Source organism: Saccostrea cucullata, unplaced genomic scaffold (genome assembly GCF_032062105.1).
Source record: "Saccostrea cucullata isolate Sc308-1 unplaced genomic scaffold, CSIRO_AGI_Scuc_v1 ctg816, whole genome shotgun sequence".
Lineage (NCBI taxonomy): Eukaryota > Metazoa > Mollusca > Bivalvia > Ostreida > Ostreidae > Saccostrea > Saccostrea cuccullata.
In genome coordinates, this window is record NW_026927602.1 from 175,218 (window position 1) to 247,306 (window position 72,089).

At 31.2% G+C, this 72,089-nt stretch overlaps 3 protein-coding genes across 5 annotated transcripts; all 3 read left to right on the forward strand.

Moving 5' to 3' along the window:
- The first annotated feature begins 735 nt into the window (after positions 1-735).
- Positions 736-7,067, forward strand: LOC134274943 (zinc metalloproteinase dpy-31-like). Its single transcript, XM_062757186.1, has 11 exons — positions 736-1,144; positions 1,293-1,433; positions 2,153-2,246; positions 2,613-2,724; positions 3,346-3,415; positions 3,628-3,822; positions 3,941-4,067; positions 4,380-4,508; positions 5,641-5,762; positions 6,334-6,452; positions 6,792-7,067. Exons 1-11 carry the CDS (start codon positions 770-772, stop codon positions 6,913-6,915), a joined length of 1,608 nt encoding a protein of 535 aa, XP_062613170.1. The 5' UTR covers positions 736-769; the 3' UTR covers positions 6,916-7,067.
- Positions 7,068-27,281: 20,214 nt separating this feature from the next.
- LOC134274942 (zinc metalloproteinase dpy-31-like) lies at positions 27,282-35,981 on the forward strand. Its single transcript, XM_062757185.1, has 11 exons — positions 27,282-27,680; positions 27,819-27,959; positions 29,763-29,856; positions 30,167-30,278; positions 30,460-30,529; positions 30,678-30,872; positions 30,985-31,111; positions 32,031-32,159; positions 32,531-32,652; positions 34,015-34,133; positions 35,858-35,981. The coding sequence occupies exons 1-11, from the start codon at positions 27,294-27,296 to the stop codon at positions 35,979-35,981; spliced, it is 1,620 nt and encodes a 539-aa protein (XP_062613169.1). The 5' UTR covers positions 27,282-27,293.
- Positions 35,982-54,646: 18,665 nt separating this feature from the next.
- On the forward strand, positions 54,647-63,110 carry LOC134274929 (perlucin-like protein). 3 transcript variants are annotated; one of them, XM_062757170.1, is made up of 5 exons: positions 54,647-55,118; positions 58,716-58,804; positions 60,013-60,136; positions 61,114-61,314; positions 62,577-63,110. In XM_062757170.1, exons 1-5 carry the CDS (start codon positions 54,821-54,823, stop codon positions 62,591-62,593), a joined length of 729 nt encoding a protein of 242 aa, XP_062613154.1. In that variant the 5' UTR covers positions 54,647-54,820; the 3' UTR covers positions 62,594-63,110. The 3 variants fall into 3 exon arrangements, with proteins under 3 accessions (XP_062613154.1, XP_062613155.1, XP_062613156.1); XM_062757171.1 differs by having other exon boundaries at positions 60,013-60,109; positions 61,111-61,314; XM_062757172.1 differs by having other exon boundaries at positions 60,013-60,109.
- Positions 63,111-72,089: the final 8,979 nt, after the last annotated feature.

The following is a 72,089-nucleotide window of genomic DNA, read 5'->3' on the forward strand; positions in this document are numbered from 1 at the left end:
TTATGAATGTTTTTTCACACCGTACTTGTTTTTCCAGTCAGATGCGTAGAAATGCGTATATGCCATTTAAGGGGTTAAAGACATCATTTCGTAAGTCTTATAATTGATACAATGACCTTGTCAGCAAATACTGTTTATCATGGAGTCAAATGTTGACTGACGTTTTTCATTCAAATTGTTAGTTCATTAATTATACACTGAATTGATGACGTATTTTTCTGTTATTTCCCAATTAGGACAAGGAGCTGATATTTAAAGTCTTAAACTTTTTTTGCCAAGTATATTTTTAGTTTCTACATACATAGCTTAATTAAATTTAGAAAAAAATACACATCGGGTGATGCTCGATCGTCCATGGCACAATATCCCACATCTGATGTTTTGTAGGTCCGTGTTTGCTCTGCTCCTGTTTTGTATTGTTTTATGGACACTTGATTTTGAATACTGTTCGTATATGTTTCATATAATATTGCGGTGATTACATGTTAATATGATTTTCGTAGTTTATTTAGTTTGATAAAGGTCCTCTCTTAAATCAACATTTTAGAGAAAAAAAAAATAAAGATCAAATTCCAAATCTATTTGCACAAAAATAGAATTGAAAATTTTCCAACTTCTATTAAATTAAATGCTGAATATGATTGGGTAGCAAGTGTTATTTACATTAGAGTTTCTATGGAGCAATATTGCGAAATTCAAAAATACATCCTGATTTGAAGGTATATATATTAAGAGATAATATTTCTAAAAAATTCAAAATATCGCCATCATGCTGAAACTAATTATTATTACAGCACTTTTTGCAGTTTTAGTTGCTAATCCCGTAGACAAAGACGAAAACGGGAAAATTGCCTCAGAAAGCCTTCGTGAACTATTGGACGAAGCTGACACTGACGAAACAAATTTCGGTGAAAGAAATTTTGAGGACTTCGAGGCAGACGATGATGATGATGAAAGAGAAAGTAAGCAAGACAGTTCTGTAGAAAATGGAGAAAATTCTGAAGAAGAACCAGATGAAACCAAACCTTCAGCAAGAGACTTCTCCGAGGGCGAGGAAAAAGAAGAGCGAGCTTTTGATAGCTCCCTGGCATCATCAATGTCCCAACTGGATGAAATGATAAGCTCAGCAAATCAAGGATTAAAAGTAAATTTATTTATGATATTTAACTTGTAATTAGGGTATCGTAAAGAAATGTTTTGATAGTTTTTAAATAAATACGAAGCACGTTTTAGTAGAAAATGTTGTTTTAATATATTATATATAAACACGTTTTTCCTTTTGTATTCTTTAGACCTCAAAACGAAGCATGGAAGACATTGATATGATAGATGGTGATGTGAAATTAGACAAAGAATCTGCAGCCGAACTTGTAGACTTTTACAAAAGAAATCCCCAATTCCTAAGACTGAACAACAACGGATCAGAAGTATCTGTAAGTTGTACAAAAAATACGTTTTAAACCTGCACATTTTTTTCCCCAAAAATACGAGGAGAACATACATGGTATAATAAAATAAATGGTTTTCACGACAAAAAAAACCTGTAAGGATGTTAAACAATTGGGAATTAAAACAATAAGAATTGTATAGTTATTATAGTTACAGAAAATGAATTATTTTTTTGAAATCGGCATAAGTCATAAAAACGAAAAAGCTTTTTCAAAAAATTATTTGAACGGTTTTTTTTCTATATTCTATTTTTTTACTGACTTTATGTGGTCTTTTTGCAAAGGATAAATGGTGTGTTGTAGAAAGATATAAAAAATCGAAACATAAAATTAACTCTGATTTTTTATTGAATTATTCAATAAAATCACCAAGGATAAGCGTTTTAAATTCACTTTATCTTTAAAAATACTTAAACGTTTTTATTGAAACTTGAATGATGGAAGGAAGAGGATCTAATTCCTTTTTATTTTTCCTTCCTATGATCCTAATGCAGTTAATTGATTTGTTTATTCAAAAACTTGCGGAGATGAAGATCAATTGTTGTAATCAAGAGGACATCATTCGAGGAAAATGTTCTTCTTTCCTTCACACTTTTAGATCCTCTTTTCAGGATGTAAATGGGTGACTTGAACACAAGAAATATTTCACAATATAATAAAACATATGAAATATTGTCTGAAACACTTCATTTTTTTCCTAATAGGCACCTGAACCAATTGATAAACGAAAAGTGTATAATGTTCCAAAATGGACTTTTCCAATCAATTACCGATTGCAAATTGCTTCTCCAGCACACAGTAAGAAATGAAATTATTTTCTAGTTTTCGAAAATGGCTTGCGATTGTTTTAAAACTGGTTTAGCTAGTTCACAACAAAATATATCAATACACTTAAATAGTTAGGATGGATAAAAATAATTTAGCATTGTGAAATGCAACCTTCAATTCATCCTGTTATTTATAGAAACATTTTTTTTCAAATTTAATATTTTCTTGACGGTCGTTCATTTTGTGCCTCCTTTAATAATTGTAAAATGATATATATATATATATATATATATATATATATATATATATATATATATATATATATATATATATATATATATATATATATATATATATATATATATATATATATATATATATATTATTCTATTGCAGAAACTCTGATAAAGCAAGCAGTAAACATCTGGCAACAGCAAACCTGCATTTCATTCGTTGAAAGATCGTCAATTTCTGCACCAGCAATCAATTTTAAGGAGAATGCTGCTGGGTATGAATGATACCATATCATTTCTTTTCTAAGTTAAGCGTCCTCAGACGTATTGGTTTTGATGTTATGAAATTAGAATCAAAGACACGCGAAAAATGAAAAAAAAAAAAGCCTACAAATACATTTACCCTTTTGAAATTGTCATTTCGAATTGCATACCAATAATTTCATAAGCGAATAGTTTATTTTTTATAATGCAAAAATAAATAGATGGTGATTTGAAATTTTACAATTCTTATAATGATGTGTTTTCCCTTAAGGTTTAAGTGTTCTTTTTTCGGAATGAAAAATATGATTTTAGGTTAGACGCTTAGTAAATTAAATTTTGAAATATTTAAATGGTGTCTAAATCCGTCTGTTAAGCAAGCTTTTTTTATTGTTGTTGTTTTTTCTTTTCTTTTTTTTTTTTGTACCATGAAATAAGGTAACAATAACCGAGGTTACGAAAGTCAACATACAATAGCTTAAATTACATTTAATAATTGTCAATTTAAAACAGATATATCAAACATTATTGATATGTGTTTCCTTCAATCTTTGCTTAATCTTGTTTAAATTTTCATTTTGAAAGTGGAAAGATTAATTGAGAAAGAATGTTAAGATGAGTTTTTGATTTTATAGGTGCTGGTCTTATGTTGGCAAAAGAAGTTCTGGTATTAACGATATAAATCTTCAAAATGGTTGTAAACACGTAAGTCAAGCATTGAGCTTTTTATCTTATTTTTCATACGCATGCCAAAATTCCAGAATATCTCTACCCGTTACTGTTTTTAAAATCTATACCGATATGCTTTAAAAAGACATTTTTCAGAAAAGGCCAATATGAGTTTATACGATCTTTCGAATTCGATTACTGAAAGTATTCTCTTTCACTTTAAACACTTTAAGAAATTTCCATTTTAGTCAGGAATAATCCTCCATGAGATCGGACATGCCCTGGGTTTGTGGCACGAGCAAAGCAGACAGGACAGAGATACCTTTGTCTCGATAATAACAAATAACATTGCAAGTGGGCGAGAAAACAACTTCTTGAAAAGACCCGGAGTAACCTATGGAACACCATACGACTACGCATCAGTCATGCACTATTCTGACACGGTGAGGGAATCTTTATTTATTTATGGGAAATGAGAAAATATAATTACAATTTTGATGGTTTTAGAAATAGTTTGATCAATTAAAAGATTTTAGATAATGCTTACTTGAAATTTGACAGGCTTTTGCAAAGTCAGCCGGGCTTAAGACAATTGTTGCCAAGCAGAGCGATTACACAAGGACAATGGGACAAAGAGTCGGTTTATCATTCAATGATATCAGAGCTATTAACTACCACTATTGTCAGAGTATGTGAGACCTAAAAGAAAATCTCTATTTTATAATGTTTTTTTGTTATTTTTACACTAGAATGCCAGTTACTTTTTTTTTTACTAAAGCTCAAAATATAATCTGAAATTAACGAATTAATGTCAGAACATTCATGTTGAAACAATTAAGCCGATAAAGTATTTTTGAGTTTCTTTCTTAGTGTTCCTTTGTCATGGCTGTGGTTACATTTTCTTGTGAGCATAATATATACATAAAAATATAAGTACATCTTTATGCAAAATATTTTTCTCCCAGGAATTGTGTATAAAACCTTTTATTCTACATTAAAGGCAGATGCTCTGGGGGATTAACATGGTCATCATGCAAAAATGGTGGATACAGAGATCCCAGAAGTTGTGGACGTTGCAAGTGCCCGGATGGTTGGATTGGACGGTATTGTCAGGCTGTAAAGAACCCTAGTAAGAAGTTCACTCTTCATATTGTAAAACATAATATCAGCCTTAACTTTGTTAAGCAATCTTTCTTATTGAAAAGTAATATTTCTTTAGATATTTGGAATTTTCTGAAACATAGATGGGAGTAAGATATGAAAAAACTTAATTTGTGTCAAATCAATTAAACTGATAAATTATTGATTCATACTTTGCATGGTCTCGAATTAAAATTATTTAACTGTTTTCATTTTTCGGCAAAGAAAGGTAATTCAGCAAAGAAATACGCATGCTAACTCTCGATTCCCGCCTACATTTTGCAACCATTTAATTCAATATACATAGCAATTTGGCCATAAATTCTTTGTTTAATACAAAGAACAGTTCAGTAGAAATAGATGAATTGTCTTAATAGCAGCACTAAATAGTAAATTATCCGTAACTCCAGCTCTGGAAGAAAGGGGAATAGACGATATTTTCCATTGAAATCGGACTTTCAAGCATCACCATATTTTGAAATAATTTTGGATGTGATTAAATGTTCCTTATATCTTTTCTTATGTTTTAGGCAAATAAATAAAACAGAAATATATCAATAAATATAATGTTTCAGTTGTAAATCGCTTTGAAATTGGTGGAAAATAAGCATTCTTGTCGTCAATAAACATACGCCCCCCCCCCCCCCAACCAGTGACACACAAAAATCTTTGGTATGAATTTGTGAAATAACTGTCTATATTACCTGTATAAAGAAATTTTTGTGTCACGGGGGGAAAAGATGTTTTAAAAATATTTTCCGTTTTCCGTTGATTTCTATATTGAAAAACACAAGTTTTACCAAAATTTTAGAGTTATCTCTCTTTGTGTTCCCAAATAAGTAATGTTTTATGAAAATTCATATAATTATCTATACAAAAATATGTTAAATTCATCGAATTTGTTAACTTTTGAAAATTGACTTGGAGGTAGACGGGAGAACAATGCTATCGTTCGCGGTTCTTTGTTAGATAGTTCTTGTTTTAGAACCTAGGAACACAAATACTCAATGTTAATCAATATACTTTGACAACGAATTCAAAACTGTCTTAAAATAAACTTAAAACTCACTTAACATTTTTCATAAAGCACATGATGTAATATTTCATTCATCTGAATTTAGCGACTGCTGGATGTGGATACAAGTATAGATATGCCACATCATGCTACAGATTCTTAAATACACCTGGATACTTCTTTCCTAGGAGGTACACGACCAATGCGGAATGTACTTGGAGAATTACGGTAAATGACTTTGTCGTACATAAACTTCTCTTTTTTTTCTTAATTGAAAGCTTCAGTTTTTAGATGATATCTTATTTGAAATTATTTAGAAAGAAAATGAAAATGTTGATGTAGATTTAGATGAGTTGAAACCTTGAAATGATGACGTTTTTGTTATAATTTTGATAAACACATTAGTACAAATTAAGATTTAACTCTTCCGTTTTCTTGATCAATACATGGGGCTCACGTCGGGAATTACTGGTCAATAGGGGATGCTTTCTCCTCCTTAACACCTGAATCCTCAATTGAAATTTCTAGGGGTCGGTGACTTTTTTCACATATTTGTAAAATTTATGGTTTTTATGAGTTCGATCACTTTTAGTTTTAGTAATATCATATTTCATGATGAAATATTGTAGCTTAAAGTAATTAGATCTTCTTACCCCTTTGTATTTTACTCATGTTTTCTCATTCAATATCAAAGGAAAGGCGAAATAAGTTGAATAAATACACACTCATACAAAACAAAAAAAACTGATTATTAAGGAATGAAGAATTCTAATATTTATTCAAAATGAATATACTTTAGGCACCTGCAGGAAAACGTGTTCGATTCCAGTTCATTGGGACCTTTGGTATTACTTGCAACACACGGTGTTTAGACTTTGTAGAGGTTCGTTACAAAAGTCTATCTAACACGGGACCAAGGTAATCGAAATTAAATTTTGCCTTTAAGATGTATAGACAACTACACTTACTGGACACTTCTTTTTCTTTACATTTAGAATTTAGAAATTATTTAACATCTTAAGTTTACTGCTTTTCACGTGTTTTCTTTCTAAAAATTCTACTTTGGAATAATAAACAAACATAATTTAGGAAGAAATATGAAATACATTGCTTAAATGAATTAAATATAAGATGTATTTTATGTTCCAATTTGTAAATATTAATGAGAAAAAGCTTAAAAGGAATACAGTTTTTAAATGATATATTGTTCTTGTTCGATATGATGCAATATAAAGAAAATGAAATATTTATTTTCAGGTTCTGCTGTGGAACAAGACCCACAAGAATCTTCACCTCCACCGGCCGAGTGATGTTGATTCTATTTAGGACACACTCCACTTATGTATCAAGGGGCTTCTGGGCAAGATTCAGATATGTCTAAGTCAACTTCTGGGACGTGCTTCTTCATTAAATATGATCATAAATAGGTAGAGACCGTCGCCATTTTCAAATAGTATTTCATATGTATCTTTTATTATTCAAGATCTTTTCTAATAAAATAAAATTTATATTTACGGATACCTGAGTAAAGTGTCACTATCGATTTTGTCTCTTACAGAGATTTATTTTTCTTTTTATATATGTATCATATATGTATATATAGATGTTATACATGTAACAACTTATGTAGAGCAAAATTGTACTAAAAACAGTCTCTTTTTCTCGTTCTCTCTCTCTCTCTCTCTCTCTCTCAAATTATTCTTTTATTTCTGCATGTCAATTTGTGTGTGCTTATTAATAAATAAATAAAGCTTTATTTCATATGTTGCTTTAATATGTAATAATATGGATAATCTTTTATCTGTTTCTTTTAATTTCCATTTGAAACAGACAAAGTATGTAATAATGAAACATACAGTGATCGATTTCTAAAACTCGTAACAATACAAATATATCAAAAGCGCATAAAACAAGGAACATTGAAAATATCAGCAAAGGGATCAGGTACCCAGGAGGAGTGAACATCCCCTGTTTTGCGTACGTTGTATATGTAAGTGTAAGTTGATGTTTATGAAATTTGATACATTAAGCTCAATTTACACCAACAAACTTTAAATGATTTCATATAAGAACGTATTTGCTGAATGACATTTTTCATTCATAATGAGTAAATTCGAATTATAAAACGGTATAAAAGCCAGAAGAAATATTTATCTGTATTAATAAAAAAATTGTTAATCATTGTGTTCCTCTGCATATTTATCCCCAAGAATAATTCTTTTTTTAATCTTTTTTTTTCAAATAATGACGGCTTTGCTGAAATATTACTCAGTATTTAATATTTCAATATTTCTTAAAATTAAATACCTTTTAATCCGACTTATCTCAATACGAGTTAAGTCCCGTTATGGAGACAAATAGAGATAAAAAGTTCAGGGAAGATAACTCTCACTCAAATGCACTGACTTCATTTAGCAACATCCATTACGCATGTGCATTTGCTCTTCCTTTCCATCTTCCGTCATCCATTTAAGTTCAGCATCGCGTTAAGTCTCAACAATATTCATCTTCATCTTGTGTTCCTTTGACCGTCCAAGGTCGGAAATATGAAAATAATCAGGGCAAATAGATCTTGGACAAAGCGCCCATCCATATTACCCGATGTGAAAATATTAATTTATTATCATAGCATATCTAAAGTATCAACATCCCCAACGACGAAATTAACCACGTGTGCAGCAACCATCGCAGTAGATGAACTCTTGTTTGCGAATATTAATACATTGGTGAAATCGAAACCAACTTTTCGTTGTTATTTAAACCAACGTTTACAAATGGTGCCCACATACATTGGACATTACCAATAGCCACCATGCAGTGATCACGTGCCTGTTGGATCCGCCACGACATAGATCGGTGTCACATATCATCGGGTTCGGACTGCAAAATATTCCATCCATCATGGCTTCCGTGTAAACATGTGTCGGTAAAATTGTTTTAATTTTTACGTGCAGCGAGGAACTGGTCTGTGAATGAACCTTAAGAGAGACATTTTCTGCGCATTCAACCATAGTGGCATTTATCACTTTGTTAATTTAACTGTTAATATTTACTTGCCATTTAATTGAATTATTTTGTGCATCAATCAGCTGATCTCTTGACAGTCTTGTTGTTACACTTGTGCTTGTCTTGATATATGCTATTTATTCAATGCTTATTTTTTTTATTTTTGCATTGACATCACCTCGATCACCACCACCATTGTTTTTGCCTCCATGTTTTACACTGGTTGAGAAATATTTTTGAAGAAAGAGTCACAGATCAGGGAGTGTGAGAGTTGAGGGTAAGCTATGACTGATTGAGAAGGGAACCATCTACAGATCAGGTTCATATACCATAGATTTGGTAAGATTTGTGTTTAGTGAAGTTTGTGTATATTGTGATGTCTATTTGTGTTGTAAATCAAATTTCATTTGCATATTATGAATGCAAATGTTTATACTGTAGTGAAAGTAAAGTATTTTATGATGACGAATTTGTATAATATAATGCATGAAATGTTATTTTACGATCCCTAAAAGTTACGAGGAAAATGGAATGATTTCCTTGAGCAAAATATTCAGTGTCCAACGATTATAAGTGCATGCTCCTTGGGTGTTCAATGACGATGTCTTACGTTTGGAAAAATTTCATCTAAACTCCATTGGATTGTCAGTCAGTAGCTAACAATAATAATAAATAATAATAATGATAATGATAATAAATAATAAATAAATAGTGTTGGAAACTACTTAAACATTTAAATAAACTTGTCAGGAAATAGGAATTCCAATTAATGCATATTAAGATTCAAAGCCCAACCACTAATTTAAAATAAAATAGATAAATAAATCCAAAGGATTCCTTAGTGTCTTAGAAACTACCTAAACATTTCAACAAAATTGTTAGGAAATAGAAATTCCAATTAAATCAGTTTAAAATTGTAGGCCACACAACGTATTTAACATAAAATAGATAAACGAATAAATTTCAAGGATTTCTTAGTGTGTTAGAAACTACCTTAACACTAACAAACTTGTCAGGAAATAGAAATTTCAATTAATTCAGGTTAAAATTGAAGGCCCAACCACTAATTTAACATTTCTTGTTCTAGTTAAAAATTCCACAAGCCAAGTTCAAGTTCAAGTTCAATTTATTCACTCAAACCTTATAAATGGTACATGAAGTTCAACAATATGATATGTACAATATATACAAAAAATAATATACAAGATACACGGGAAATGGCGGAAATACATTTGTATGAAGTAACAAAAATAATTATGCCAAAACATATTCATCCCAGAGCACATTTGTAAAGAGTTAAAATTTGTTTGGCTGATTATTGTCAATTTCAAGAAGCCCACCTTTCAAATGCAGTATTGTTCAATGCTGTGGCCTTTCTCATTCAATTTTCGTTAAACAGTAAAGTTTTATCAGGAAATATGGCATGTAGCTGAAGATTTCACAATGCAGCTTTAGCCCATAATTTAAAAATTATGTTAATAATATAATAAATAAATAGACAAATAAATATAGATAGATAAGTTAATTAATTAATAGATTAAATAGATAAATAAATAAATAAATAAATAAAAATAAATAAATAAATAGATAAACAAATAGATATAATTAAATTAATTAATTAATCAATTAAATGGATAGATACAAAAAAGCATAATTATACATGTATATATATCCTCCACATTTTGTCAAACCAAGAAACATCTTCATTACTTGAAATACTTCACAGCTACTTGTCAATTAAGCCCAACATTCCACGTTCAGTTTTTTGCTTAATTTGGCGTGAAGCCTTCTCGTCATTCCAATTTACTTTAATGCTACAGAAATTTATTTCATTTGTTGGCTTTGACACTAAAACATTTAAGGGTAATACTCTTAGAATTGGGGGTGCTACACACGTGAATTTATCAGGCTTGTCTGAAGATTATATAAAGATTAAAGGGAGAATGGAAGTCCATGTATTTCAGACTTACATTCAATTTTAGTAAGTCAGACACTTGACAACACCTTTTTACCGTTTTTTAATTTATCCTAGGTTTGCAGGCACTTCTGTCATGGTATGGATTATTGGAAGTCCATGCATTTCAGACTTACATTCAATTCTAGTCAGTCAGACACTTGACAACACCTTTTTACCGTTTTTTGATTTATCCTAAGTTTGCAGGCACTTCTGTCATGGTATGGATTATTGGATCATCTTTAATAGTATTATGCAAAAAACCACACATTCATCATTTTAGATAAATTGGATTTAGAACAATACAACATCCATATCAGATGGTTTGGTCGACAAGGAATGACCTGGAAAAAGGTCCAACCATTCAAATATTCAAACTCTGGTGTCATAATACAACAACCCACATGTCATAATGATTCATTGTGGGTAATAGTATTGGTTCCATGTCCCTTTGCCATCTACAAAAGTTTATGAAATTGACTGTCTTGTTTTCAATTATGTTTAATACCAAGGTTAAAATTTATTGGGTCACAAATACTGCCAAGAAATTATTTCAGGCCCATGGTGTCACACAAGGCTTGCATTAGGATAAATAGCTCATTATATTGGTTCATTACCACAAGGGGTGGGGGTATAGTCACTACCCCAATATTCAACAGGGCTCATCAAAATTGTATCCAGAGGGTGTCTAATCTTTCTCATATAGCACATTCTACCATTATCCTCTATACCATTCAGTGTCACATAATCAAAATAATTTGTCAAAATTTGCAGTGCCACCTACCATTTCCATTTAGTTATTGATCATTACATATATTATTGATCTTTGCAACTATTAATCTATTGAATTATTGAACAGTTATTGATCATTATATATATTATAGATCTTTGCAACTATTGATCTATTGAAAAGTTATCGATCATTACATATATTATTGATCTTCATATAAAATTTCCCTAGTTCTACGGTATACTGCATATATATCAAGCAGTAATTAATTTTGCATAATTGTAATGAATAGCACTTTTGTCATGGCATGGGCAAAATTTGCCGCATGTGGCGGATGTCTTCACATGCCGCGCTTTGTTAGCTCCCATGTGAAGACATATGGCCGAATTTTGCTAGAAGCTTGCTGCTGATCCTGTTATCTTCCAGGGCCAGTGGCCAATAATTGAGCTTCCGTCATTGTGCCATTGCTATTGATTCTACGTCATATACTATTGATAAAGTCGACGTAGACCATTGTCTTTGTAATACATTGCTACCTGCTCATTGCAATTCATTTATCATTGAATATCATTGTATATCATTGAATGTCATTGTATATTATTGCATAACATTGCATATCAATGCATATCATTGAATATCATTGTACCCATTGTGTAAATACATGTATACACTTTGCGTACATCATTGATTGAATATCATTGTTTATCATTGAATATCATTGTACCCATTGTGTATTAATTATTCAATATACACTTTGTGTACATCATTGAATTGATACTTTATGTACATCATTGTAGAGATACCTTGTGTATATCATTGTATTCATTGTATTGATGATTGATTTGACTATTGATTGTATTGATGATTGATTTTGACTATTGATTGTATTGATGATTGACTTGACTATTAATCAATAAAGCCATGACAAAAACTGCCAATCATTCTTAACCTATTGTGTCGACATAATATTATTTCATGTAGATAATTTGATAATTTTATTTAATTTAGGTCTATATATAAAAAACATTCAGTTGGTCAGCTTATGTAGATTTAAATATTATTTAAACTGCAAACGTGTCTAATATATTCGAATTATTAACTTCTTATCTTTTGTCTGAGCTTCAATATTTTTAGTCGGCAGAAATAAGGACATTTGCTCTAGTGTTTGTGGAGTAAGGATTTCATCCTTACGTCGCAAGTTCGAATCCCACTGCCAGATGTTCATGATGTTTTTCCAAGATATAACGTTTTGTATTAATGAATGACATCTTAAAGATCAGACAAAATGTTCATCGAAGGTATCTTGCGTATTTCTTCATTATGCATTTAGTCATCGTGGTCTAGTGGTTAGACAGTCTCGTCTAGAATCGCAGAGTAAGGAGTTGATTCTAACCTCGCGGGTTCGAATCCCACCGTGGGATGTGGAGACCTGTCCTCAGATGAGACCGTATAAAATGAGGTTCCATGTCCCAGTAGAAGCTGGCACGAAAAAGATCCCCCACTACTCAATGGCCGTAAGTGCCGAGAATGGATCAGAATTTGCAGATCTGCACCGGCAAGTGGTAACGTCTGCAGTGAAAACTTCTCGAGAGGGACGTTAAACAACAAACAAACAATTAATCATTCAATCATTATTCATAAAAGTGTTAATAATTATCGTGATATCGTGATTTCTGATCTTTTCGTAAAGAAATACACAGTATGTATAAATTTAAACCAAGTCAAGAGTTTGTTCAATAGAATTTTATAGGAAACATTACATGTACAATGAAGTTTTTGTGTCTGCACTAGTGATTGTCAAAGCACTCAGTTTATGTGCAATATGTTATCAAAGTAGCATCAATCAATAAAATTTCGTAACATGTCTCCTTGAAAACATTTAGCAAGCTCTATGACTAAAATTTTAGCTATCATGATGCCTGTCGAAACATAAATACATAACTCGTTGGGACCTTGTTTTGAGAAGAATTATCAATAAAAAAAAGTCCAGAAAAAAGTGAAAATTTTTGTCATTAACAAAATTAAGAACAATAAGAAAACATTGCTTTGTTAATACTGAAAGGACAGAAAAATAAATTTAAATATTATCATTGAAATGCCCAATAAAAAAATAATTCAAATATTTCATGTTATTTTGAACTTGTTGTGGTTATCTCTCTTCGCACTTTTTCGCCTTAAGTTACAAATCGAATATTTAAGTTATTTTCATTTGTATCGATATTAAGAAAATTGAATACATAGTTGATATTTAAACAAATAAAATAAAGATTTTTAAAGAACTTATTTATCTCTTGACTGATTGGTTTCTAGGATATAAATATAATCTGTGTAAAAACATATTATTCTTCTGAATATTACATTTATTAAATATAAGCTTTGTCAAACAAATTTAATTTAATTTAATTCCTACAGAACAAACCATTTAAGCTATGAGATTGTTCATGTTTTGTAGATTTGTTTAGAAGCCAAACGCTTCTTATCATTTTTGTGTACACATGTGTGTATGGACACATATGTTCAGCAGAAAATATTAAAACCCAATAGTCCTATAAGAAAATTAGGTTTCTGTCTCCAACATATGCATGTAACAAATCAGAACCCCTGTTATGTTTTACAGATCTTACAGTATATTTAAATAAAAGGAAGTACTTGGTTATATCTGCAAAATATTGTTAAATTCCCACTATTTCACTGGTGAAAATGTATTAATTGTGAATGGAAATGACCAAAAATTAAAAAAATCAACACTTTTTTTTATTTTATGAAATCTAGATTACAAGTGAAACGACGACCTTTTATAAGGAAACCAGCTTTTTCTATATTGTACAAACAAAATCAAACGCAATTACCATAATGGTAATTGAATATCTTTTAATTCAATCATCAATCCAAAAAGAAGAAAACAAAAATGTATGGCATTCAATCCGAAATTAATTGTTTATAATTTAATTTTGTTTGTATTCTCGCCTCTCATTAATTGATTTCCAAAAAGGAACGCAAAACATTTTGTATAATCTGGTTTGGTATGGGGACACACCCCCTTGACGACCAGCTTTATCATCATATCCATGCAATCCCCTCATTTCCAGTCCTCGGAATCCATGGAAAATTCCAGATTTAATAAATGTACCTTCAACTTTAAACAATTACTCGATCTTACCTCATGTAAACACACAACATGGCTGCTAGATCTATGCATCAGTTATTATCTCCCCTCGCTTCAAGTCACTTCCGTTACTACGGTTGTATTATTGCGCGGTAAATTTGAACTTATAAAAAGCAACACAATTTTGCATCAAAAGTTGTTTAATTATTTTAAAATTAAATTATAAGGAATGACTCTAATTCTTGGCCATATTATCGAGTATAATCTGGTTTGGGTCAGTTTACGCTTTTTTATAATCCGCTTCGCTTCGCGGATTATAAAGCGTAAACTGACCCAAACCAGATTATACTCGATAATATGGCCAAGAATTAGAGTCATTCCTTAAATCAATTGAATAAAAAAAAAATAACAAAATTGTTATAAAATTCTCATCTAAATTTTATTAATTTTAGTTAGAATTTGAATAATCTAAATGAAAATTACTACATACATGAACAAGGATATGGGTTTATTGTGCTCTAAATATTCATTCATATGAAAAAAAGGATAAAGCTCTGCAAATGTTTTCAGAAATGACTTCAGAACTGGCTGACCATGAAATAAGGAAGGAATGTATAAAACTGAGAAATTGGAAATAAATCGATAGATTTAATTTACTTTAAAAAACCACAGACGCTAAAAGTTTAAACCTTTCTCTTCATTGATGATAATATCCAAATACAGTTTTACTATTGTAGGAGGATATTATTAGTTACACAGTCAGTTAGTGACCTAATACGGATTCATACAGGGTGTGAAATGGAAATCTGTATTGGGCGAAGCGAAGCCGAGTCCCAATACGGATTTCCATTTCACACCCTGTATGAATCCATATTAGGTCACTAATTGACTGTGTAACGAATTTATCCCGCTGAAGACCTTTTTCAAAAAAAAAAAAATATTTGTGCGTATTATGAAAATATTAAGTTTTAATCTAATAACAATCAACATAAAATATCGTTACGGTAACAAGAAATTTAACTAAACTACCTACGTAAACCGTTTCTTAGCCGCCATTTTTATTTACAATAACAACGCTCCGAACGGAATCGCGTGCCCGATTTTCATATTACACCTCGACGGAGACGTAATACGGAAAATTTCAGGGCGTCATGTGATTAGCTTTTATCCAATCAGCAATCGACAAATTTGTCTGAAGTGGGATAATTGTAAAAATGGAAAGAAAGGCTTTTAAAAGTGTCAAGCGCCTGTGATCACATAATATTTCGTGTATGATATATACGAGTACGTGGAAGTAATTTTTAGAGTCAAAAACTACAATATGACCTCCATAATGTTAACTGTATTTTAATTAACTTCTTCCGTCATTTACTTTGATAAATGACTATTTCACTTCCACATGATTTTATTTGTTTTTGTCTGCTTTTAACAAAAAAAACAAACAAACTCAGTCGTTTGGCAGGAGAACTAAGGAACATAAACTACAATATAGATTAATGATAAAGGTGATGACTCCAACTTTTCTATCGTCTATTGTCAACTCCCCTCATTTATCTATTGAGTAAAACTTCTAGTTGATACTCAAGAATATGCTCTTAATACAGCTCTGTGTAGAACGAGACGACCTTTTGTGAAACATTTTGACAAAATTTTCGTTTGAAGTTATGATCGATATCATGACCATGTCAGCAAATACATTTTATGTGATTAAGACTGAACATGACTCGAAAAAAGGCAAAAACCATTTTCGATATTACTATCAAAGATATCAGCACCAGGGTACACTCTTCGCATTCGTTAACTGCTTTTTTGTCGACCCGTGTTCGTACTGCTTCTCCTCAACTACCTTTGTTTAAATTTTATTGCAGTGTTGAGTATTTGTATTTGTTTGGGGAAATGCACTGTCTTATGTAACCGTTGTAAGTTTCTTTAGTTCCTTACTCTTCTGCATTAGAAGAAAAACACAGTTATTTAAAGTCGCTACCGAGTCGTGTTTAGCATACATATGTCTACAAAATTAACGATTGATTACACTGGACAGTGACTAAGTGATTAATAACATTTGTTACTTAACATGTTTAACTCGTTGAAATAAATATTAAATCTGGAAATTTTTATTTAGAATTTTAAACATAATTTTTACGCTTCAAATTTTTGCGAATTGTCACTGGTGCTAAAAATAAAAATCACTGACGATTTTCATATCAGGTTATGTTTCAAATAATATGCCCAGTTAGAATACCACCAATATACTCGAAACGTGGCAAGTGATTGCAAAATCGCTCCGAAATTTTTTTTTATAAAAATACAAAAGGATTTGCACTAAAAAAAAATCTAAATCAATTATAACAAAGATTTTAGAGGTTGCCGTTTAACCTAATGAATAATCCAAATGAAGAAAAAATATAACTAATTTTCTCAATGTTTGGTTTTTTTCTCACCTAAAATTTACACGCCGTGTTTAAACTCTCTAGTAAATGCACAAAAGATAAAAAAGTTCTCTCTTTATTGGCAAATTAATTGATGAAAATAATTAAAAAGGGGCATACCGCCTCAGTGCTTGTCAAATCATCGGACGATATTGCATATAATGAGGGCACGGGTAATTAATTTGTAGTTATAGTAGACTAGTGTAAACAGGTTTCTTCTAAAAATAACCAGTGCTTACCGACGCCTATTCACTGAGTTAAAAAAGACACGAGTTCTCAGAAAAAAAAATTCTTCACATGTTGATTTATTTTTAGGAAAAATATTTTTGCGAATGCAATGCATGCGCAAATTTGCTAAAAATTTATCTACAGTAAAAATTTCCAGATTTACGGTATTTCATAGCAATTTCACAAGTTATCAAACAAGACAAACGTAGAAAAAATCTTTTCTTTATAAACATTTTTTCTTGAATGTTTGCTTATCTACCGTTCGTTTTCCTTGTTTTTTATGAAAATTAAAAATAATAAATAACAAAAAAATTTACATAATGCCTGGTACCATTTTATGCCGCTCCTATTCCTCAAACTTACCTGGGGTATATCAAATCGGGAAATTTTGATGTTCATAAGTGGAAAGTCCGGGTAGAGAAAAAATTTCGAAATGTGAAATTGCACTTTATGGAAAACTGGCCAAAACATACATTGAGAAATATGAACTTTTGATTGGTTTTTTATATCAACAGAAATTTTGAAATATATCAAAATAATAAAGGCACTGCCACTTGTTCCGGTTATTAAAAACATAAGTACAAGTACTTTAATATAATACTTGTTTTTACGGAAACTTCGAAATAGATTAAAATAATACAGTAAAATGTCCTATTATTGAAAACATAAGCCTTGAGTAAATGTATATTTTCATCAAGATATTAAAAGAAAACTGCTCTACATGTATATTCGCAATTAATTCTTATTGTTTAATTTACCTGCATAACCTTTTATTAGTGATTGCTTTCCATTTCGCTGTCGACAGTGTCATTCGTCGTAAAGGAAAGCACATCGCAAGTTGTTCTAACTGACCTGAAATGTATCTAACAATAATTTTGGGAGGTTCTTTGGCTTAGTTTAAACAATCGATAACTGAAAAAATTTAACTTTTTTGGCACAACGTTGTACAAGTAACACAAATAGTTTTTTTTTCCATATCATTATGCTTTACATACTTTCTGCTTTTAAGAGTTTGAAAATATTTGCTTTTGAAATTTTATGAAATTGAAATATTTCAAATGTAATACTGCTTTCAATTTCCAAACTCCGTACTAAGATCCCTTTTGTAGAAATATATTCCTTTTAAACGTAGAAAGCTTTCTCTCGTTAGGACTAAAATGAATCAAATTATTCAGATAAGAAGGTTTCTCAATATTGAATATTTGTCTTGTAATTCATCTAAGAATATAAATTCTCCTGTAAAATTTATCAAATACATGTATGTGCAAATTATGATTATTACTTAGATTTTTAGTTGTTTTTACAATTATTTCCGTGAATATAATTGGTGTGTAAACTACACTGATGTGTCTCGTATGCTATTCCAAGCGTGTTTCATCATTTCATGATTGTGACGGCACATTTTGCAGTCTTATTCTTATAGTCGCTGGCAACAATGTGTACTACCTTCACTGAGCATATTATCCCCCATCAGTCATATATCGCATGACAATGCAGGACATTACTTCCATATTACTTCCATATGAATATGACTAAAATATACTTTGCTTTTTCTGAGATTAAAAAAAATCATATATGTATTTGTATGTAAAACGTAAATCGCCCATTTTGTCCCTACCCTTGAAGCAGGGGATATAAATCAAGCGATGTTCACAAATCCAACACACAATTTTCTGACAAAAGCCTTTTTATATCAAAATAATAAAGGTACACTTTCTCTCTCTCTCTCTCTCTCTCTCTCTCTCTCTCTCTCTCTCTCTCTCTTACGATCTTATTTAATATTTTTTTAAAAATATATTGGAATTGCAAATATGATTACAAAATTTTGTTGTCGACGACAATCCGTTCCGATTGATGATAATATGTGCAGTAAAAGTAGGTATATATTGTAGTCGACCATAATGTGTTCAATGTGTTCCCTGACATGATGAAATAACTCTATATAGCCGGACATTTTATAATTTCTTGTTTATCAACATCACAATTTGTAAGAATTACTTTAAAAAGCTAATTTTTATGTGTTAAATCACGTTTTCATTTTGAAACATAATAAAATTGGAGAGATGTACGTCAGACTATAAAAACAACAAATAAACGCGTTTTATTCGGAACCGAACTGCAGAACAGTATATATGTGATTTTAATGAACATTTATTGCGGAAAAAATTAACTGTCGGATTTAAAAAAAATATCTTGTAAATTTTTTGGGACAGTCCCTTCAGTGTCAAAAAATCAAAACAAAGAATAGAAATGTTCAGCATAAACATATTTTGAATATACAGACTTCAATAAAAGGAACTGTAAAAAAAAAATACGGCTGACCTTTCAAGGTATTTGGCAAAAAGTCAGTGTCATGAAGTTGCTTTTATTTATCAGTATAGGAATATATTTTGACAATTTTGATTTACCCTTTTTTAAAAATCAACGCAATTTTTATATGAAATTGAACACTTTAATTTGAAAGCGGCCTTATTTGTTAAAATGTTAAGAAGATAACTGTTGAACACAGAATAGTGTATGGATTTCTAAATACAGTAATCATGTACAGGGAAAATGGTCAATTATTTTAAATAGTATTTCTTATTATGATTAACGTTAATCATTGTTAAAGCATACAAAAATGCTGATTTCAACATAATGAGTATGGCAATGTAAAAAAAAAAAAAAAAAAAAAAAAAAAAAAAAAAAAAACACACATGGTAAATAACGGCGACATTTTTCTTCTTTATTTAAGCATTTCACATATAATATTATTATTTTTATGCAGAACACTTTGGATATCCTTCACATGACATTCAACCAATTCATCAATCTATATTATTTTATGTTCATCTTTGATACTGAAGTCTAACAAAGTCTAGACACAATTAACGTTTCGCAATGTAACTATCAACATTCTGAACGCACTTTACAACATGCAAAAGAACGCCTCGTATAAAATGAAAGGAATGGGAAGAATGAAAATAAAGTTAAGAACCAGGACCTTTTATCGTTTATTTTAATATGGCAAAATTTATACAACATCAATCTTTCACTTGCAGTTTTTGGATATCAACCCTCCCGTCTTTTGGAATTTCCCGTCGGCACTAATTGTGCTCCGTTTCTAGAACAGATTTTACTTTTGTGTGTATATGAAGCGGAGCTCAGTGGGAAAAATCTTTTAAATACTTATGTGGTCTCCAATTCAGCATTTAGATATTTCTACCATGTCCTTTCTATGAACAATATTTATACTCTTTACAACGTTGATTCCATATATCAAGTCGATACTATAGTCTAACACAACTGATTCTTATTTTGACTTTTATTAGAAAAAAGACATTTGTGGTAATTTCCAGTTGATTCGATAATCGAGAGCAGTCTTCACGTGCAAATTTCTATAACGAAGCAAATTACTTCTTAAACAAACACGGACAAACAACTTGTTAAATCAACATATTGCATGCTATTGTATATTATGATCTTCTTCAAAAGAAGCAGACGATATGTTTTTAATCCTCTTCCCCGCAGTCACGCATTTTAACGCATATACCATTTCCTATTTCTAACGCAAAATCACGCATATATATCGTTTCCCCGCAATCACGCATTTTCACGCACTTAAAAAAGTTCATTTAATCTTTAATTTAATGCCAATTTCCTTCTTTTTCATACTTGCAAATATCTTATAAAATAAAAAAAGGTATTTCTGTATTAAAATATAACGTCATAAAATTATTTACGCTAAACTTTAGAGAAACGTGTACCACGCTAAAAGGTGCTTGCGGGGAAATGGTAAAGTTCTTTCTATTTCTATGACGTTAACATTAAATGTTTGTTGCATAACAGTTCATTAAGTTGTAAAGAGTTAAGATGAATAAAGTGTTTAATAAATACAAATTGTAAGGCCGTCATTTTTGCAGTTAAATTTCTTCCGTTTATCTAAACATGACACAGTTCGACAGGGTTAGCTTACTACATTATGACACCTGATCCCACTTATAAAGCTTTTAAAATGACTCCTCTCTCAGATCTAGATTTGTATTGTTTTGATGGACGTCTAAGCCCGATTACTGTCCATCGTCCTCACATTTCTTTGCCTAATGTATAGTATACAGAAGAAACACATGACGTCTTTCTGTCTCACTTTTCTTTTATTGGTATTACGACAGGACCACAAGTGATGTGAGTAAACAATATAAATATTTTTATTTGAAACAGTGAAATATATAGTGATAACAAACAATATTCAGATTCAAAAGCTCATTAAAAAATGACAGTTTCACTTGTTTTAAATCTCAATACAAGGGGGTACAAAATAAAATAATATTTCTTTTTAAGCTTTATAGCTTCAACTTGAAGAAATTTTTAGAGAACGATTGTGTTCATGTTATCCAATTTTTTAAACAGCTATTGAAGTAATTATTGTTGCTTTCCTGAATGTCGTGACTGATAATATGTTTTTATTACTTGTCATTGTACATTATCTAAAGTGCATCCTTTTGGCAAAAAGGAAATTTGTCTTGAACGTACTAGCCGATCAAATCTATATTGAATACAATTTAAAGGTAAAATGGAAATTTTTATTCATTGTGTTTTATTTAAAAGAAGGGGCTTTGAAAAGATTTTTTTCATTTGATTTGGTTTTTATCATTTGAATTTAGGTTTCTTGAATTATAATGATCTTTTAAACCATTTTGATATTATCAATCTTTGCTATTTGTTTTTTCAATTATGCGTTTTCTAGGGTTTTCTCGAATGCAGAGTTTCCTATTCTGATGTGAAAACTAAATGTACATACATTTTATTTTATTTACCATATAAAGATAAGAAAACAAAGCAGGAAATAATACATAAATAATTTACCCGAGCAAATATTACACAAGTGTATTCATATTTTCGCCATCATCAACTAATATAGCTTCAGCTGATTAAAATTCATATGCATGGCCAAGGTTAAAGATTTTAAGAGTAAGTAAAACTCCAAGGTCAAACAGTCAAGGCTTTGTACAATGTAACATGGAATGACTCTGTGAACAGGTTGAGGGAGTAAAATATTCAAATGATACACCAAAGACTGAAATCAGACACCAAGGTAAAAGTCAAAAGGTAAAAAAATATATCCATTGAAAAGACATCAAAAGGAATACACACACGTGAATTATGGAAGTCATAGCATCTGTTTTTTTTTTTAAAAGAATATAGCCAAGTTGGGTAAATTTTGCAATATTGAGTCAAAATCCTAGATTATCAGGTACATGTACAATATGTTGTTACCAAAAGAAATCCTTGTCACTAAGAATGCGAATGTGCAATAGCAGAGTCATAGCGCCATCCAAAAATTTGGGTTTTATTTTGTTTTGTTTTGTTTCTTTTTTGCGGGAAAACAGACAAACAAAAAAATACACACATATATAGACAGACATATGGAATGGACAAAACAATAAAATCTGAGTGTGTGATTTTTTTACAATATAAAATTAATGTAATAAGTGCTGCTTATAAATTTTCGAATACAAGGAGAAACGGTGGTCTTAGGCTATGATTCATGTTAAATAACGATGACTTGTGACTCTGTACTTTAATTTTTTTTTTCATTTGTATCTTTACATAAGTCATATACTTTGTAAATAGAAGATGCACATTTTCAATTTATGTCTAATTTTTGTTTCTTTGATAAAGGGGTTGAAGCGAAATAGATATGAATGCAATATCCGTAAAACCGAAAGAACGAGTGCACTTATGGGCCCCGGTAAAATGTGAAAAAATAAACAATTAAATTAAGCAAAAATTTTCATCTCAAATAATTAATTGATATCTAAACCATATGATTCAACAAATTTTACCGCTGAAATCCATGAATATACAAAGAACAAAACTATACAATGTAGTAGGGGCCGGCCGCCATTTGTGGTTTTCTATAGTAAATCGAGAACGGTCATACATTTCAAAGCGTTTGTTAACTATGAGCCTAACCTTGTGCAAACTTGTGCGAATGACAAAAGATGCATAATACATTTAAAAAACTTGTGTGAACGTATGAAATTTGCACACGATTAGGCTGGTACTTAAAATATTAAAAATGTTTAAAAATAACAGTGTTTTTCCTATAGCAAGTGAGAGCTATTTACCTGTATGACCCATGGTGAACCATGTGTGGAATAAATTATTTAAAATACTGATAGTCACGTGAGTTCTACCCAGGTAAACATTCCTCAAATGTGCTCACTGTAAAACATAGGCATGCAGGTTTTGTATCAGTAAGTCAAAGTTGTGCCGCTTAGAGATATTTGTATGTATTTGTTTTTATGAACACCGAAGGGTAAAGAGAGTTTAGTGTCGTTTATAAAAGTGTCAAACATTTTTAACCTTCGTGCAAGACAATGAAACAGTTATTGAAAGCCAACTAAACACTCCTTTTTAATTTCAAATTCAATGAAACTGTTATTGTAATTTTTCAAATGCAAGAGTGCCAATTTCTTAGTTTTATCATTATAGCTACAGACAACTACATAACTTATTCAATATTTTTAAAAACAGGTTTGGCGCAAGAAGTAACATTCCGTATACGCGCCCGACTATGATCCACCATCAGATTGCACAAGTATCGATTTAAATATCTATTCCCTTGATTTACATAAACGAAACTAAAAGAAGGTTCGGTACGAATTTTCCGGATTTAGGGTATCCATGGACATTCAAAAATATTTAATTGTTTCAAATCCATGCTGATTTAAGTGATATTTAACATGCTTTTTAATCAGAAATATCCACTAGTATCAAACTATGACCAATAGAGAACGATTTAGTAATATATTCTAAAGAAAAATGGCACATAAAAAGGGCCCATTAAGTATTGCTTAAGTGCACTTGTCCTTTAATATCTTATTCATCCGGGTAAATCATTTAAGTTTAGTATTAAATGGTGGGGAAGAAAAGGCACAATAATGTTATGAAACATGGAAAGAATTAAAGTTTAATAAATATTTATTTTTTTAAGACAAAATGGGTATATTATGCATTTCGCGTATTTGACTTATGATCCCCATTTTCTCGGTCTATTTCATTTTCGGTTGGTGACATTTACAGAGCACTTCCATTATGATATATCTATCAATTAAAAAATTGCTACATTACTCGATTAATGCATCATTAACAAAGTGTTAAAATCAGTGTTTACGTATATTTACCTTATTTTTCTGTAACCCTACCGCGAGCACGGTAGCCTAGTGGTAGAGCGTTCGCTTCGTAATAGGGAGGCCCGGGTTCGATTCTCGTTCGCGGCGCCGCGTCAAACCTAAGACGTTAACATAGGTAGTGACTGCTCCTTCGGCATCAGAAGTGAAAGTCACAAGTCTTTCGAATATGACCTTAAAAACGTAGGTCCCGTGTCACGGTGGGCGCTGGAAAAGGATCCCCACTGCTCAATGGCCCTAAGTGCCAAGTATAGGTTTAAATTTGAAGCCCTTCACTGGCATACAGTGCTGTCTCCATATGAGTGAAAAACTCTCGAGAGGGACGTTAAACAATATACAATCAATCCTGTAACCCTAGTAGCGGTTATTGGAAAGGGGGTGTACATCAAAATATCGAAGAAAATTTATACGAAATTACATTCTCATTTCCCTTGTTTACAATTATTTAATTATTCCTTAATTTAAAGAAAAGACCTTTACTATTGCTTTTCTATTTCTGTTTATTCTAATTAATCATTTTTGACTCTATTTTATTACACAAGGGGTAATCGACAAATTTTCGAACTATTTCTATATCTGCAGAACTACAATTCAGATTAGAAAAAAATTTGGTACACACATAACCATACACAAGTTCTATAAATAGCATATGCTGAATAAAGCTTTGCTCCTTGTTTGTAACGTCACAATGTAAAAATGACGTCACTATGTAGGTCACTTGTGACGAAAAATGGTTTTTATGGGTCGTACTCGTTCAACAATCGACTTTAAAATTCATTTTAGAAATCCCTTTGCAGTAACGTATAATAATTTGTACACAGTATATTAAGATAAATGGCTTCCTATAAATTCAATCAATGATTGGATTGATCGTTTTACTGAATGAAGGAAGATTTCAAAAATGATACTTGCTATGTTGCCCAGTGAAAGCTAGTTTGAAAAGAGATGTGTTTATAATTAAGCAAGTTGCTATCAAATGCCCCCAATTTACAAATTGAAAAATATTTGAATATCTTAACAATAATATATTAAATACCTAAGATATCGTTTACTTTAGATTTTAAACATATTAGATATGATAAAAAGGAGGCCCCCATTCTCTTTCCATTACTTAAATAAACGTCTCTCCCGAGACAGAAGATTTGGGTTTTGGTGGTCGTCATTCTTATTTTTGGAAAGGATATTCTTATCCATCAATTCTGTTGCCGAGATTTGACAATTTCTGACAAATGAACTGTTCTAGTTATAAAAATTAACTAACATGGAAGAAATATAAAACTCAGAAAAAATTTTCAGATTTTGTAATAGAACGCTTCGGAGATGGTCACGTGACCGCCATTATTACGTGATTCGCGCATGAGCAGAACGGTAACAGATATGCATTAAAATCAGAGAGGACTAATTTAAAATATAATCAACACTGAAACCACATATTATTTCTTTTGTGGAAGTTATTCAATTAGTTCGCGAACTTTTTGATCACTCCTCGTATTTTCTGCATACTGTGAAGAAATTGTCATTATATTGATAATTATCTTTAAGATATGCTATATACATCAATAAAAAGTTCATATGGTACGTGTTTGGTAATTTGAGCCCATATTTTAAAAAGTTGCATTTGAAACTGCGTATTTCTGATACAGCTGTACATATTTATGTGATCAAGTGATCAATACACATTACTGCAGACAGATAAAGAAAATATGTCTGTTTTAGATGCAAAGTCAATGCAACAACTGCTCCAAAAGTTTGAACATTTAAGAATTATCCACTGAAGCTTATTAACCAAACAAATTTCAGCAAATATTAATTTTCAACAATTTTTATTTTCAGTTTTGCAAAAGATCTTTTTACACACAACAAATATTCTAAGTCTTATTATATAAATGAAAACTACATTGAATATATCTTTAATAATATTTATTTAACTGGGAATTTATATGAAAGGCATGCATGTGACATATATTTCACAGTCTGTAGTATGCAAGTATAGAGATCCCTAAAACATTAAGTCCATTCTAAGGTTAGTAATTGTTTCAAGTCTCATTTTTAAAAAAAATGGATTTAACATGTATTATACAATCTACATAATACATACTGCCTGTATAAACATTCTTCTTCTAGTAAATCTGATTACTTAAAAAACATTCTGATATTTCTAAGTTTGAAAAAAAAATCCTACAATTCGAGAAATAAATAAAAAACAGTACAAGGGATCGATTATTTAATTTCCGAGATTAGGGTGTAAAGTACGATTAATGCTATCCGCTTGACCATGATTAAAACATTTCATTAATTCATTACAAAAATAATTAATATTAATAAAATCATTTTCCTTCTACGCTGGCATCTCTTAACGATGACGGAACTAAGGAATAAAACTTTCTTTTAACCAAACAATGCAGACCTGATAAACGGAAAAAAAAAGATACAATTCAACACGATAGGATACACACATGATACGATGAGGTATATGCACGATAGGACTCGATAGAAGTATACAAAATACCGTTATGGGTACTGTACGTAACTTTTGATATTAAACCATTTCTTAAGGAAAAAAAATAATCATATCGTCTTCAAAAGGAATAATTCTTCATCTTCCTTCCTATTTCCCTATCTCCCTAACTAAAATTAAAAAATGCAAAAATATGGAGGATCTAATATAGAATTTAAAGAACATCATGATGATAGTATTGATAAATATTCAGAATATCAAACATTACAAAGAAAAAAGTTTTATTTATTTCTGGATTTAAAACCATTTGTTTTTTCACTTACAACTTTATTCATTTTTATATGTAAGGTAAGCAAACTTACTATTGCAGTGATTGAATATCATAACTGATTGATTTTTAAAGTTTACTTCTGTATGAGATTATTGGACTTTCCTCAAACGAAAATTTGAGGGAAAAAACGAAAAATGGGATATGAAATATAAAATCATTTGCATGTAAATAAAAAAAATGCTGAAAAACTCCATGTTATGTAAAATTAATGGTTGTGTATGATTGGATATCCAGTATTCTTCAATAGAGTTACTATGGAGCAATATTACGAAACTCAAAAGTACATCCGGATTGGAGGGTATATAAGAGATAAATTTCAAATTCTTTTAACATACCAGCACCATGCTGAGATTAGTTATTATTGCAGCACTGGTGACAGTTCTGTTTGCAAGTCCAGTGGAGAAGGATGGAAACGGGAAAATTGCTTTAGAGAGTCTTCAGGAACTGCTGGACGACGCTGACATCGACGAAACAAACCCCAGTAATAGAGGTTTTGAGGAAAACGAAATAGACTTCAAGGCAGACGATGGAGATGAAGGCGAAAGTAAGGAAGACAGTTCTACTGTAGAAAGTGGAGAAAGCTCTGAAGAAGAACCGGATGAAACCAAACCTTCAGAAAGAGGCTTCTCCGAGGGCGAGGAAAAAGCAGAGCGAGCTTTTGATAGCTCCCTGGCATCATCAATGTTCCAACTGGATGAAATGATAAGCTCAGCAAATCCAGGAATGAAGGTAAATTTATTAAAGATAATTAATTTGTTGTAACAGAAGAATAACATTTTCATTTTCAAGTTTTCCAAAAATATGAAGGCACTTTTTGGTAGAAAATGTTTAAAAAAGTGTTTTGATTAAGTTTTTTTATCTATCCAGACCTCAAAACGAAGCATGGAAGACATGGATATGCTAGATGGTGATGTTAAGTTGGACAAAGAATCTGCAGCCGAACTTGTAGAATTTTACAAAAGAAATCCTCAATTCCTAAGACTTAACAACAACGGATCGGAACCAGCTGTAAGTTGAAACTTACTGTAACTCACTTTTCTTTTTAAGAAATCTTTCCAAACTTCTCCATTTTTACAAGAAACATATACGCCATAGGAGGAAATACAGGCATGATAAAATGAAAAAAAATTATTGTCGGGAAAAAAAAACTCAGCCTGATAAGATAATTAATTAAAGTTTAAAACTGCTAATAATTGTTTTAAAAAAGATAATGTTATCGACACAAATTAGATCATTATTTTAATTCGATTTAAGATATATTTTTGTAAAACTATTTGCGCGTTTTCATTAATTATTATGATTTAATTGACTGCATTGTACATTGCGAAGAGAATGGAGATTATGCTTTAGAAATAAATATATATTTTTTTTAAATAATAATAATAGAATAGATTTCCTTATACGATTCAATGCTTTTAAGTCTCAGGGAGTAAGCTTTTTCAAGTGATTTTATTTTTTAAAATACTTTTAATTAACGATTTTAATGAAGTATCGATAATTTAAAGATAATTTAAACTTCTTTCCCCTTTTTGTTGCTTGGCTCAATAGACTTACTATGATTATAATCCAGTAAAGATTTTCTCATTCAATGTTTTGCAAAGATGAGGAGCGAGAATCGTGATGAGAAAATCTGAGTTAATTTTTTTGGTTCTTTAAATCTTAAACTTAAACATAATTAGTGGATTTTCCTTCGCCAGGTGCGCGGCACTTAAAGAAAAAAGTCACGTATGAGACATTAAAAATCGGAGTTCCGTTTCACCATAGCCATGATGAAAAAATAAACCTCAATGTTCAATGGCTCTGAATGCCAGGTCTAAATTTTAAGCTCATGACATTGATATAGTGACGTTCCTATATATTCGGGAAAAAAATCCGAATGGGACGAAAGGCAACACACAGTTGATTACTTATCTAGGAGCCAAGTAAAATATTACAAGTAAGTATGCTCCAAATTTTGAACCTTTGGCGATAGGTAAATGCCTTTTTTACTTAAAAAAATATTAATTGAAATCAAATTATCTGTAAATATACATGATATAATTTGGGTACGAAAGTTCGCTTGTATAAGTATAAGATCACCTGTATAAGCATAATTCCTATGGCATAAGAGTGCCTTACATGATCAAGTATTGACATTTTGAACCATATATTTTAAGGCATTTCTTAAGTAATAATTGATGAGAAACTTATGTTAGAGAAATCATATCGACAGAGCAATATGTTTTCTCTCAATTCTATATTAGTGTTCAACATATCTAGAGATTGACATCATCTAAAGGCATAGACACTACAAATACATATACGAGCTTCTTAGATGTGGTATCGTTTTTAAAATAATATTTTTCTTTGCTTACTTAAAAAGAAAGCATTCATTCTTTATTCACACATTAACCATCTCTAAAAAGTACACGAGTCAAACGTTCTCGCTCAATAATGTTATGACCCCCAAACCTCAAATTTAAACAAGCTCTGATGGGGAAAATAGTTTGGAAACTGAAATTTAGTCCTAAAAAAGGAATCAGACATTTTGAATGCTCAAAGATTTGATTACTCATTATTTATGAAAAATTTAATTATCTGATTACACATGAGATTAACCATACATTTTTCAAAAAATAACATTGCACATGTATATACTGTTAGCTTTTGCATTAGCATTATTCCAAGAATAATGCAAGCAATCTCTTTAAGACAAGATTATATTTAAAAAAAAAAACTACCCCAAAACAAGAAATCTGTTTGCAATAAATAAACACGTAAAATATTACATGTTTATTGCATTATTTTTAAGGACTTTATTTTTTCTCGTAGCCACCTGAGCCATTTGACAAACGGAAAGTGTACAATGTTCCAAAGTGGACTTTTCCAATCAGATATAGAATGCAAATTGCCTCTTCTTCACACAGTATGAAATTATATAATTTCTTAGTTTATTAATTGGCTTTCAATAGTTTTAAAACTGATTTATTTTGTTAACAACAATATTTATAAATTATATTCATAAATTATATAAAAGCATTAATTATGATGGATAAAATTATCGCTTATCATTGTGATAGAGAAATTCAATACCTGCTTGTTTTAAATTAATTTATTTCAAATATTTTTTGTCTATTATTTTGTGCAATGTCACTAAATAAGGCAATTTCTTAGATTGTTTTATATGATAACAGAAGATATGCTATGTGACATAAAATGGTAAAATTCTATTGCAGGAAATCTGATAAGACGGGCAGTGAACATCTGGCGAACGCAAACCTGTATTTCATTCGTCGAAAGATCATCAATCTCTGCACCAGCAATCAATTTTAAGGAAAACGAATCTGGGTATAAAAACGTTGACTAAACGCGTCTTTGAAAAATAAGACTAAAAAATCAATTTTTGTACCAAAAATATGACATGTGATATGTGTTTTCCTCAAAGTAAGCTTAATCAGCTATGTTTCTCGTTTTAAAAAGAGGATGTTTAATGAGTAAGAATCCTAACACAAAATTACATTTTTTGCAGATGTTGGTCTTATGTTGGCAAAAGACGTTCTGGTATTAACGACATAAACCTCCAAAATGGCTGTAAATACGTAAGCCAATTATTCCACACGTTATTTTTTTCTGTATTTATGTAATGCTATGTAAAAGAAAATACTATTTTTTCTCAATCTCACATTTAGTAAAGGGATGTGATTTTTTGTGAGTTTGTAAATTTTAGCAAAAAAATTTCCATTTTAGTTAGGAATAATCCTCCATGAGATCGGACATGCCCTGGGTTTGTGGCACGAGCAAAGCAGACAGGACAGAGATTACTTTGTCTCGATATTAACAAATAACATTAGAAGCGGAACTGAACACAACTTTTTGAAAAGACCCGGAGTAACCTACGGAACAAGATATGACTATGGATCAGTTATGCACTATTCTGACACGGTGAGGGAATGTTTTTCTAATATTTTTTTAAGAAACAGGAAAAATATCTGATATCAGATTGAGGTTGTACATTAGTCCGCATAAAGATAATACGCACATTTTTATTTTACAGGCTTTTGCGAAGTCAAGTGGCTTGAAGACAATCGTAGCCAAACAGAGAGATTATTCAAAAACAATGGGACAAAGAGCTGGTTTATCATTTAATGATATCCGAGCCATTAACTACCACTATTGTCAGAGTACGTTAGACTACTAAAGTTCTTTTTCTAATATGCTTTATTTTAATGCAATAAGTATTTTGATAGCCCGGTTACCCATCAACTGGCTAATTTCTTTATTTCTTTCCATAATCCTTTCAACGCTAGAACACCTTATCTTATCCTCCTTCAATGAGTAAAATGTCTGTAAAACAGTTTGTCGTGTGTTGCCACCTTTGTGACGTTTAATAGTTTGTTTGAAATTAACAATGACATATAATTTTTAGCAGACACAAAATATCAAGATGAGAAAAAAAATAATTTTGTAAAGGGGATAATCCAAATTTACAGTCATTACCACTTAGAGTTGACAGAAAAATCATGAAAATGGGTCTGAAAACGCTAAAACATAAATTTTAACAACAAACAAAAATGGGGTGGAAGGAGGTAAATAAACTTTGAAAAAAAGTCTGTCCTCCAAGGATTTAGATGGGAGAAAAGGCAGATTGACGCACCGCGTGGTCGGAATTTCATTTGTTAGATTTTGATTGGTCAATCTCTTTCTCTCTCTCCTAAGACATGAAACAAAATGACCATTATAAAATACAGCTATACAATATTTCAGACTTTCACATTCAAGGAGGACACTTATTGATTACAATAAAAAATTTTAAGTAAACTTAAATTTATTTATTATTTGTAAAAGTTTTTTTTTTCAAAAGCCAAAAAAGCATCGTGTATTATCAAAAGATTAGAAATTAGTACTGCTATTTTCAAGCAAACTGACTATTAGTCCAACTGATTTTACGTGATCCTTTGTCATAACTGTGGTCATGTTTTCTTGCGGGCATAAAACTTCGGTACTTCGTGAAAGAAATTTGGAAAAAGAAAGCAAGTACATTTTTCTGCAAAAAATTTTCTTCCAGGAGTTATGTATTAAATGATTTATTCAATATTGAAGGTAGATGCTCAGGAGGATTGACATGGTCGAGATGTAGAAACGGCGGTTATAGAAATCCTAGAAATTGTGGACGTTGCAAATGCCCGGAAGGATGGATTGGACAATATTGCCAGTATCCCAAGAACCCATGTAAGAAAGATTTCGGATTTTTTGACAATTTTAATAAAACCATTAATGATGAAACAAATAATGCCTAAATAATTTTCAACATTGAGTCACAAAGGATGTAAAGGTGACTTCTCCTAGCTAATTTAAACATTTTTAGACAAAAAGACCAGAGAGTTATTTTTTCTAAAGAATATCTTTGTCGAAAAAATAAAACTCGACCATTTATCATTCTTAAGGTGTCTTTTAAATATCGCTCTCAATCATCAACTGAAATAAAATCAAAATAACAGAATGTCGTATCACAATTCTTCATGAAATATATAAATTTAATTAAAACATATCTATCACAAATTAATGGGTTTAATAATTCTTAAATACTTTCATAACTTCAGCAACCTCTGCATGTGGATCTAAGTATCGAAATGCCGCCTCAACTTACAGATATCTAAACACACCTGGGTATTTCAGTCCGGGAAGATATCCAAATAATGCCGATTGTACCTGGAGAATTCTAGTAAGTAGTCTTATCTTATAATAGTTATTACTTTATTTAGTATTGCAGATTTTGTTTTAAGGGGATTGTGCTACATGTACGAGGGTTGTTAGAAAAGTTCGCGGACACATTGAATTACGGAAAATCTGTTATGTACTGTGAAGTATGACCTATGTCTGAATGAATTCCTACATTTTATTTATTGGTATGTAAAAAATCAGGTCCATATTTTAAAATCTTGAAATTTTACAACTATTTTTACTATGGGGTCATGGGATTCACGGAGCAATCATTTGACGTAAGCGACGTGACAACCAGATTTCAAGCCGTTAAGCTTTGTCGCAGTTATATTTATAACTCTTTCATTTCTTAGATTTTTCGTATCTTTTTTCTACTTTAAAATTGAATATCTATATCAAGACATGATACTTTTCTACTATAATGTCTTTCGTACTGATTCGTATATTATTGAGATCTTAAAAAAATTAAAAAAAACGTCTATGCAGTTAATCAATCAGGTATGGAAACTATGCAAAACCATATAGGCGCAACGCAACGTTCATGCGATAAGGGGGTATTGAAGTATCGATGGAGTTAATCATTCAAAATGTCCCTCCTTCCATTCTTATGAAGCTATAACCATTTGAAAACTTGTTCTTTGTATGTGAAGGAAATTCCTGGCAGCATCTTGAACATTTTAATCTCTTTTTAGTTATTTTCCTATCTGCACACATAATTTTTACGTAGTGCAGTGCTCCATGACGCTCAATGACGTTCCGATTTTTGGCTGTCTTTTTACGCGTTGATCATTTATGAACGGCTACAAATCAGTCATATACCATCCAATTTAGTTCAAAATTTCTCCCAGTGACGTTTTCTGTATTCTTTAGTAGCAGGTAAAATATCATAAATCTCTTTGAGATACAATTGTGCAATTTTTAATTTTAATAAATAGTCTTTGTGATGTAAACGTGCCAAAATGTAGCATGCTCCATGAAGCAAGTTTTATCAAAATAAAAATGCTGTATATTTGTCAATAATCACGAAAGAGCACCAAATTCTTGTATATTTATTGGAAAAAAGGTAAAGATTTTATCTTAAAAGTTTGACCGGTTTTGTGGAAATAGCGCGCTCACAATAGAACTTGTCCGCGAACTTTTCTAACACCCCTCGTATGTATATAGCTTATTTAAAATTTCATATGAAAGTCATCCTTAGAAAATTTAGAAATACAGACGAAAGCCAACATTAAAGAATTTCTTTAAACGCTGAAATGTAATGTAGTAATTTTAGATCATTGATTTTATTTTCCATACGGAATTGATATTGATTGTTTTAAGAGCTTACCGAGAGGGGGGGTAATGTTTGACCTTTCATCTTTAGGCTCCTTCAGGAAAACGTGTTCGACTGGAATTCGTTGGGACTTTTAATTTAAGGTGCAACACGAGGTGCTTAGATTATGCAGAGGTTCGTTTCAGCAGTGTGTCAAACACAGGGCCGAGGTATATACATTTGAAATGCATACTTACATGTACTTAGTTTAATGATCCAATTTTCATGTCGATCATGTCGGAAAAAATCTCTAATAATACAATAACATGTTCTTTATCTCCTTCCTTTTATCCATATATGAAATTTTGATCATGAAAATTATAAAGTTTATGAAATCAAATGAATTTTAGCTCACCTGAGCTTATCACCCATTGTCCGTCGTCCGTCTGTCCGTCCGTCCGTCCGTCTGTCTGACCGTCCGTTCGTCTGTTAACTTTTCACATTTTCAACTTCTTCTCAAGAACCTCTTGGCCAATTTTAAGCAAACTTGGTACAAAGCATCCTTGAGTGAAGAGGAATTCAAATTGTTAAAATAAAGGTCAGATCCCCTTCCAAGGGGAAATAATCAAGAAAATACAAAAATAGGGTGGGGTCATTAAAAAATCTTCTTCTCAAGAATCACTAGGCCAGAATAATTGAAACTTATGTGGAAGCATCATGAGGTAGTGTAGATTCTAAATTGTAAAAATCATGACCCCTGGGGGTAGGGCGGGGCCACAATAGGAAATCCAAGTTTTACATAGAAATATATAGGAAAAATCTTTAAAAAACTTCTTCTCAAGAACCACTTCGCCAGAAGAACTGAAACTTATGTGGAAACATCCTGGGGTAGTGTAGATTCTAAATTGTAAAAATCATGACCCCTCGAGTAGGGCGGGGCCACAATAGAGAATCTAAATTTTACATAGAAATGTATAGGAAAAATCTTTAAAATTCTTCTTCTCAAGAACCAGTGGGCCAGGAAAGCTGACACTTATGTGAAAATATCCTGGGGTAGCTTATATCCTAAATTGTAAAAATCATGACCCCCGGGGGTAGGGCGGGGCCACAATAGGGAATCCAAGTTTAACATAGGAATATATAGGAAAAATCTTTTAAAAACTTCTTCTCAAGAACCAGTAAGCCAGGAAAGCTGAAACTTATATGGAAACATCCTGGGGTAGTGTAGATATTTAATTGTTAAAATCATGATCCCCGGGGGCAGTGTGGTGCCACAATGGGAAATCCAAATTTTACATAGAAATATATAGAACAAATCTTTAAAAATCTTCTTCTCAAGAACCACTGGGCCAGGAAAGCTTAAACTTAAATGGGAGCATCCTGGGGTTGTGTAGATTCTAAATTGTTACCCCCGGGGTATGGCGGGGCCACAATAGGGAATCCAAGTTTTACATAGAAATACATAGAAAAAAATCTTTAAAAATCTTCTTCTCAAGAACCACTGGGCCAGGAAAGCTGAAACTTATGTGGAAGCATCCTTAGTTAGTGTAGATTCTAAATTGTTAAAATCATGACCCCGGGGGGTAGGGAGGGACCACATTAGGGAGTCATAGTTTTATATAGAAATATATTGGAAAAATCTTCTTCTCAAGCACCAGTGGGCCAGGAAAGCGAAACTCAGAAGGAAGCATCATTGGGTAGTGTAGATTCTAAATTATTAAAATAAAGATGGGGGTTGGGATGGGTTAGGGGGGCCACAATAGATGTAAGTAGAGGGGAAATCTGGTAAAGAACTGCATCACCAAAGTTACTAAGGTGAGCGATGTGGCCCATGAGCCTCTTGTTTAGTTTTTAATCACGATTAAAAGCTGCTTTTACTATAAACTGTTTACATTATCAGTTTTTAATATATTTTTACCCCTAATTATAAATAAGAAATACGATTTATTTTCAGGTATTGCTGTTACCGAAGACCAACAAGAGTATTTTACTCCCGTGGCCGAGTAATGCTGCTCCTATTCAGGGCAGATGCCAATTACGTAGCAAAGGGTTTCCGGGCAAGATACAGATATATCTAAAAAAAAATGTAAGCCTAGGATTCTTTTTTTTTAATCAAATTTAAAGTTTTTTAAACAGAAATAATGTAATATCTTTTACTTCGTTTTTAAAGCTTTCAAGATATTTTGTCAAAACATTTAGTTATATGGGGAACTGTTTAATGCTTTTATTACCGAGTATACAGTGTTCCTCTAAATAGTAGTAAGCACATTTGAGAAACTGTATTAAGGTATGTCACTCGTCAGCTTTTTAGAAAAGTTCACGCAGAACCTCTTACTTCAAAACTACTTATTTAAAAAACTCAATTTTTATAACATATTTAATTTCAACAATGTTAATGTTCAACATTCAACGAAAAAACTGCTCAAAAAGCTACAAAGAAGCAAGAATTATGAGGGACTATTTCTTGTTGTGGAAGGATATTTAGCAGATAATTCTGCAAATCTGCACATTTATAAAATTTACTATCTTGGAACTTGAGCCTCACAAACTTTTACTCGGAGAATATTTTCCGTTATGATATTGCTAGGAATATTTAATATAGGTCTTAATTTATATTTTTATAACACGTTTTAAACCTTCCTTCTACGAACTTTGCCAAAAAATGAAGATATGTCAAATAAGTCAAGATAAAATTTACACCATTTTTCGCCTGAAAATCACATATTTTGAAAATTATTTCAAATTTGATATCACTGACCCCAACTTTTTCTTTCATTATTTTAAAGTACACGATACTTGTGACTGATCAGCACTTAAGTCGTAAAAAGCTTGATTTAAGAAAATGCTTTATTGCCCATTTAGTTTTTAAATACCCCAAATATATCACCTTTTATTGCAAAAAGGTCACACAATAATTTACGCGCATTAATTTGCAAGATTTGTTCAATGATAAATATTATTCAAAATACTTTATGTACAATAAAATCATATTCATTGCCATTGTTGCATTTGATAAAATATGATAAAAGTTAAAGTAATTAACCACAAAGTTTAAATTTAAGTGCAAAAAGGTCAACTTCATTGTACCGTAGATCAGTAAGATGAACACTGACGCCCTATTTTCTCTGCGATTTTGAGTCACCCTATATGAGTACTTATCCAAAATATACTTCTCAAAAAATCCTTGATTTAACAAATTTCACGAGTGACATACCTTAAAATCAAATTGTTGAATTTCGTTTATAAAAGAGAGCCAGGCCTAAAATAATTATAAATTTCGTACGCCATAAAAAATTCTGTATTTTAATATATCTAAATATTTAAGCAAATAGATTTAATCATTTGCAATGAACTTGCCTTTCTGAAGAAAATAATTCATTTAATTCTGTATTTACAAATTAATATGAATATTTATATCTTTCTTTTTTTTCAGGATACTGAATTCGAAAGGAAACAAATGCTTTAATCCCCGCTCTCTCTCTCTCTCTCTCTCTCTCTCTCTCTCTCTCTCTCTCTCTCTCTCTCTCTCTCTCTCTGCTTTCTGCTTTAACATGTATGCAAAGTTACATACGCTTAGAAATAAAGTTTTTTATCAACTCCTATTTTGTTTATTTTATTTGTTTGTTTGTTTTATGATTGCTTTATCAATCAAATTCGGGTTACTTTTATTGTGAGGAACCGAACAAATTAAATTCATTAATCGATGGTTCTCTGGCCTTTTTTATCATAAACCTTTTAAGTTCTTATGACAATCGATTTTGTTTGCTTATGGTTTAATAATACAATAATTTAAAAAAAAAAAAGAAAAAGAAAACACACAGAAGTGTGCCAAAGCATTTTTCACAAACAATGAAAATGTCTCAATCAGATAGAGAATTCAAACCTTTCTCGAGATTGTGTAAAAAAAAAAATCCAAATTAACAATAATGTTAATACTTTTTTAGTTATCTGACAAATGATTATAGCAAAAAATGTTTATAATTTTAATTTTGAAAAAAAAAGAACACATAATTCTTTTTTTTCATTATTACTTTAAATCATATGTAAGGACATCGCAACGTACCTTACCTACTGATAGTTCTTCAAGCGTAAGATATTCCTAAATTAAGATTATAATGCCATCAGATGTTCGTGAACAAAAAATCAGCATGCATTACCAGGGGCTTTGAAAAGATATCAATTGATGAAAATTCTTGCTTACTTCAAAGAAAAAATATCATAAAATTAGTAAACGGGTGCTTGAGGACGACAGTCACATTCTATTTTACGCAAGAAGGCTACTCTGCGTAAGAATAATAATATTGGTGCTATTCCAACTACTACTATCGATACATCTCACGTTACTTGACTACACTCTGTCAACAGGGAATTGCCAGTTGTAGTATTGTAGGACTATAACCCTGGTCATCTAAAAACTGACTCAAGTCAAAAACAGACTTTGAATACTTTGATTGTCAAGGAAGTCAACTTAAAACATGCAAAATTAAAAAAAAATAATAATAAACCAGAGGTACTGTGAGCAATGAGCTGAGTATATGTAAATGATACCCCCACCTCCCATATGAATAAAATGACAGTGTCCATGTTTTGCCATGGGAAACCCAAAATATGTAACGATCAAAAAGTAACATAGGAGGTGCACAATGGCAATATGTAATAAAGATTCCCTGAAAGTCTCATTCAATTTAATTCAGTGGTATGAGAGGAGTTGCGAATAAGAGACGGGTACCCAAAAACCTTACAGACGGACTTGCAAACGGACGGACAGACGTACAGACATCCCGATTTCTATATACTCTCCTCCTGCTTTTCAAGCGGGGGATACAATGAATTTTATTCTGAAATGTGAAGCATATTCAAACATAATATCACTCATCAATACCGCTTTATCGAATGAATATAAACGTACAAACATTAACAAAATTAAAATGTTTTTATTTCGCTATGCTGTATCCGTCATTTTGATTAAAATCTACCACAGATGACGTGTTATATGTACATCAAGTAACTTGGGAATTGATCATGGCGTATAAAGAGAATTTGACTAGGACGGCATGTACAGAGATACATAAAATGGAGTTTAAAAGCAAATATCGTGAATATTATGTAAAATTCATATAAAGTTCAGTTAATTAAACAGGTATGCTATTTTATTTTCATCCATTATATTCTCTTCCGAAGACTGTCAGCTATATACTTATCCCGGTCGGCTTTTCCTCTGTCATTCGTGACAAAAATTATTCAACAGAACAACAATCAGCTGGATATTTCTTAACATAAGATTTACACAGATGGAAAGTTTGTCTTCTAAAATACTTGGAAAGTGCTGCTAGAACCCCGAGTTAAGCATGCTTTTACGAAAGATATCGATTTATATGTATAAAATTCAAAACATCGGGTAAGGTTAAGTGCGTATGTGTGGAATATTTATTTCACTGACAGGACGGTGGGATTCTAGAAGCACTTTTTAAGCAAAATAGATGTTTTTCAACTCAAATAAATTAATAAACTCCGGGATATTGTTGTTCTGTTAGCTTTTTATTTAGGAAAATTTCGCTATCAATAGAAACCAAGTGATGCTATGGTGGTGGTGTCCCTCTTTGCGGTAGACACTATTTTATCTTTATGCAATGGTAAATAATAGTTTACGTTTATCAGCGGTTTTAGTAAATTATCAAACTTAATTTTCTTTAAAAAGTCTAAATTTCCCGAGAAATGACTTATATGCTTCCTTAACATACCCGTGTAGAAAAATAAGCATTTTGGAAAAGGAAATCCCCTTAATTACTCTAATGATAAATAAAATAATACACATTACATTAAACAGATTATTTCTTTAATCTTTAGTCTCTCATTGTTAAAAATAGAAACAAGAGAAAACTTATGGTGGATTTTTGTCAATCTCTGTTTTAAAAAAAATAATATGGCCAATGTAGACCTCATCAAGGGTTGTATTTAAGAGTCAAAATCAGCAAGCATCGAGCATTGAATGGAAAGTCAAAATTTTATTTTTTCAAAAGCTTTTGGTATATGAAAGATTTTGTCTTACCTAATGCTAAAACACAATTAAAATTTTTTTCGAACGTATGAAGGGACTGCTATCCAAGGAAATTCATTTCCTTAGCAACGGGTTCATAAATCCTTATGAAAATCAATGATTTTTAGACATTTTTCTACGAATATGTTTTCTGAACGTGATAAGATAAGGTATTTTGGTTACTTTATTTGTTAAAAGATGGAATTACTTTATTCTCCAAAAATAGGAAAAACAAAATTTCTGTAGTGATATTGTTGCCATGACAACGGGAAAAGAACATGGCGTCAATGCTTATTAATTTTAAAAAAAGTTACATATGTTTATCACTTTATTCACAAAATCTACAACCACTGCTGGAAAAATGAATGGTATGATCTTGTTAGGGTTTATCTATATGTCATATCTATACAATAAAATTTGCAGGCAACTTTAGCAGAAAAAAGTTACAAATGGTTAAAATGAGTGAAAATCTGGCATTTATAAGCTTTTTTGAAGGGGTGGGGGTAATTTGAATACATGTTCAGTGTCCATTATATTGGCCATATTGGTTCCGATCAAAGCATACTCATAACTTTACTATTGTTAATAAATAAATGCACATTCAATTTCAAAAGGAATTTTATATTCCTCACAAACGAAACTTGGAAAGGGGGGGGGTAGGAATCACCTTGTTCACCGATCCATATGTACCGGGGTATGTAAAATTTTGACTTGTCCATAACATTTCAATGAAGTGCCACTGAAAGTTCATACTTGATATTAAGATTGCTTGCGATCGAGAGATGTGTCAAAAACTTGACTCAAGGTCATTTGAACAAGTTCAAGGTCATTGGTAGAAGAAAAGTGCAACCTTTGCCCATTCTGTAACATTCTAATGAAAAGACTTGGTTTCATCTTGGGAATTATTTTTAAGCTGTAGGTTTGTCATTACCTTGACCAAAATTCATTTGAACATGTTTGCCCTTGACTCAAGGACATAGCTTTTTCAAGGTCACTGCAGTAAAAGTGTACTATATGAGTTTGGCACATTTACATATTTAACTTCGAATGAAGGGAAATTGGAAGTTTGTGCTCAACACATCGGTTTTACTACCTATGACTTGAGTATTTGTCATAGTCATTTTTGGTAAGTATATCTGCACAAGTAAAATTTTAAAAGGTTTCAAATTAGTATTTAGACCTTTTTTGTAATAAAAAACATTTAATGCAGTAGCAGGAGGGTTGGTATCATTTTATTAGCTTGCTCACAATAATTCTTGTTTATGAAAGAGAGTCACTATGACAGCTCACATAATTATAAAGTAAAACCATGTCAATCAGGCATGTAGCATCAGGTTTGGGTTTAGGTGGATGACATCCCCCACTCAACTTTTTTCTCAACGTACCCTAATGTTTAACCACACACACACCCTCCCGAGTTTGTCCGTTTGTCCTTCCGTCTAGCTGTCTTTCTGTCTGTCTGGGACGCTTTCGTTTGCACACGATATCTCGAGAACCCTCTGAGCTTTTGCAATGAAATTTAGCATAGCAACAGTTACTCCCTATGGACTAAAGAAGAACCCTATTGATTTTGTGGTCAAAAAGTCAAAGGTCAAGGTCATAAATAAACAAATTCTGTCTGTTATAACACTTTCCTTTCCACACAGTATCTCTAGAACCATTTGAGCTATTGCAATGAAATTTTACATAACAACTCCCCGTGACATTATGAAGACCCCTATTGATTTTGAGGTCAAAAAGTCAAAGTTAAAGGTCGTAAATTTATACATTCTCTCTGTGTGTAACACTATCATTTCCAGGCGATATTTCAAGAAGATTTTGAGCTTATGCAATGTATTTTATACCAAAACTTCCTAGGACCTCTCTCAAAGTGTCCCGCCTCGTTTGTTTTATTAGTATTTATAGTATTACATGTCGCTATTTTTAGCACAAGGGCATGAGAAGAGTCATTGCGTATAAAACAGGTTCTCGGCAGAATTTATATTCCTATCACATCTACCAGAACTGGTTAATAAAGGTTGAATTAGACACCATGTTTTGTGTAAATTTTTGACGATATCAAACGTGAATATATACATGTATGTGACTTCATATTTGCATATAATTGTCGAAATTTTACAGCAGTTCCGTGGCGCAGTGGTATGTCTCCCGCTTCACATGCGAAATTCTTTTTTTACTAAATGATAGTATTCAGCATGTGAAATGAAAAAAAATTATGAGGTCTAGCTTGTACAAACTCATAAAATCATCATTACGTTGTGATAAATAATCCACATAAAAAGAATCTTCTATACACATAATCAAATCATTATATCAATATTGACATATTTTATTTGCTTCAGTATACATGTATACATTTAAAAATTCTACAAATTCAATTAGGGGGATCCGACCCCCACCCCCCACCCCCATCCCGACCCCCGAACTGCGCATGGTTTACTTTTTCCCTAAGCGGGGGACACAAATTCTCTGAATTAGCTTGTTAGATTTACATCAATAAAAAAATGCTAACAGACAAAGAATGTTACTTTTGGATTGAACATTTTTATTTGATCCACTTTCATGAATACACTGTACAATTTATGGATCTATTTTCTGGATCCCTGAGTCTCCGGTAACACTATCCACTCACTTCCAGCATCAATGGTCTGTACTGTAATGATGTATTCTCATAATGATAATCTGAAAAAGTGATAAAATTAAAATGTAATAATATTATACAGCTTTGCCTTCAGATACTTACTAAGAACCATTTCTAGTTGAGCTTGAGCAATGATGACGAATGCAAAGCATGTTTATTGGAATCAATTAAATTCCAAGAGATCTCAATGGTTTAGTTTATCATTTTATTTTAAAAAGTTAACGTTTTTACTAAATGTATTATTTACACGTTTTTCCTGTCTAATTCTATATCAGCCCATCCAATTCTGTTTCTGCTTCTTTCCGAGTTTAGCTTCAAAGTGGCGAATTTCATTCTAAAAACAGAAGTATACAACACAAAGTTGAGACGGTATTGATTTTAGACATTCCTTAAATTCATAAACTTGTAATAAAAAGGTCAGTTGGTTGTAGGTTTTGTCAAAACTCTAAATTGTGGTTTCCTTTTCTTTCCAATAACCCCCCCCCCCCAAGAAAAAATAGAGTATAGAAATTCTTTTCAAAAATTTATGTGCTGTAATTCTAATGATGCTTATTATTTGAACCTAGTTGACTTAAATTAGTTCAGTGGTACCGATGAAAATGTTAGCTGAATATGAATTTTCTTTCATAAGTAAACACTGGATGACATCAGCAAAAACCTTGACTTGGTTACACACATGCTGTGAATACAACAAATCAAAATTAAACTAAATTCAAATTAAACTTTATAATTTGGGATACAGTTATGTAACTGATCATGACCAACTTTTTCACGTTCGGCCCGCAGAAACAATCTAAGTTGGGGAATTTAATTTCATTTTATCATATTATAGTTTAATATCGGCAATATTATCGGGGAGGGGGGGCATACCCCCTTCTCTTGGTTCCTCAGGCCATGCATTAATCTTTTCTTTTTAGTTATAAAATACTAAAGTAATGCTAACATATATAATCAATCAGAATTAAATTGAAATGTGCAAAAAAACACTTGCCAAGTGTTACATATTTTCCTGCATGGTTAATTTTTGTTATACATTCTTCAGAAACTGTTGTAATGGTAAATTGTAAAAAAAATTCAGTCACTAACCGTAATTAAGACTCATGAAAACGCCAAAACTGAGGCTCAGACTGCTCCAAGTTTGTAATTTTCTTCAAGTCTTCTGTACATTGTTATTGAAAACAAGGTAAGCAAACTACCGTTTATTCCTCCTATGTTAGAGAGCTATACCAAAGGGAGGTAATTTGAAGCAAAAAAGACAGAAAATTATGGATTTAAATCAGTTATCATATATAAATGCTTTAGTTGCCTGCAGATTTTTTTCTTGATTCTTGTAGGACAAATACTGTTTAATATATATTTTATGTTGATAAGCTTTAATGTGGTTGTAGATTTCTTATAGAGTACTGCAAATTTGCTGTTTTTTAAATCAAAATAAACCTCCAAAAACTAGTTTTATTTATCAAAAGGTGAAGAGAATTTCAATAATCAACAGTTGTTAAAATTGAGTATTTTTAGATAAATAGAATAATAATTTAAAAAGCTTTTATTAATGACTAGTAATAAAAAATATTTGTTTAAACCATAAATTCAAGTGTCATGATAAAGTACAAAACACGCTATTTGAAAGGCGCGTGGTTTCCATAGCAACAATGCGAAAAATTATGTTTGGCTTGCTTTTTTCAATTATACCCTTTGTTCTGAAAATTTATATATGAGTTTTAACCAAATCTGTTTCTATGCCACTTTCCACATTTTTTAACTAAATGCTCGATGCTTGCTGATTTTGACTCTTAAATATTATTCGACTGTAAGATGAAGCACTTTTGAAGAGTATTGGACTGTAATGTTGTGTATACTCATAATAAATGCTACATTTATGATGTGATTTTTAACTATCAAAAAAATGAAAACTACAACAAAATTTACCTCATTGAAATAGCTATTAAATAGGCAATCAAATGAAATCATTGATAAACAATGGACTACTTATCTTCATAATCAATTTAAACCCAACTTTAAAATAAATAAAAAAAAATATTGAAATACATTTGCAAAATCATTCGCAGCAGTAATTAGTACACAAAAACATGAAAAATATTTTCTTAAATAGTAGAAAATAAGCTCGCTTAAAATAACTTTTGCCAAAGTAAGTGAGCGTTTGTGAATGAATAATTGTTTATATTGCAGCGGTTTATTCATTGCATCAAACTTATTTGTCAAAATAAATATGCAAAAAATAAAAAGATACTGTCAACCCATTTTAGTCACCACTATAGTACTATATTCTATGTTTTAATTGTTAAGTCACTGAGCACATCTCTGTTTATTACTTTGCTCATTCTAATTCCTACATTGTACTGATTGTTTTGAGTTAATATATGTAATTAGGTTGTTTTTGGTGCATTTGGAAGTCACATAGCATGTCAAACAGAGTATCACTTTATCAGTTAATAGAGACCAATGCAGCATTTGTGGAACTCGTACATAATATTCACCTTGAGAAATTAGAATGTTTTGACTGTGATACTGCAATTTATGTAAAGAAAACTTATATAATACAAAGTACAATTTGCGTAGGTTCTGGCATTCACAGTGGTTATTTCATGGAATTAATAAAGCATCTAACTCCATATATATATATATATATATATATATATATATATATATATATATATATATATATATATATATATATATATATATATATATATATATATATATATATATATATATATATATATATATACAGCTCAACATACTTTTTAAACTCACATGGTTTTTCGCACAAATTAAGGTCACATTGTTATAATGCAGAAATTGTGCAATGTGACGACAAAATATATTTTTAAAATGATTTATAATTTTATTTACATCATATCCCATTACTTTAAACATAATTCAGACATTATAATTCGTAGAATTTTTATATGCTCTTAATTGATATCTTATAGAGTTTCCAAATGGTTTTTTCTATGTTTCTCGTCAAATGCAACCCTCTTTGTATCCGTTCATTTTAAAGCATACTTTTGCTTTGCCTTAATACAGAAAGAGTGCAGTTCATGTAACTTCTGTATTTTCTGAACATTAATATGACACTAAGGCGCAAGATGATAGAAGTATTTCTCATCTGTTCGACTGCTTTCCATGTTAAAAAGATGGCATTTTTCAGGTTAACTTCCTGAAATCTAGCATCATGAAAGATACCTTCCAACGCAACATTTCAAAGATTCATACCATAAATGTAAAAGAATTCTCTTTTCGATATTTACAATTGACTTTGTTAGATGATAAACAATTCATTATTATCCTATCCTTTTACACGTTTTCTCTATGCAGTTTTGTCATTTTTCGGCGCTGAATTTCGACAAAACCAAGACAAGTAGGGAAAGTGTGCAAAGTACCTCTAAAAATACTTATCTTTAAGAAATTAATTTGAACATTTCAACAAAATAGTCTCAAAGAAAGTTCCATTAATTAATTTGTAAAAACCTATGATAGAATCATATACATTTAATATCATACAATTTATAAACAAATTTCCTTTCAGAACTTTGACTTTTAAAACAAAAGATAATTATTTTAGAGAATGTGCACCTTTAACATGAAACAATTTAATACTATAAGGGTGATGTCTCATACTGAAATTAGATAATCTTAAGCTTTATTGCAAGAAAAATGTGACTTTATTTTGTGCGAAAAACCATGTGAGTTTAAAAAGTTTGTTGAGCTGTATCATTTCATTAGACCGTACCTTCAAAAGATCAATTAAAGCTCATGTCTCATAAAACAAAATAGCAATTTAATCGGTAAATTTTGTTGAAAGTTTTTTACTTAATTGCACTATAAAATCTTATTAAAACTCTGTGCTCCATTTATTTTTGCACCTCATCGGTGAGCAAAAACTTACAGGAGGACTTGGTATTTAGAATTTTTAGCCTAGATTTGAGACATCATTTAACATCAACCAGAACACAAAATCATTCTAGCAAGCACACCAACACATTTTTTTATTTATCCGAATTCATAATTCTTATAGTATCAGAATTCCGTTTCCTTAAATGTTCCTTAAATACTTTATGAAATGTCTCCGAGTCCTTTTTGCTGGTGGAAAAGCTTAGAAATTTTCATAAAATAAATTATCACACGCAAAGACTTTTTAAATATATATAGACAAGAGGAAAAACAAAGTTCCAGCATATAAAAGTCCAGTGAAATCAATAGTTGACAGGTTAGGAAGAGTAAAAAAAAAAACAATCTCAACAATATTAACGTCTATTGGAAATGGTTCGAATACATGTTAGACTTCAAGTAGAAAAGGATTATGCAAAGAAAAGCTAAACTGGAAAATGGTTAATTAGGAAAATAACATGCAATGTCAAAGCAATATACTGGAAAATAACCTGGAAGCCTAGAAGACTTTTTTATTCAAATGAATTTTAAATAGGGATGTCAACGAATATTCGAATATTCGAATATTTATTCGATGAGTTGATATTCGAATATGAATTTATGATTCGAATATTCGTTTTTAAGTATACAAGCATTAAAAAGAGAAAAAAAAAAGCCGGGCAAGTTTTATTAGAAATTGAATCAAGTTTGTACAAAATAAAAAAAACACTCCTCTTGGATTACCTGAAAGGTGTGAAGAGTGCATCCATTTTAGTAGTTTATTTATTTGTTCACTTAATTAGTGGTATAATAGTGTCCAGTACTTACAATCAGCCTGTATTGTTGTAAGGACAAAGTTGTACAGTAAACACACGGACCCTTTGTTTATGTAAATATCATTAAAATCATTGTCAGGAAATTAAAATTAGCAAAAAGTAATTGATTTAAATGTTTCACCGTTAGATAATTGTTCTGCTTGGTATGAGTTTGTAGGAGTTATGGATGTAGACTTTAGTAAGACGATCAATTAATCTGGAACATACTAAAGAATCTTGAATTTTCAAAAAACAATCATAACATTTTGGATATATATTATTCAATATAATTAAAAAAAATATATAATTGCAGTGCATTTACCGCACTCTACTTGAGTTTTTATTTCAAAATAATGCCATAAAACCTATACTACTTGACAGGAGAGTGAAGATTTATATATTTAATAATGCAAGATGTATCTATTTTATCGAATATTCGAATATATTCGAATACTTCTATCGAATATTCGAATATCAATTATTGACAATTTTGACATCCCTAATTCTAAATGACAAGAACAATGATATGCAAATAGTTATAACATTTAAGATATATGGACTATATGTATTCAATTAACAATGTGCATTTTTATTCGTGCATTGATTCAATAGCATATTGATAGTATTCTCTTAATTAAAATTTCTAGAGTTTGACAAGTCTAGTTCATATTTAGATACTGTGGTTTCATCAATTTTCATTGCCATCAATTTTCGTGGATTTTGTAAAACAGACGTTTTCGATGGTACGTAATTTCATGGACGAAAGCATTATCTATACAAATGAATAACACATATCTTAATTCAATGAACATTAAATTTCGTGATCTGCTCAGCAACGAATTCCTCGAAAATTGGTGTTCAACGAATAATGATAAAACCACAGCTTGACTAGATTAAGATGTTATCCTAATCTCACAACGAAACTGGATGATAAGTATAATGACCACAATTCCCTTCTATCATCTAGTCCAAGCGCAGAAGGATTGCATAGTTTTGTGTGATTTAGTGGTTTGTGGGGAAATGCATGATTGTAGAATCTGATTTCATGGTTGAAAAACTGTTGATACCACAAGACAACCAAGACAACATTAATGAGCGATATCACAGTTTACCATTATCAACTGTATAATTATGAACTTTCAGTCTATTATGTAGAAGCATGCCTACCAAAATTTCTAAAAAAAAAAAATGGCAAGACATTGAAAAATCAGGTGAAAAAAAGGAATATAAATATTCTCATTTAAATCATTATTTCACACATTCCTTGGTTGATACTGATTAATGACCATGTAAATTAGCGAAAACAATACATCTACAAGCGTGTTTCCTTGAAAATTCTTCAAAATATCTAAAACTAGGGCAGTTCTAGGATAATTATAAGTTCAAACTCAGATGATCAAAAAAAAAAAAAGAACAGAGAGAGAAAGTGAACCAAGCCTTACAAGAAAACAAAGATCACATGATGTAAAATACTCTTTAAATTGTTAAGTAAAAGAGGCAAAATATATCAGAATGTAGCAGAAATTGAATGTTTATGAATAACTTTGGGAGAAACGAGATGTCTTCGATTACATTGATTAAGAATACAACAAAACATCATGAACTTGATATGATATGGTCCATAAGTGCAAGAATGGGTTTGTGACTGACATATCATTGCCTAATATTATTTTTCTGTTATCATTACTTATATATAACTTGTAGATTATCCAGTTAACTTGTCAAAAATTAAGAAATCAAATGCATCCATTGGGGCATACATTTGTGATATAAACCAATTTTATAACTCCATTTCATTTGTGAATTTTATTTCTCATTTTCAATCATGAAGATTTTTTTTTTATTTTAATGTCACGTAAGTTAAGACCGATGGCTTAAATTATCCGGCTGTATACCTTGCTCAATTATCAATTCCTTATTCGTTTAATACAGCATTCAGTGCCATCTTTTTGAGGGTGGTTTTTAATTTTGTAAATCAACGATGTAAAAAAAATCTTTTGAAAAGTGCATTCATAGTTGCCATTAAGATTGTATTTTGTAGCAAATAATCATGATATGCTTTTACGTCAATCGTACCAATCATCAGATTCAAAATGTATTTCATAATGTCATAATGGTGTCGGTTCAATCCTGAAGTGCGGTTGTTGATCCTAAACTTGAAATGCCTGCACATACTGCGACAAGGGATCTTGGTTAATACAGTCTCATCAGAATGACCGGTCTCCACGTCCCTCAGTGGGATTCGAACCCGCGACGTAAGTACCGACTCCTTACACCGCCATTCTAGAGCAGTCGCTCTAACCATTGCGATTTTAAAAAGTAGAAAGAATAAACCCAAAGAAGAAATATGTTCTCATAGATGATTCTTATGAGGGTTGAATTAAAAGCAATGTCATTACTCTTAAGAAAATAAAATAAAACACAAGTGATTGAGGAAAAAAATATGCATAGAGCATAGAATAATACTATATGAATTGCGATTTTAAAAAGTAGAAAGAATAAACCCAAAGAAGAAATATGTTTTCATAAATGATTTCTATGAGGGTTGATCCAAAAGCAATGTCATTACTCTTAAGAAAATAAAATAAAACACAAGTGATTGAGAAAAAAAAATTCATAGACTATAGAACAATAATATATGATTACATGATACCTATTATCCATTTTCTAATCAGCCTAGGATCAACCAAAACAAAAGAGATACTATGGTTAACTATAGTTAAATATATGAAACTATAGTGATAACTTTCACACAATGAAAACTGATTTTCAATAGTGATAACTTTGACATTTTGAAATATATGAAAACAACGAACAGTATTCAAGATCAAAAGTCCATAAAACAATTATACAAAACAGAAGCAGAGCAAACACGGACCTTCAAAACATCAGAGGTGGGATCATGTGCCATGGAGGAGTGAGCATCCCCTGCAGACCGGTCACACCCGCCCATTGACTTAAGTTATAACTTTGACACATTGATCTATAGTTATATCCTTAAAAACTCTTATATGTGGTATGTAACTTTAAAACAAAGAAAACTACATATTTAAAACAAAGAAACAACAAACTGTATTGTAGTGTGTACATTAATCCATTGATAATGTCATACACCAGCACTAAACAATATTCTAAAGATCCATGCCCGGTGCAAGTTATTGCAGCCTGGAGGACCGGGCTGCTCTATACATATAAGTTTAAGTTTTAGTGTATGGGATTGAGGTGGGAGAAGATATTCAGAATTAAAGGTCATCTAAACATTAAAAAGATTATACATCAGAATGTTCTTAACCTTTATAAATTACGAGATACACAAAATATCTACGTCCATCAAGTAAATCTTTAAATATATATTTGTTTTTCATATTTGATATATATAATTGCTTATTATTTACTATCAAAAACGACAGGTCCCCTTTTTAGAACAACGAATGAATTGTACTTATTGTATAAAAACGTGCGTTACACAGTTCGTTTTTTTAAATTCTTTAAGTGAAAGATATTTTTGAAAATAGGTGATGCATGTGTCTGATTTTAGCTTATATTTTATGCAGCCAAAATTTACTGGAGGAATTGATAAAGTTTAAAAGGATATCGTTTTTGTTCGATTTTCATCCGACTGACAGATTCCCTTTTCCCTTTTTCACACATCTTGAAGCAGTTTGATGATAAAGATTCATTTCCATTGTTTACTTTAATCATTTCCCGAGTGACAATTGATGGTTACATCAATGTTTTCTAGTTTATATAACGTTATAATGTTATTCGTAATTAAGTTATATTAAGTTATCCTTAAGCTTGGTAGGTACTTCTGATATTCTCATATTTGAGCGTTTGCTACATGTATTGAAGGATATGGAGATAACGAACAGTATTCAAATAATATCAAAGTTCATTAAACAATATGAAATAGGAGCAGAGCAAACACTGACCTCCAAAACCTAAGAGGTGGTATCAGGTGCCATGAAGGAGTGTAGCTTAAAACAGTATTTTCATATCAATATGTGCATTTTTACGTTTGGGCGCTTACTATATACATGTAATATGTATTACAGTATTTTCATATAGAATTAGTTCCTACTTAGCCATATTGAGGAGGAAGAAGCATAAATCATAATCAAGAGTAATTTATATTTCTGCTTCATCCTAAAATTTCGAAAGTGACTCCTTCACTTGAAACAATATTATGTTGAGAAACAAGTTTTGGTTTGGCATTCTATTAACATCACCAGCGGAGCAAACGCGAAAAGGAAAACAAGGGATCCGGAAGAAGAGAAAAAATCGGGTTGTGGCCTTCCATTCGATAAACAGACATATATCGACGACGTTTCATCAATCAAAAATAGTTACATATAAGATTATGCTTTGGGTACGGCCAGATTTTAGGTCTAGTCAAGTTTCAGAAGACAAGTTAATGTTAAAAAGATTTAAACAAACTCTTTTAAAGTGACCATTTCATAGATTCAATTATTGTTATAATTATATTGTTAACAAATATAACGTACCATTGGGTCGATTTTTGGCTGAGGTATTTCTGACTTATTCTTAGGCTTTTGATTTGGTTTACTTGATTAAACCAAGGAATGTTCCGTTTAATTTAACAAAGGAATGTTCCGTTTACCTGATCCATAGTGCTCACACAAAGTTTGACAGTTCGACGAGGGATACTTACTCCTCATATGAATGTGATCCAGCTGTGGCCCGTATTTTATGACCTGCTCTGGTAGATTATTTGAGATTGACAACAATCTGTTATCTTCACCTTTATTCATTTGAAACGTTTTGAATTTATTTTATTCACAACTTGGTGCAGGATTCACAAAAAGAATACCCAAGATAGGTCATTAAATCTATTATTTGTTTTATTTTCCTTTTTTCATTCGTTATAAAGCTTACAAGTTTCGAAAAAGGCACAAATGTAGAATTCATTTAAACAAAAATTGCTTTTTGAGATATGTACATAAAAGTTCGGAATGGGGAAAGGTAAAAGTGCCACTTTTTACCAATGATACTCAAAGTATGCGGTAAATAGCAGTAACCTCCCATCTAAATATAGTGCAAATTTAAATCTAGAACACAACAAGGATAGTATAAAAATACTGAGTAAAAAATTAAATACAACCTCAAAAAATTAACATTTCACTCATATGAATTGGTTTCAGTTTTCAACATAAGCACAGATTATGAGCTGAGATATAGGAATTTATCAATCTAATATGAACCCAAAGATTCACAAAAGAACAAAATTAAGAAGATGATAGAACAAGCATGATGTATAATAAAGAAAGCAATGAGTTTGTGTATATCCAATGATAAATACATATACAAGAGATAAACTGCATATACTTATTGTATTTTTGTATGACGCACCATTCATATTAATAGTTAGTCACCTATAAATGTAATTGTTGGACTTAATTTCGAATCAGATGCTTTAATCAACATAGTTGAACTACTAAGTATGTGCAACAAGAAAATTGGTGTTAACTATAAAAATACCTTTACACCATCAAAAATTACTTCGTGTAAGGGTTAGTTGACCCATGTATCAAAGCTAGAAATATTAACGGACTGGTACTACTTGCAAATACGACCTACAGTATATAGTCCTTAAATATGTGAACTGTACATTTTTGCGGTGGAAATGGATAAATAATTCTCTAATGATTAAAAGTGTGGGGTTTTTTTTCTTGTAGTAACACAAGTCGCAATGAAAAAGTTCCTTTTGCATTAGAGTATCTATTGGAAATTCATAATGATATTTAGATGTATTTTATTTTTATTATATTGTATTATTCATTTTATTTTTTTTTCAGAATTTGAGTGCACATTAGGGAAATGCAAGGATGGTCTTCCTTCCCTATATTACTTACGGCTTTGAAAACATAAAATACATTTTGAAATACAGACAAAGACATTATTTGACACCACATGGACTTTTAATCGGATACACTGTACTGAAGGTAATATTGGGTGTCTGTGTTTTATACCCTTTTCAAAAATATGTATTTTTTTTTTATAAATCTTCATTATCTTGATCTTGTCATTCCATCAACAATCGATCGAGCATGCTCCTCCTCTGATCTTTAGAGCAAAAATACGATCACTAACTTTTCCTAAGATGAAATCTTCTGACAACTAAATATATGTAGATTTAATCTTATTCACGTGAAGAATATGTATTTAAAAAAACTTCTCTAAAGAGTTCGATTACATGTGCAATGAAAGACAAGGAATAAACTGCAATTGATATCGAAGAAAAAATAATAAATTCAAAAATTGTTCAAATTGAATTTTCTGATTTAAAAAATATGAAAAAAAAAATTATTATATGCATTTCAGGCGCACATACAAAGTTTAAATATATTTCATATCAATGAACTGAATATGATACGCATGTGAGTTAAGGCTATATATAGAGGTTTCTATGCAAAATATCTAATTAAATTCCATAATTACTCTACCTTCCGCACAGAAAATACTATGACTTGTTTTCTAATACATTCTTAGTACCCACGACATGCGATAACCAGTTCACATTATGACGTCATATTATGACGTCATCGACCTGTACTACAGAAGTTTATAAGATACATCAACAAAATCGCTTCGGCACAAGGGCATACCTTACTTTGTTTAACAGAAACAAGGTATAAAAAGACGCAGGATATTTCAAAGATTTAAGATATTGCTGCACAAATAACGGCACTGCAATTGTTTAGTTACTATTCCTGCAGTTTTAAGTTTAAACAGGGTAAAAATTCACAGTCCAGTGTAAGTTTTCTAAAATTTTTATCGATTCAGAAAGTGCATAGGATTTGTGCAGCAATTTTATCAATTTTAAGAATATTCTCTTTAATGTTATACATTATTTATTTTAAATTAGATAGGATATGCCCTTGCGCCGACGTGATTTTGTTGATGTAATTTACTACAATGAATGGAAGAGAACAATGACGTCATAATATGACGTCATAATGTTCACTTGCATTAATAAACTGTGGGTACTAAGTATGTAAAAGAAAATCAATTTGAATCTTCTCTGTACAAAAAATATACAAATTATGAATTTTTATTAGCTCATTTGCATAGAAATATCCATATTTAGCCTTAACTCACTTGCGTAACTTATTGAAATTATTATTACAAAATCATCTCATAATATTTCGTATAGCTGTATAGGTAATTTGTGTTAAATATTTGAATGAATACATATTTCAAACACTATATGCCAGATTTCTGTACCTAAATAGTATGTCAATATATCTATATAGGAAATTTCATACATTCTAACTAACATATATGTAAGACATTTGCATTGACACTGAAATTCTAGATCTAAAGTGTTGTTTTACTATTAGGTAAGGGGTTATAGTGGGCGAAAAATGCGGATTCGAATTGACTAATAGCTAGTTCGTTCATGTGTGACCCACAAGGCATAGGTACCTTGAACAAAGGATAGACACTGGATTAATAAAGACCAGATAAATTATGTGATACGTGTACAAGTACTACAAAAGAATAAAAGAAAATTCAATGCTGTTCACCAAAATGGACTTAATAAGAAATTGTATTGCTGGAGCACTGATAGCATTTGTTTTTGGAGCCGCTTACGTTTTTGAGGCTAGATTGAATGGCGTTATTAAGGAAGTAAATAAACAAAATAAAGAGTTATTGTCCCTTAAGTTGAACCACCAAACGAAAGTAGAAAAGTTGGAAAAAATAACTGAGGCCAATGCCAAAGAGTTGGAAACACAAAAAGCTGAATTCAGAAATCACATTAAGACTCTAGAGAAAAGCATTGACGAAATAAAAGAGAAGAAACAAAAAACAGGTACATGCTATGCATTTTTTCCTTGAGAAAGAGTTTTGGAATTGTTTAATTTATTAATGTAAAACGTTTCTGGAAATTGATCCATAAGTCTGCTCCCATAAATATTACCCATCTTAATTACTAGATGTAAATTTCACAATCCAGTGTTAGACTCTGAATACTCAGGCGCAAAAATCCAGCATTTGTTTTCTATCAAAAATGAATCAATATAAACTTGCTTTTCTTTAAAGTATAATTTTAAATACTTCACAAGTAACAGCTTTTCAAAAACGTACCTGACTAAATCAATCAATACCTGCATAAGGGGTGATAAACTTTTTGAGCAATGCTTTTGTGGGTTTAAAATGTCCTTACTTTATATTTTGAGAACCTTGTGTAAATGAAATCTTGATTTTATTATCTCTACACTGCATACTAAAGAGTTGTTATCTATAGGGGTTTTCTGCAGTGAGTGATCTGCCCTTGGAGCTTTCAAGCTACATTGCAACATCTATTATAAAATATGTTGTCAAATCATGTATTGTAAACATTTTTTAAGGTGGATATAATTAAATACACATTTTGTTGGAGTGTATTTTCTCCACGGAAGTAAAGAGAAGTAATTAATGTGTGCTCATTAATGTTTTTTTCTCAAGAAGGTGGGGGGGGGAAGTGCCACTATCAAATACCAAGAATGAAATAAGTAAGTAAAATACGTAGGCCTTTGTGGGAAAGAAAAATCCAATTTTTGCACTGGTTTCTTATTTATTGTGTGCATCGGAACGGACACATATAATAGATCATGCATCTAGGGACCATGATTTGTTGAACTGCGTTGTTTATTGTTATTGGACTTTATTTATGGAATAAACCAACCGCGGGATCGGGAAACAAATTAGAATAAAATATTTCGTTAGTGTTGATGTTCATACGAGGGTTGTTCGAAAAGTTCGTGGATATATCTTATTTTCTATGTCATGTTATCAAAATTTGTTAGAAATATTTTAACAACGAATTTTAAGGATTTGAATTTTTTTAATATCATGATTTATTCAACACTTATCCAGATTTAAAAAGTGTAAAAATCGGGTCGCTGAGCAGGTCAAAATTTAGTTAGTTACAAAAATACAATAATGTCTGTAGTCATATACTCTCTGTGAAATGGAGCAAAAACGCAAAACAACGTAGAAATTAAAATCAAAAATTGTTACATCGATTCGAATTTCAAAGTAGGGCTTAATATTTTGCTTCGTTGAAAAGTAATCAGCTTGAGAAGTTAGGTAGTCTTGACCTCATTGAAAACGACAAAAACGACGACGTTTTAGAACGTCATGGAGCAGCAGATAACGATGCAATTTTGTGTTTTACACAGGAAAAATCCTGAATAAACTCTAAACATGATATAGGAATGAAACAAATATGTCACAAGCGAGTTGTACACGTGTGGACAAATAGTACAGCCAGTATATTTGAGTGACAGTGACCCTCTATCGGATGAGGACAATCTGTGAAGAAACGGTTTAACTATAAACATCTGAAAAGCTACTTTTAAAAATTGGAACGCCTCAGAGTTGCTTATCCTGTGAAAAACAGAGTTAAGTAATAAAAGAAATTGAAACCTATAACAAAGGAAATTAAAAATCGGAAACAATTGTTAAAAAATAAATGTTAAGTATTAGAAAAAGGGTTTTAAATGAGTGGGTATTGGATAATACTGTATATACTGAAATGTGTAGGGATAGTATTTTTTAGAAATTCTTGACGCTATGTTTGGACGTTACATTGCCGAAAAATGGTCAGAGGGTGGTTACTATAGAATAGAGTCTTTTTTACAAAATTTCCCAACCGTGAAATGTATGACGTCACATAGCAAAAGCAGAATATTAAAGACAAATCATGTGCATATTGATGATGACAAGTCTTTCAACAAATTTTGTAATATCATTTGATGCACTGGAGTTGCACACATAGATTTATCATATAAACTGTTATTTTGATTTTCTTGAATTCGATTTCATTTTATATTTCTGAACAAACGTTGTCGAAGTAAATGGCAACAAACAGATGAGCTACAGATACTGTAAGAGCCATAATAGGACACAACATTTTGATTATAGAATAATAAATATCATTTTCATATTTTCTATTATTGCCTTTGCACTAACTATTTAAAACAGACTTCTTGCAATTGAACAATACAATGTTGGTATGTAGGTTGTAGGGATAGCTGTCAAGGTCGGAAGTGTTGTTTATATCCAAAATCCTTTGCCTCAATTTCTTTTTTAATAACAACCATATTAAATTTCTATTATATTACAATCAGTTGATTGTACTGTCCATGTCATCGAGTTCAAGGAATTTTTCTGCTGAAATTCAGTAACAATTTGGGACCGAAGAACGGGGACTTTGTCATCTTGAAAAATGTTTTTTGGTTGGAAAATACGGAGCATCGAGTATATCAATGTATTGTAGTACATCAATATTAATATTACGATCTAAGACACAAATTGTCCAAACATTTCCATGTTACATGTATGCATGTCCAGATCATCAAACTTACTTTGACTGACACACCAGGATATTAACACTCTGGCATTCATTTTTCACTCTGTTGCTCTCATTGTAACTTTAAATTATATTCATCTAAAAATGTGACTCCATTACACTCTCTCTCAACTCTCAATAATCTCTTTCCTCTTGCCCATGTCACAAGTTTTTGCCGTTCTCGTCGGGATTCTGGATTTTCTTGCTTAAGATCCTCCTATGAAAATTATTTTCATACAATCATACATTTCTTGAGTGATCTCTGTGGAACTAAAGGATGCCTACTCAGTTTGATTGATAGTAATGCCAGCTAGCGGAACATTACGTTTGGTTTTACATTTCTTAAAAGTGTTCTAGTTTTACGGCTTCTTGGGACGTCTTTGCGTTGTCGGTTGCCTTTTTCACCGACCCGCTAGCTATATAGCTTTGTAAAACAGTAATACACACTGTTTCAAGGAATGTTCAACTCATGGCCTCTAGCTAAATACGTTGTCCTGACAAATATTTGTAAATAATCATTTGCTTCACAGAGTAAACAATTCTTTACATTTCCCAATGTTTATATACGAGAACTTTTCGTTTTCAGCCTCCGTCATAATTTACAAATGACGTCATTGTACGATAGTGGAAAAAATATAAGCTAGTTATAGAATTGTTGTTCGCATGGATTGATCGTGGTATTTGCGAAAAAAAACCTTATATATTTTTAAATAATGATTGTTTAAAAATCATAGCGCTATTTCAAAGTTTGTTCATAAATACGTGACACTTAAATGTAGTACTGTAATTTTAGGATTTTGTCGATTGATTTTCGAATAAAGTTGATTATCCCTTACACCTAATAGTCTGAATTTTTTTTAATTAACAGACAATTAATATGGGCTTTAAATTGACTCTTTTGATCCAAACTCCCTTTAAAATATTCTAATACGTTCATTTATTTCATTTAATGTGATTAAGCTATCAATAACATCAACACGTAAGGTTACGATAAGTTAATATTTTGATAGAAAACATCCTTGTCTCACTATATGATAATGACATAGATAATTGCAGATCTTTTCTCTCTTGAAGCAAAATCTGGATGCCCAGATGGGTGGCTTTCATTCAAATCGAGCTGCTACGTGTTGATACATCAGAAGAAACACTGGGCAGCTGCTCAAGTAAGACAAATGCGTTATGTGCACACCATGGCGGAACATTTACAATTTGCTGCATTTCTTACCTATAAGAATAATTTATCTTTTGTAAAAATGACCTCCTCTGACTTGAAAATTTATTTTACATGTATGTCTCACTCCTCCATGGCACTTGATCCCACCTCTGATGTTTCGGAGGTCCGTGTTTGCTCTGCTCTTATTTTGTATATTTATTTAATGGACTTTGAGATTGAATACTGTTCATTATCTCCATATCCTTCTCGATATAGGCAAGCTTTTCTGTTTAAGAAAGTTTTTATTTATTTATTTATTTATTTTATTTTATTTATTTTTTCTTTTTTTTTGCTTTGATTTGTTATATTACCTGTCTGTTTATTCGACATTGCTTTGTTCTTTATCATTTAAATTAAGTTTCGCTGTTTTAATATAATTAAAGGAAAACGAAAAAAGAATAGTGATTCTTTTCTTTTCTTTTTTGCAGATAGGTTACATTATATTCAAGATAATGTTTATTGATATTTCATAATCATTTAATGTTAACTTTAACTCTATCTTTAAAAAGTCTTTAATTGATGTCATTTTCCCGTGCTTTTGGCAATATTTGTTTTACATTGAAAAATCGAAGGAGGAAGTCGACTTAGATAATTTATTTGTTCCAATGACCTATTCCATACCGATATTATGTTGTAGTATGTCTTTATTACTCATTATTCCGATGCTTCTGTTTTATTGCCCCTATATTCAAATGATGACTGTACCTACTAAAGCTTGTCTATATCCTATAAACACAAAGTATCAGTGTTTTGAAATAGTGCAACGCCTGAAAAGAATATATTTCGTCTAAAACATACCTCATAAAAATGGGCATAAAAATGAAATACGATTGAAGTTCGAAATAGATAGTTTTAATCATGCACATACTTTGGTATCAGTTATATTTTCAATTTATGATTCTAAAACATACCGTATAAGTGGAAATTTTAGCAAGACGCAAATTTAGCGATTTGTCTTTAAAAATTGGAATTATATTTTTAGCGAGATGTAATTTTAGCGATTTAAAAAGCTCACTTAAGAAACTATTACAAATAAAGCGCAATTAATTTTTTTAGCGATATTCAATTTTAGCCATCTTAGTACCCTCGCTAATAATGCCAAAATTAAATGCTCGCTAAAAATTCTGCTTATACGGTATATCTGCGTTCAATTTACAGGACTTTTGTTTAGGCCAGAATGGTTATCTTGCAAATATTGGTGACGCATCAGAAAACCAGTTTCTCCGAGAACAGCTTCAATTACATGGAAATCAAGGTTTTGATCTACCATATAACTCCTACTGTAAAATTTTCAATGTATATTGATTTTATGTATTCTTTTCTAATTGATCTGATATGATGAGGACCCAGAATTGAATATATTTATATTTTAATCATTTAAAAAAAAAAAAAAGATTAAAATGAAACATATTCTCTAAAAATTAAAAAAAAAAACACATTTATACATGTATTATCTTTGATTTACGAGTATATACTTCTTATATGTTTCAAATAGTTACGTTTTTTTTGTTTTTTTTTTTTTTTTGTTATTATTGTTGTTGTTTAACGCCCCCTTCCAGAACTTGGAAGACTCCACTGTTTGCTGGTCGAGAGCTGCAATTTTTTCCTACATGTTTACTCGGTACTTACGGCCATTGAAAAGGGAGTACCTTTTTCGTGCAAGCATTACTTCGATGCGGGACCTCGGCTTATACGGTCTCGTCCGGAGAACCTTTCTCCAAGTCCCACACGTAAGAATCACAACTCTTTACTCCGCAACTCTTGAGCAGAAGCTCTTTCCACTGCGCCATCCGGGAGATTTCAAATACGTAAATATTGTTAAAACTTAAAAATCATGTGGAGCAGAGCCTTACACGATCAGCCAATGAAAACTTCTTTAATTTCATAACCTCGTAGATAAAATGATTCAAAAGTTTTCGAAGCAGTAAAGTAGAATTCATTTGTTTGGAATTATTTTAGGGTTATATGGACCATGGATGTCGACTTTTGTAGGTTGCAGTTCTGATTCATATAGTCCAGCTGCAAATTATTTCTGATCTATTACTCTTTTCCTTCTACATTTGGTGTCGAAGGAAGAGTTGAGGGTCCTTGTTCACGATTAATTGATAAATCCTTACATTGTGAACTAATGTTGTTGCGTGTCCTATAAGCAGGTAAAGAATGCTGTAGTTTTGGTTTCAAACACCCGGACTACTGACCTGTATCTCATAGTAAGAACATCTGAATAGTGAATTTTTTCTTATGTTTGTTTTATAGAAGATTTTTGGGTCGGAGCGACTGATGCCATGGTGGAAGGAGATTGGAGATGGCTGCCAAAATTAGATTATGTAGTTTTCAGTGATTGGGCGAGAGGAGAACCAAATAATCAGGGAGATCAAGACTGTGTGGATCTTGAGTACGGACGTCAATATCAGTGGGATGATGATCGGTGTAACAATTTTAGATCCTTCATTTGTGAAAGTTTGTATCATTTATTTATTTAAAATGTTATCCTCTGGCGCAGAATTAAAAAGAATGTGAGAGAGACGTTAAACAACAAGCAAACAATATTTCAAATCTATGATAAGTTTATAGTATAAACGTCTTTGGAATAAATTACATGTATTACAATTTCAGTAATTGTTTGTCAATTGTTACGTCATTGATCATGATACATGTAGAAGCATCCATTTGACAAATTCTTGCGAAATTAATTGTAAATCTTCTACATGTGCGTGGTACCTGTATTTAACTTGAACATAAGATTTTCATTGAATAAGGATTAACAATGTATAGGTAAATTCGCACACTTTAACCAACAAAGTTAATCACGTAAGGCGAGTTTCTTATAATTCCTTGATTTCCTGCAGTTCATATTTTTTTAAGTGTTATAAGTGAAAAAAACAGAAATGAATGTCTAATTTTACTTTACTTAGCCCTGTTTATGCCAGGTGGCACAAAAGGCAGACAGACAGTTCATCAACCCAGTCCTGTCTTTTGCTTTTATTTCTCCTGCCTTCAATGTCAACCCAATCTCTTTCATCTCGCTCTTTGGTGTTCTTCACTTTGTTGTTTTGGGCCTGTCTCTTTTTGTCATCGTACGTCCAGGAAATTTTCAATGTTAATCTTAAATATAGTCCGTAAGCATCGATTAAAAAAATCACTCAGGAGTTTCCTTGCAAGGTCTTTTCGGAGATTCCAGCTTTTTGATCCGTATAGTAATATTGATATTATTACATTACTATTCAAGATCCCAAGCTCTGTCGTTATGGTCATATAGTAGGATGACTAAACAGGTTTTTAAAATAGCAAAGACATGACGAGCTTTGTTGATTCTTGATGTAATGTTCTCGTCAGTACCTCCTGATGTTGTTACAATATGCTGCCCAGGCAAGTGAAGGTGTCATCTTCCAAATATTCTCCATTTCCTTTTAAGGGGTTGATATTCCTTTCATAAATTTTCATTATTTTTGTCTTGTTTAAGTTGATGTTTAAGCCTAAATTTCTAGATGTTTGTGGGATTTTCGTTTTAATCTGAGATTTGTTGATGGGTGAATGAAATGAAACATAGGTCATCGTCATAATCCAGGTCATTCCATTCTCATCTAAATCATCATTAAATTTGCATCAATCCAATCTAGAATAGAATAGAAAAAAATAAAAGATGCACAAATCATTTGATTAATTTATTATACATTCTAAATATTTATAGAATCTTTCAAATTTTACTTCTTCTTTTTCAGGAGGACAACTTGAGTGAAAGATTTTCAAGCAATGTCTCTTTTCCCCAAATGTAATGGAATATGATTATACAGATCGGTTGCTTGCTCAAAATCATTCCAACCCAATGTTTTATAATCAAAATTATGGGCCGTCAGGACCCCTATCTATTGAATGAATTTTTAATTGAAGCTTTGTTTATTTGTTAAAAGTGGCTAAGTTTTTTTTTTACTATGTGTCAGTCATTATGCATTATATCATGAATAAATTTTATCATTATTTTATTATACATTATACGAATAAAATTTTTCTTCAAAGAGCAAGAGCCACTTTGGGCCTTATTTGGCCCTGAGAATTTCTGAAAAATCAAAACCGCTCAGTTTAGGTAGCAACTACAGCATTTATCACTTGGAGTGTTGGTGACCACGTATCTATTAATCCTGACGTAATTTTCTTTCTAGTCATTACATTATGACGTCATAAAATGCGTACAGGGCCATTTTATGCATAAAGTGAACCTAGCTCTTTACCCATAGAAAAGCCTATAGACTGCGAACAAAGTTATACCAAATTTGTTTTGAAAAGAAGTCATCGTGAAATTAGATCAAGTTAACTGAAAGCACTTTGGCAGGAATATATGTATTTGAGGGGAATAAAAATCAATTCAAATATTCATATATTTATGTCTTTTAAGCTTTACAATTCAAAATAGGGATTGAGGCCTTGGATTCATTCCGAAATCATATAATTGTTACATCGACTGGTCCACTGCCAGTAACACCAATTAATTTGTTTTACAAAAGACACGAATTATATTTTAATGCATTTATTTGTTTCAAACCATACTGCCGATTTGTCCCAACAAGAATCATAGTTCAATGCTTTCACAAGGACCCTAAAAATTGAATACTTTAGATTAGATTTTCTAGAATACATTTATATGGACAATCATAAACGTTTGCTAATATAATTACTTCTAGTTTCTGTGTGCTCCTTGTAATGATGGGGAAATAAAGGAAAATCTGTAGACAAATCAGCATATATATTGTCTGAACAAGTTTTATGGAATCCATAAGTCAGCATTTTACTTTGACTTAATGATAGTTTGAATTCGCTGACAAAGTCATTGAAACGCCAATAGAACTTGCTAACTAATGACTTTAAATGAGATTATTGATATCCATATTCATCAACTTATTTGTCAATAGTTTGCCACGTAATAGAAATTGTTTATCTGTAGTGTATAATTTTGCGCATTGAATCAACTGCGAGACATAAACTTTATATGTAGATTATAAGAGTAAATTTCTTCATACATGTAAGCAAGGAAAGTTGACGATGAAAAAGAAAATCCATTGTCATTACGTTAATCAAGAAGCTTTGTTGTTAAGTTACATCAGCATCATTTTCTATATAAATATCCTTAAATAAGTGAAGAAACAGATGTGTCAGACTTTGTGGTAATTTGTATTTTAAGGCAGGACCCAATAGATAGATCAAATTTTTCCTCAAATTCATTTTTTCTGAAACTTTTATATTTTGTTCTATGATTCAAAATCTCTCTTTATATATGATATGAAAGAAATTCAACCACACATTTTTGCCCACTTAGTCTGAAATATGGTCTACCAGACCCCTGTAAGAAGATTGTAAAATCAGACACTCGACTTGAGAATAAGCCTAATTTCAGAATTATCAATTGATATGTTACAAGATTGTGTTATAATTTTGATAAAGATAACTTTTTTGTTACTTTAACTTAGTAGGTCAAATAGATACTGGGCCATTTGAGAAAAATGTTAATAAAAAATAGAACATACATGGCGTTGGAATTGAAAATTCACATGTTAATATCCTAAGAAAAAATGTGTAATTCAATTTTTGCAAAAAATTGATAGAATTATTAAAACGGGTCCCAGAATAGAATGTGTAAAAAAAAAAAAAAAAAAAAAAATTGAACCAGTGGTTTCTGATATTTTGGCGATTAAAAAAAATTCAATGGCAAAAAAACTAAAAGATTCAGTAGATGACGTCACAGTATTGATTTTTGGCCTCTTGATATGACCTGGACCTTTATAGTACACAAAGAACGGTGACTCCTTATCTGTGTGTCCAAATATCAGCCCTGTACTATTTATTGAAGAAAAGTTACAGTGTATTTTATATCAGGCTGTTACATGCTTGTTTATTGCACTTAGATAGCGTAAAAACATTCCAAAATGTACGCTCCCAAGTGACCAATATATAGGATTCTCCGATTTTTTCAAAAAATTTGACGCAATCATGCCAAAACTTGTTATTTTTCTTACAGGGATCATTCATTGATGTCAATATAGTAATATTATTCTTTTTTTTCTCCATTATTTTTTAAGAAATGAGTAAAAATAGAATTCATGAGTGTTTTGTACTACCATAAGCTCACTGGAAAAAAATTGAGTCAACATACAAATGGAAGAAACTGGAAATGGGGCAGATTTAACGATTATAGAACTGTAAAACTGGGTTGTTTTTGAAAATTATTGGACAATAGCATAAAATAATTCTGAAGATTACTGTTAATGTATTATATGAATGATATGGGAATAACAAACAGTATTCAATATCAAAGTCCATAAAACAATACAAAACAGGAGCAGAGCAAACACGGATCTCTGAAACATCAGAGGTTGGACCGGGTGCGATGGAGAAGTTAGCATCCCCTGTCGACCGGTCACACCTGCCGTGTGCTCCTTGTCATGATCGGGAAATGACGGGAAAAATCCGTCGTCAAATCATTGTATAGATAATGGACTAACAAATAGTATAAAAAAAATTCAGTTAGCATTTGACTCGATGATAAATTGTATTTGCTGACAAGGTCATTATATCGACCAAAGAACTTACAAAATGATAATTTAAACGAGACTGCTGATATTCTTGTTTCATCAACTTGTCTGTCGATAACTCACCTCGTTTTAGAAACTGTACCTACGTAGAGAATGCTCTTGCGTATCGAATCAACTGAAATATATAAACACCGTATGCAGGTGATGAAGGTATATTGCTGCATAAGTAAAGGAAGTTGACGATAGAAAAATCATCACGTTTATGGTAGAGCTTGGTTGTTAGATTACCATTAATGTCTTTTCCAAGTAAAATATCCCAGTATGATACAGATGTGTCAGACTCTGTGGTATCTTTTATCTCAAGCTCCCCAGGATATATCGTATCGACATAGGAATGGAAATTACCATTGTTAATTGACCACGGGTCGTCAATATATGTAAATGTTGATTTGAAGGCCACAGCAAGTGTTTTCTTCTTGTCATGCATAAGATTTTGCACAAATTCTGTTTCATATGAATACAGAAATAGGTCTGCTAATAACGGAGCGCAAATGGTACCCATGGGAATTCCAATAGATTGTTGGAAGACCTGGTCACCAAAAACCACAGATATTGTCAATGAGAAACTCAAGCATCTTTTTTATGTCAACTGCAGAGTACCTTTGTGTGCAATCAGAATGTGTTTAAACAAAATTGTTTTGCAAATGACCAATGACCAGGTAAGTAAATTTACGAGTTCCGTTTTTATTGAAAAAGCAGCTGTCAATGATATCAAAAAGCCGGGACTTTAATTTATCGTGGGCAATGGTTGAGTATAAAGTTGAAAAGTCGTAAGTTTTTAAGCTGTTGATTTTTGTAAAATCTTGTGATTTCAAATTGTCAAAAGTTCTTTGGAATTTTTGAGTATCCACATCTGATTCATACGACTTCTTGAATATATCTTAAAAGGTAAATATTATTATATTGTCTGGTGTAGGAAGTTGGCGCAGTACCCAAAAAGTGCAGTTAAAATCAGTATATTGTATTTTAAATCCTACAGAAAAGTAATTACATTGTACAGGTTTGTATTTTTTTTTTAATGGAAATGAATATGTTTAAAATGTATTATTAACTATGTTTCTTCAAATTTTGGTGTTTATGCTTTAAAGAATATCAATTTTATAACGTTTTACAGACACTGGGTTGAAATCCGACTTCTTGAAAAATGGCGGCTGAGTTGACACAGGCTGCACACTGCATTGAGATATAGAGTTTTGATCCTGAATTCACTCATACAGAAATGTACAAGTCATAAATGTTTGGTATACAAGGGAATATTTTCTGGTACTTCGTATTTGAAATGACTGATATGAATAACGGAAACTAAAAAAAGAAAGACATGTCTAAGAATTAGGCAAGTTAAAGTTAAAGCAATAAAAGCTGACTGCATGTGCGATTTCATTAGAGAGGACAGACGAAAACCTGGAGAAATTGTTTTTTTTTTTTTTTTTTTTTTTTTTTTGTTATTTCATGCCTGCATGTGCATACATATACTTTGTTAACATAATTTATTTTTCAATGTTTGATTATATCATAGTGATTAAGATATTTCATATCAGATAATTTAATTTAAGATATTTCATATCTATAATCGTTTTGATTAATTACAAAATGTGATTTTGATAATTGGAATATTTTCCAAACTGTTCACAATTGTACGATGGCCGATATGAGCCATCAAATTACAAGTAAGAGTAGCTATATTTTGTACGCAGAATTATTTGACTTTAATAGTATTAAATGTACCACTTTGTACATTGTACACTTTGTCAATGGCAAAACGCATGTAGTTGTAATATTAATTTGTACATGTACAAATCTTGAGACAAAATACACGCGAGACTTCCTTACATTCCTTAGATTTATTAGGAAGATTATCTGTAAACTTAGAAGGGAGAAAATTAAAAACATGCGTTATCTGATTTTCTTCTATTTTCTCCTGTTCCTCACATTTTTAGTTGTTAAATTAATATCGTGCACCTTGCATCAATTGATCGCAAAATGCAACGAGATTGGTTTTTTGGCCTTTGATCTCAAAATTTAAATTTTTGCATCATAGTATATTTTGCAAGTGTCTTTATTTAGATTTCTCGAAATTGGTTTTGTTAATTATAACTTTCATTTTTAATAATCCAGAAGTGAAAAAAGAAATAGATATATTACATGATCAGTACCTACTGGTCCCTGCTGACAAAGCAGGCAACAACATTGTCTTCGTTTGTAAGGCTCATTATGTAAATTGTATTTTTGAAGAACTTGGATTTTATTCTACAAGTGGTAATCCGACTTATACTCATAGTTCCCTTTCTAAGGAAGAAATTCTTCAAAATTTTATGTCAGTTTTGAATATTTTTAATATCCCGAAGAACCAAAAGGATATTGAACTACCATACATTTACTGGATTCCGAAACTTCATAAGGATCCTTACAAACGATACATTGCGGGTTCCAGTAAATGTTCCACCAAGCCTCTTTCTTTACTCCTCACTAAGATATTGACAGCAGTGAAGGAAAAACTCCAAGAGTACTGTGCAACATAGTTTATTTTGTGTACTAGTAGTTACTCCATATTTGTCCATAATTTTTTGGTCAGTGTTGGTTAAATCTGTGTACAAAGTTTCATTAATAAAAACTTATATTATGTCGCACTTTTGGAACTGCTAAATAATTTTCACCTTGAAAAATTAGAGCGGTTTAACACTGCGATACATATATATGACTGCCGTCACGAGAAAAGGGCCCTTAAGGTCAAATTTTCATAAAATGACTTTTTGGTGAATTTTGATAGCCGGACTCTTTCTGAATGCAAATATACATGAATTTTGAAAATATCTCACTTTTTCAGTATTTTATGAGCATTTTAGTGAGGCGCTCCAAAAACAACTTTGACGCTACTCACTGAAAACGTAATGACGTCGCCTGGGTCTAATTCATTCGTAGAAATTCTTAAAATTACGTTATTTTAATAACCTCAATCGTTTTGAGAATTTAAAACTTGAGAAAGTATTTTTTTTCTTCCAAGCGACTAGTATGTAACTATTCCAAAGGAATTTCGTATATTATTATTTTTTTTATACTATTTTAGAGCAGATCTAGTTATTTCGTAAAAGGGGGGTCTAGAATCTAGGAATGCATGTACTAGTAGTTCATACATGTAACATAACCAATAGGGAAATAATATTTGCTTAAATCCATACAATTTTTTTTTTAATATATAAAATAATCTAATTCGATTTATAAAATATATAAAGCACTCGGACACTTAATGATTAAAGGAAATATGTACAGAGAGAGAATCCCATGCAGAATGGCACCGCGCGCAAAACGGGGCACCCCCTTGCAAAAAGCACATCGATCCCGACATTTAAAAAAATCATATGAGTCAGCATTCACTCACCAACACACACGCACGTAACTTTGTTCCCTATAATTGTTACGATAGGATGAAAAACACCATGTATTTTCTGTATCATCGAAAAATTCAATTGTAAACTTGTTTTTAAAAACGTTTGTTCCGTTTATAAAAATTCATGAATTAAAAAAAATATACCATACGTTCGCTACTTCCATGCAAGCGGATTTTAAAACTTTTACTTTTTTGAATATTTTATTTAAAATTTTTAAAGCTCTAAGGTTCCATTGTTTGAACAATTCATTTTTTCGCCTGTCTTAGTTATGGAGTAGAAACATCGTAAATAGGCAAAAACATGTACAATGTACTTGTAAAGGATTCTCTTATGAATTGTTTATATACCGTACCTTAAGTTGAAACTTTCTTTGAATTTATACCTCAAATTGAAACCGTCTTTTAACTTGTTACTTTTTTAAAAGTATACCATAATTAAAATCGGTTACAAATATTTCTGCACCATAACATTTTTTTTTAATTTTGTGGCACCTGTACCCTGTTTAACTTGAACACAACATTTGTATATTTTTTCCAAGGGCCGCTACTATGATCTGAAAAAAATGATTTATGTATATTGTATGATATAATCAAACGAGATGGTGAATTGTGCTGTTCTTTTCTCTTTCTTATATATGTTCACTAAACGCCGTGCTTGACTTTTCTTAGCTGCAGATCTGTAACGTTATGGTTTTACATATTTGTCTTTGACCATGGTCAAAGACACATAGACTTTTCTGTGTGAAATTACAGTTCCATTAAAATTTTAACGAAATCTATTTGAAACTGAAACTGAATAAATACTAGTATATTTTTACGCAAGAACGACAGGCCCGTAGGAAGCCATATTAGGTGTGTGTGCAAGGGGGGGGGAGCTATATTTTTTAAGTTGTGAGCACTTTCAACCACCAAATATTCCTTGACAAGCAAAACAAAATCTTCCACGCGTCCATGAAAGGTCATCTATTCATTTTTTCCTTCGTAACAATGGCTAATCAACTTGACACCTTATAGGTTTTTTCTCATTTCGATGCGATTGTCTCATCCACTAATGAAATATTACGTCCAGCACACGTTCATGCTTTTTGTATGAGGCGATGCTTTTAATTAAGTAATAATATACCGCTCTAATTTGACTCTCATTCGCTTAAAAATTTATGCAAACCATTGTTTTCCTAGTTATTACTTCAAAACATAACAAACATATTATAAAAACCCACACATTTGACTCGTATCTTCTCCTGTCCCCACACACTCATTTGAAAAAAAAGGGGGTCAGCTTATCTTAAAATCAAAGTACTGAGACAGTACTGAAAGACGGGGTCAAAATAATTTTCATGCTAGATTTGACAAATGTGCTTTTCTTTTAACGAGTTTTGATAATTTTTAAATTAACAAACTAAAAACAAAAATGTGTATAATATAAATTCGCGTTTTATTGATTTGAAGTAGAAATTTCAATAATTGCTAAGTCTAGAAACCTTTTTGAATTGTCCGAATTTCACCTGGTCCGAATTAATATTTCTCCGGAAGTAAACAATGGATGATGCGTACGCAGTCGTAATACTACGCAGGAGAGTACTTTGTTTACTAGTGTGTTTTACAATTAATATTTTGAGTTTACGTTTACAAAATGCTTCATTAATTTGATTTAGAAAAAAGTTCATATCGCTTTCTTCAGTTTGATACAGAATGTTTATATTTTGGTCAAAACAATTTCTGCACTCTTTGATATAGCGTAGGTTTAATCCATGTGTTATCACCACGGCTTCCTGTTTGAGGGCTCTGACAGTAAACTAATAGACGGGGTCACGTGACCCCGTCTAAAAACTACTCAACCAAAAAAAGGGAGAGGGGGGTTGTGGAAACTCGAATCCAATTTCGCCGTTGGGGGGAGGGGGGGGGTTAGGTTCAATCTTCTTTCAGTGTCAAATTTTTTTAATCAAACATAACACACTGCCTAATTCTTTTGTAGTGCACGAATTTGACTATGCCGCAACAAAAAGTGTGCATCTGTGTGTGTGCAAGGGAGGGGGGGCTGACTTTCAATGTAGCTCCCCCCGTTGCTACTTGCATGGACTGTAATGGCCAATATTTTCTTTAAAAGTAGAAATATTTGTGTTTGTTTATTAATTCCTTTCCGTAGAGTCATGTTACATGTAGGATTATGATATACTAGTAAAGTCTTATCTCGATTTTAACAAAACTTAAAGAAATTAATGTCGATAGAGATATGCGGGGTATTTTGATACATGTATCAGATTTGAAGATTTCAACGCAGAACGTGACTTATTTATTTCAAATCATGAATTCAATAGTCAGTGAAATATATTTCACGCACATTTTCATAACTTATGGAATTACACCCATAACCACTTGTCACTTATACTTTTTGCTCTATCTATAGTAATGTATTCTTAATACATGTACCCATATATCTGACATTAGCCAGAAATTCGTACGTCTTTTCGCTTACTGTAATCTATATATTTTTTTTTCTTTTGGTTTATAAATATCTTCATTCATAATATCACTGTCGATGCAATATTGTTAATTCCACCAACATACCAATACAGGTTCGAGTAGGATTTCATTTAATCATTTTTTTTAGAAAACAATAGTAATTTTTATCATACAATTCCTTTGAATGTATTTATTTGATCATTTTATATGTGTTTTTGAAACAATTTTTTTTTTGCCAAAATTTTCGTGGCATCCCCATCCTCCGTATTTTTTCCCCTTTTTTCCCTTAGCATGTTCTCTTACTGTTAATTTATATGAAAAAATGTTGATGTAGAAGGTTTCCCAGTATTTTTATTCAATCAAAGAGGGACTTTGTTTTTACCTTGAACTTTAACCGGTCTTTTAATTCGGAGATTTTTTTGGCTTGTCTACTTACCCCCTCCCCTTTTTTTTACACACTTTAAAATCGACAGTTCACCGAAGGCTGGCTATCGGGGTACATCAGTAAGATTAATTATGGATTAAAATTAAAATGGCTAAATACATTTTAAATTAGGATATAAAAGTAGCGCTTATAAGAACGGTAATTACTATATGTGCAAAGATCTCTCACTCGCTCTTTTTTCTTTCTTTTTCTCTCTCTCTGAAAAAAATGTACATGTATATGGAATATATATTTTAATATGCAGCAGCTTTAATTTAGTTATGCATAGACATCGTTTTGATCGCTGTTCCTGTGTCCACAGCAATGTGCATATCCAATGCCCCGTATATATACCAACAAGTTAAATACTTTAACAAAA

Bases quoted from the DNA above. Each gene is read 5' to 3' on its own strand.
- LOC134274929 (XM_062757170.1), top strand. From the start codon at position 54,821: ATGCTGTTCACCAAAATGGACTTAATAAGAAATTGTATTGCTGGAGCA. The intron at 55,119-58,715 runs GTACATGCTATG...TCTCTCTTGAAG, and splicing joins AGAGAAGAAACAAAAAACAG to CAAAATCTGGATGCCCAGAT. The intron at 60,137-61,113 runs GTAAAATTTTCA...GTTTTATAGAAG, and splicing joins TCTACCATATAACTCCTACT to ATTTTTGGGTCGGAGCGACT.
- LOC134274942 (XM_062757185.1), top strand. From the start codon at position 27,294: ATGCTGAGATTAGTTATTATTGCAGCACTGGTGACAGTTCTGTTTGCA. The intron at 30,279-30,459 runs GTATAAAAACGT...CATTTTTTGCAG, and splicing joins TTTAAGGAAAACGAATCTGG to ATGTTGGTCTTATGTTGGCA. The intron at 32,160-32,530 runs GTAAGAAAGATT...TCATAACTTCAG, and splicing joins CCAGTATCCCAAGAACCCAT to CAACCTCTGCATGTGGATCT.
- LOC134274943 (XM_062757186.1), top strand. From the start codon at position 770: ATGCTGAAACTAATTATTATTACAGCACTTTTTGCAGTTTTAGTTGCT. The intron at 2,725-3,345 runs GTATGAATGATA...TTGATTTTATAG, and splicing joins TTTAAGGAGAATGCTGCTGG to GTGCTGGTCTTATGTTGGCA. The intron at 4,509-5,640 runs GTAAGAAGTTCA...ATCTGAATTTAG, and splicing joins TCAGGCTGTAAAGAACCCTA to CGACTGCTGGATGTGGATAC.